A 72089-nucleotide genomic window follows, 5' to 3' on the forward strand; every position below is an offset into this window, starting at 1 on the left:
CATCACAACAAGTGGTTATTGCTGGAGCTGGGTCCGCCAGCCTCCAAGGAAAGATCTAGAGTGGATGGGAATCATACGCTATAATGGTGCCACAGCATATAACCCATCCCTCAAGAGCCACACCTCCATCTCCAGCGACACGTCCAAGAACCAGTATTCCCTGCAGCTGAGCTCTGTGATCACAGAGGACACAGCCACGTATTACTGTGCAAGAGACACAGTGACGGGAAGTCAGTGTGAGCCCAGACACAAACCTCCCTGCACGTGAGACAGGAGGCCTGTGATGCAGCGGGCCGTAAGGGCCTCTGGAATGTACTCAGGACTCACCAATTTTGCCTTTTGGCACCAGAAGCAGGTGCAGACGGTAGTTAATGGTGGTTTCCTGTCAGGGTCTGGGGTTTCCTCTCCATGTAGCATTTTTCCCAAGGGAACCTCTCTGGACCCATGCTTCTGTGCTTACACATTCAGTCTCTGAATTACAAAGAGTTTTTGAAATGGGGAAAATATTATCTCAGGTAAGAAAGGCAGAGAGTCAGAGTTAGATATTCAGGATTTCCCTTGTCTAAATCTAGTCTAAACTGACCTGTTTCAAAACTATTCCATCAGATGTATAAAGAGTTAAACATATTCTTCCTTCCTCATTGTGATATCTCAGCCCTGCCCTACTGTAGACCAGCTGTCCCTGCCAGGATGCTGGCTGTTGACTTGCCTGCTAACCTCTTGCATGAGAAGCATAAATACGCCGAGCAGCTCTGGATCCTCAGGGGGTCGTTGGGAAAGATGCCAGTTAGAGGGGACGTGGGTGGGGGTGTTTCTACATGTGCTCCTTGCTTCCAGGCCCAGTAGAATCCCTATACGCTTAGATCATACCTGCATCCTCTTCTACTGCGCAGATTATTTTATGTAAAATATTCATCGTCAAAGCTATTACCAATAGACAAGTTGGTAGGGAATGGTTGTAGTCAGGTAGATAATAACATGAATTTTCAAAAACTGCTGAAAACCAGTCTATGCTCCTTTCTTCACCACACCTTCTCAAGGGAGCACTAAAATGCAGGAAAATCACACATGTTCTCATTCCAGGAAGAGTCCTGCAGCCTCACTAGGCATGCCCACCTCTGTCCAGGAACCCCTGCAGGGGCAGCCAGGCCCAGGGTGAGAAGCCCAGGCCTGGATAGGAGGTCTCACTGTGTCCTGATGTGTGCTCTCCAGCACATCACCTAACAAATCCAGGCAGCTGTTTAGCTTCACGTCTGTTAGATGCAGCTGAACTGCCACCTGCAGCACATGCTTGGTGTGAAAATGGAGAAACAAAATAATAAAAGTTGCTCTGAGTATTGGGGCCCAGGGTAGGCCACCCCAAAGTGCACCTCCGTTGTATATTGATTGCTGTGAATTAAAGTGACTTAAGAAAGCGCCAAGACAGAGAGACAGTCCGACCTTCCTTTCTGTCCCCCTGAAGCAAGAAATTAATCTCTCACGTGAAAGGTGCTCTCCCTGCATCTGGAAGGAGGAGGACACCCTCATCACCAGAGATGGGAATTTGGGCCTGGAAGCCTCTATGAACAAACCATGTTCCTTCTTTAATGCACCACCCCGCCCCCAAACTCTGCTTAGGTTCTACTAATTGGGCACCAATAACATACATTTCTTTGTCCTGTCAATTCCTCAGAAGTATGGCATCTTTCTCTAACTATATAAAGCTGCCTGCTTTGGTCACTTCTAGATCCATTTTGATGACACATCCATGCACATGATTAAAAGTTATTTTATATCCTGTCAATCTGTCTTTGTTAGTTTTATTATGAGTCCAGCCTCAGGAACTCAAGAGGGGCAGAGGAGATTTCCCTCCTGACATGTCCAAGTTGTCTTCTCTTCAGCCTCACGCTGTACAACTTCTTAGGATCCTCAGTCCTCACGGCTACTGTCACTCTGCTGACATCACCTTGCCAGGTGTGTTTTTCTGGCATCTCTTTTCTGCATTTCCATCTCACCATTCGATATTTCTTCCAAATCGGTGTGAGATTTCAGTGTCCATTGTCTGGATGTACACAGTTTATTAGTCATTCCCTATGAAAGGACCTCTTGGTCTTTTCCAAATTTTGGCAGATATGAATAATGCTCAGTGAGCATCGTGTGCACGGTTCTCTCTGGACTAAAGTCTTATTGTCTTTCAGATACATACAAAGGAGCACTACTGCTGAAACATAGATACGGGTATGTTTAGTATTGCAGGAAGCCCCCAAAATGTCTCCCAATGTGCACCCTGTTCTGCATCCCCACCTGCTGTGAATGCCCCCCCCCCTGCTGCTTCACATCCTGCAGGTGTTTAAGGTTCTCAGAGTCCTGATCTGATCCACTCTTGTAAGTTTTCAGGGATATGTCCTTGTTCGGAATGCCACTTCCCTGTGACATATGTTCTCCCACAGCGTTATTTGCAAACTCTTTGTCTTTTTGGTCAGGTGTCTGTTAAGGATTTTAGCCCATTTTTTAATACTTTTGTTTCTTTCTTATTGTTGAGTTTAAGGCTTCTTGGAACATATTAGATAACAATCAGATATACTGGATATGTCTTTTGCAAATATTTTCTCCCAATCTCTAGCTTACCTCTGGGTAAATTTCAAATGTGTTTTTTATGCTTCTCAAATATTACTTGTTGTGTTTCTATTACAATGAAAAGTGAAGTTAAACTTTCACTTCCTAAGCCATGGGAACTTTATGTGGGAACATGTCACAGTACACTCAAAGTCTCTCTCTGATACCACAAGGATGGAATGGATAAACAGAGGGGGGACTTCGTCAGAGATGCTCTTCTGGTAAAGAGAAATGTACCAATGTACCCTCCTTCCTGTGTTGCTGGTGAGAACTGTGCTGCGTGTCCACAGAGACACAGATCCTTGATGAGAGAGTGAGATTTCATCAGTTAGAGTGACGGATTCCTAACAATAAATTTTACCCGTGACGGATCTGAGTTTATGAATGATTGTAACTTGAATGATTCAATGGATGTAGCAATGGTTGAAACAAAATCAATACCTTGAATTATTATTATTAATTTTAATTTATGTTGCCCCAGAGAAGAGTTTGACAATTACAATTTCAGTAACACATTTCCAAAATTTTTACTTATGCCTGTTAAAATTTAGACAACATGTTGTTTCATAATGAATGTTTCATCTACATCCCTCACATTTGAAACTGGATTCTAAGTGGACCTAGAAAATGAAATGTGAGGACAGTGAATGTCTCCACATTCAGTAACGTCTAAGGCAACAAATCAAACATCACACGAGGACGCTGCTGATTTCCAACTATAGTTCCCGCTTCTTCTTTGCCCAATGATTCCAGGAAAGCTACTAAATGACCTAAACCCTCTGGTCCCAATGTTGCTGAAGCTCACACCTCATTCTGAGCTTATCCCCTCAAGAGTTTATAAGGTAAAACACAGAGACCATCAGAAGGACCTGTCCACAAGGTCCCCAAGAAGCCACCACCATCAGCCCTTCTCCCTCCCATCACGATGGTCAGGCCCTCTTGATGTGACCATCACTGGTAACCTGCAGAGCAAGATGACTGAAATCTCCCCACTTCATTTCCCATCACCCACTGGGCATCTCTAATAAATATTCCCTCAAGCATTATCATATGATCCAGTCTCCAGACATAATTTCCTCCAATTATCTCCACAAAGGAAAAATAACTTTTTTAGTTCTGGTGACCTAACACATTTTTCCTATGGTTAAATGGACCCTAACAACACATCCCCATCCACTGAAACATAAAACACCTGTTACATATCCTTCTATGTTAACACGAATTTGGATGGATCTCCTCTAATCCACCATCTCAAGAAGGGCAGGTCAGATGCTGGGGCATCTGTACAAATGCAGGCCCTTCTTCCACCTGCTGAATAATGGGCCCATCTGGTTCCAGGTTTTACATGCCATCGCTTCCGCTCCCCTATCCCACAGCATATCAGCTCAATTTTCAGGTCCTGACAACAGGGTCCAGACTTGTCCTGTGATTCTTGCCCATATCACTGTGGTTGGCTCTCCTATTATCAACATTCAAGCAGGCTGATTCTTTAGTATTTAACTTACTCTGCAAATATTATTGGAAAAGCTACAAGAAGTATAGTACTATGTTCGTGAAAGAGTATGGAGTAAATATCTTCTCACAGACGGCAGGCTCTACACCAGTCAGTGTACAGATGAAATCACTGGAGTGAGAGAAAGGTGACCTGCCCAGACACACAGGTGTGGCCTCTCAGTGCAGGAGTGGAGCCAGCGCTACATGTACAGGGTGTCAGTCAGAGATGGGGACTCACATTGGTCTGCCTGGTTCCCAGAAGAAGTAACATCACTGATGACACTCATGTCAAAATCCAACACGCCTGGCAAACCCACTATAAATGTCAGACATACCATTACCATCGTGATCCCCAATTTACATCCTTGCAGACTGAAATGCAGATGGTGAGGCCACATCCTCAGTGCCCACAGTGAGATGGGATGGAGCTGTGTTCTGCTCTCCAGCACCATTTACTTATATGACCTCAGGCACAGTCCCAGGACTCACTGACCCAGGGACTCTGGAGAGCTGCTCTCAGGTGGACTTTTCAAAGGAACCCATTTCCGGAGGTGGGGCTTTCCTTTGACTATGACGCCCTCATACTCTGCAAGCCATTCACTGTGTAAGTTTACTTCCAAGAATCATGCATGTTCTCTTACCCAGTGCAGAGGGAAATGTGTTCCCTGAGCTCCGATGTCACTGGCTGTGACAGAGTTACAAATGAACACTTCTGGTAGGAGTGAGTCTGTGCACTGTGACCAGGTCAACTGCCCAGCATGTTGGAGTCCTGCGGAGCTTCCAGGAGCTGTCTGTTCTTAGGCCTTGCTAGCCCTGGGGATTCCTCAACGTCCACCCGCAAGGAAGGGGCCCTGAAGCTCGCGGTGTTCCTGCAGACACTCAGTTGTGCACAGGAAACAGGCAGGTCAGGCTACTGTCCATGTAAGCATTGCTGGGATCCATGACCATCACAGCAAGAGTGACTACCTTGTCCACAAAATACATGGTGTGTTTAGTTGTTAAGAATAAATCCACCTCCAGAGCAACTCTTGATAATATTTAAACTGTTTCAGGTGATGAAATATGCACCCAAGTTAAGGGAAAACGAACTCTGTTGTGAATTATGATAAACATTAAATTTTACCTAACTTTGTCTGAATTCAATGTCATTATTACATGTATGGTTTCTCTCAAATACTTGCCCATCCAGGAAATAAACATGAGGTAATGCAGAAAGGAAAAAACAAGAGTCTGTGTCTGACATCTTGGAGGACCCTGAATGTGTGATGGGTATTTATGTGAAATATATACATCCATGGGATTAAAGTCTATTCCCCAAACCTGCCGTTAATCCTTGAGCACAGCTGACTTCCTGACTAGCCCTTCAGCATCATTTCATTCCTGGACACAGAGACCCCAGGCATAGGGGGGGGACCCCATGTGTGGCTGAGTTCTCTGAGGGCACAGTCAGCACCTTCCTCAGGTGGAGCCCCAGAGACTGGGACCTCCCTTCACTACTTTCCGATTTTTATAGACTGGTCCCTCCCTTATGCAAATATCCCCTTAGACCACAAGGTAAAAACAAAGTACCAGTTCACTTAAATTCGGGTTTCTCCTCATGCTTGAAGAGAATTTCTGGGCTTCAGGAATCTCATCTGCAAGAAGATGAATCCACTGTGGTTCTTCCTCTTCCTGGTGTCAGCTCCCAGAGGTGAGTTTCTCAGGGATTCAGACGTGAACACTTGGGGAAGCTGCATCTGAGCCCATGAGTCACCGTGGTTCTCTCTGTCCACAGGTGTCCTGTCCCAGGTGCAGCTGCAGGAGTCGGGACCCAGCCTGGTGAAGCCCTCACAGACCCTCTCCCTCACCTGCACTGTCTCTGGATTCTCACTAACCAGCGATAGTGTATCCTGGGTCCGACAGCCTCCAGGAAAGGGGCTGGAGTGGGTTGGTATCATGTGGAATGATGGAGACACATATTATAACCCAACTCTTAAGTCCCGGCTCAGCATCACCAGGGACACCTCCAAGAGCCAAGTCTACTTATCGCTGAGCAGCCTGACAACTGAGGACACAGCCGTGTATTACTGTGCGAAAGACACAGTGAGGGGAAGTCAGTGTGAGCCCAGACACAAACCTCCCTGCACGGATGCCCGTTACCACCAGGGGTCGCACAGACCCAACAAGTACAGGGCTGCGACCTGCAGCAGGTGCATATATGGGCTGGGAGGGAATTCTTGTTAGAACCTATGCTTTCCTCTTCCTGCCCAGGACCTCTACCAGAGACTCTGTTCTGTATCCTAATGTTTCATTGCTGTGGATTATGAAGTGTCTAAAAAATTTTGTGTGCGTATACATATTTGCTTTTCATTTTTATTATAGTTGTGTATATATATTCATATGCACAGACAAATATAATACTCAAGAATTAAGGTTGTTTATCATTTCTTTATTTACCTTTTTCTCAAAGGAGCTCAAAAAAACCCTGCAGCTCACCATAATGTTAAATTTCAGCCTGAAGTTTGTGAAACGTGTAAATATCCTGACAATGCACATGAGATTTTTAAACAGTATTAATTGTTGTTTTGTTTTTGTAGATGTGGAAGGAAGAGACACACCGTCCTGCTTTCATGCAACCTGCACAAGCATTCTGAATTCTGCAGCAGGCAGTGTTATAGACTGTAACGCCAGAGTGCTCCAATACTGCACGTGCAATTATCCTCGTTATTCAGAGATTCCAAATCTGCAAATTCACCTACTTCTAGCTTTTATGAGCACCACAAAATAAATACTGTCAATTTTGTGGTCATTCACGGACATTAAGAATGTGGCCGGTTGTTTGAATCAGGCAAGACACATGCGCGCGCACACACACACACACACACACACACACACACACACACACATTTTCCCAGCTGAGGTCAGTCAAGGTGATGCTCTCTTTTCTTGTTTCAACTCCCGTCATGTAATTGAGAACTTTCTGGGGTCAAATTACTGCCATGCTTTTCACATTTCTGTGATTCTTGGCGATTGTTTAAAGTAGTCCCAGGCATAGGGCTGAGGAAAGTCTAGTGTCCCTACGCACAAATGGCTGTGAGTGGACTTAGGGAAAATATACATGAGACATCAGCTTCATTCAGGCATGCGTTATATGGCCATAGGCGGTGAAATGATACTCATGTCTCCAATATGCAGCTCACCCAAAACCTGAAGACAAAACTCGCTGCTGCATATGGGATGCAGCCTTGGAAACTTGCCTTAACTCCAAATAGAGCCTGGCAAGTGGGGACTTATGGCCAAGAAGGCAGTGGGGTGGAGTGCACTGGAAATTATTAAGAGAAGAAATACAAGCTAAGGGGATTCTGGTTACATAGACTCAAAAGGATTCTTGCTAAAGGGAGACCAGGGTGGTCAGATACCATGTGGGTGATAGGAGGTTTGATGGCTTTGATCAAATACTGCGGGTGATCAGAGTTCAAGGGTAGGGGATTCTCATTATTCTCACTTAGCAGGGCTCTTGACAAAACCTGGCCATGCACATATAAACACAGAAGCCCACAGGTCAAGACTAGTTGAGAAGAGAATTGCAAGGATCCTGTTGGCTAAGGGGTGGTCAGGGGTCTTTGTCACACTTAAGAAGAGGAATAATGAACACACAAGTAAACCTGGGATGCACACAGACACACAGAGAAAAGACCATCTGAGGACTCAGTGAGAAGACGTCCATCTGCAAGCAAAGGAGAAAGGCCTGAGAAGGACCCAAACCTGCTGACACCGTGACTTTAGACTTCTAGCCTCCAGGCCTGAGAGGAATCCATTGCTGTTGTTTAATCCACCCAGTCTGTTATTCTGTAATGGCCACACTAGCCAACGAGTACACCTATAATATAGACGCAGATAGACATATATGGAAATGTAAGTATCTTATTGGAAAAGAATCATCACCCATTCTTCAGAGGTGACATAAAGCAGTGTCCACCCTGGATCTCAGCCAGCACCCTCCTCCACAGCCCTAGAGAAGGACCAGCCGGGACCATCTTTATATGGAAACATGCTTCCACCTGCACATCACACCCAGGCTCAAGGGGAAAGCACAGCACCTGTGTTAGTCAGAGTCAGGGTTCTCATCTTCACTGACATAACTCTGTGAAAGTCAAAGCATTGATCAAAATGAACATGGAAATCGTCTGGTCATTCCTCCTCTTGCTGGCATCCCTCAGCTGTGAGCATCTCCTGGGTCTGAGGAAGGTGGAGTTATGGGATGACATCTGTGAACTGGGTGTCTCCTTGTTTCTCCTTCCCCAGGTGTCGTGTCCCAGGTGCTGGTTCAGGAATCGGGCCCAGGACTATTGAAGATCCTCTCCCTTACCCGCTCAGTCTCTGGATTCTCCATCACAAACAGTGCTGGCTGCTGGGACTGGATCCCTCAACCCCAGGGAAAGGGCTGAGGAGACTGGGGTGCTTTGGTTCTGGGAATAGCACAGCATACAAGATGTCTCTCCAGAAAGGACTCTCCACCTCCAGAGACACCTCACAAATTCAGTTTTCCCTGCAGCTTAGCTCCGTGATGACCGAGGACACAGTCCTGTGTTACTGTTCCAGTTGGTTCAGTGAGAAGTCAGGATGAGTCCAGACACGACCCTCCCTGCAGGGGCCGCTCCAACCACCAGGGGGCGATCAGGGTCTTCAGGAAACAAGAGGACCCATTTCAGGGCAGGGGCAGAGGATGGGATGGAGGGATTTTCTCTCAGAAACTGTGGTTTCTCCACTGGATCATTGCCACCCCTGGAAGCCTCATCCACAATGATTCCAGGGAACTTCCTTGTCTCTAATCTTGAGACTTTTTCATGGAGTCAGGCTTGTCTGTCTTTCCCCATCTAATTGGAAGAGCTGCACAGAAATATTTCTCCATGACACCTTTATTTGAAGGTTAGGTCACTACTTTCTGTTATTAGTTGTCAAGTTTTTAATCGTTTAATGACATAAAGAATTTTTACTGTTGAACTTTAAATCTGCTTTCCAGCATCAGATGGATTTCCAATTCCTCTCATCCTGACAATCTCTCCAGTCCTGTCTGAAGCAACTCCTTTCACTTGAATAGAATGAGTCATGTTGATATTCGGAAATTGATGTCCATACAGCACTGCAGGCATTCTCTGCTCAGGGGACCTTTGGAAATGTCGGGACACAGGCTGGGCTGTAACATGTGAGCTGTGTTTCCTGTACCTTTTTATCTAGTGTGGACATTGATAATAAATAGTTAGATAAAACAGAGAGATAGATAAAAGGGAACAGAAACAAGTATATCCTAATCGTATGGAAAATAACCATAAAAACTGACTACATATCCCATTTTTAGGGAGTCGTAAAGGCTCGAAGGTGTAAAGATGATACAAGCACCCGTATGAAGTTATTTGTATTAACATAAATATTTTTAAAACTTTTGTAAATACTTTTCTAGCTCACTCCTCAATCCCATGGTGAGTGTCTGGTTTTCTCTCTAAGAAATAGACAAATATATTCCAATTGGCTGCCATTGGCATTCCTTCCAGCAAGCGGATGAGGGGCCTTTCACTCTACATCATCCCCAGTATTTAAATTTTTTATTATTTTGTGCTTTAACTGTTGTAATAATTGAGTAGCAGTATTTCATCATCGTGTTATTTTATGTTTCCTTAATGAAGAATCCTGTTAAAACCTTTATCTCTTCTATGTGTAAGTATCTTCAAATGACTGACACAGTGTACATTATTTTCATTATTTATTGCTATCGTTGAGCTGTTAATTTGCTGTATATTCATGATACAAGTCCATATGAATATGATACTAGAAAGCACATTCTCCAAGTCTGTGCCTAATTCCCTTCTCAGTGAAGTTATTCTTTCTGTTGCTATTGTTGTTTTTAGTACAGAATTTTTAGTGGATACAGAAAAATTACAAATTTATATTACAAATGATGTTTGGGGTATTATATCTAAAAATTCATAATGTAACACAAGGGCACCCATAAGTTCTGCCATGTCCATACTCCAGGTCACTTTCAGGGATGGAGGGTTAAGTTCACCTTCTTGAAGGGAGGATGACCATGATGAGGTACCTGAAGTTATTCCTTAAGGGACATTTATCCTACCTTCCCCATTAGATATATTTATTCAATCTCTTTATATAAGTATGAATCAAGGTATTTGTTTCATAACTTGTGTTGAGGTTATATATTAAGGCATTTTCTTTGCTTCTGTAATTGTGACCACTTGTCAGCCACGGGGAGCTCTTTCAGATTGTCTCCTGTATCCTCTCTACGGGCCCCCATCCATTTGTGTGAAGACTTCCTTACTTTCTGGTGCTACAAGAATCTGCAGGATAATCATGTGTATTCTCTTCTCCGGCCCTAGAATTAGCCATGCCTCAGCTGAGTTGCGGATCCTTTTTTGGAGAATAGTAATAGGAATCAGAAGATTGGGTATTAGGATACTAATGCTGGTGTTCTGTCTACTGGGAGCATTGGCTCTAGACCCTATAAGCTAAAAGACCTTGGAAATATATCTGTGTGCACTACCCCACGTATACACACACACGTCTGCAACTATCTCTGTATCTCACCTTCTGACCTGTGTTAAGGTAAATGTGAGACAATTCTTACATCTCCAATCCTAGAGCAACATCACATGGTTAAATCCAGACTTTCCACCTTGCTTGTCTGTTACGTTCCATCCAACAGTGAGAAAACTGGCTCCACCGATGCCATCCAGCTACTAATTGTTCAATTCCACATGCACAGTAGTAACTGAATGCTTAGCCTGACTCCTGATGGAAATACCGTTATCCACCAGGCTCTAGTGCTTACGTGCAGTGCTTACAACTTAGCCTTCAGACTCCACTCATTTCCAAAGTCATTTAGGTCAAAACCTATTTTCCCACCTTCTCCAGCCATGTTAATTCATAGATTCACTATGATATTAGGTATCATGTATACAGTGTGCATCGTTCCATCCTTCAGTCTCTGAACTTCTAAATGAAATTTATATTTATATTAAAAAGGTTCTCCTATTACTGTATATATTTTGACAAATTCATAGTGCAATGATTCCACCACTGCAATTTCATTGAGAAGAATTTCACCATCCTTAAATATTGTCCATGTTTATCTTATGAAAAACCTTCTCCCAAATTCCTGCTAAATGCTTATCTTATTGGTTTATATATAGACTTGTCTTTTCCCAAAGGTGAAATAGATGAAACTGAACGTTTTCAGACCAATTTTTTAATTAGCAGTATGCATTTAGGATTCCCTCATGTCCTTTCATGGTATAATAGTTTAATATTTAGATTGCTGAATACAATTTCACAGCATGGATACATCACTCATTGTTTATCTCCTAATTTTTGGAAGAATGTATTTGTGGCTTCCAATTTTTCTCAATTGTAAATGAAGAGACCACAATAATTCATGGGCAGTCAATGATTGAGCTCTAAGTATCAAGTCACTTATGTAAATATTACGAGCATGACTTCTGGGGTCTTGCATTAGGCTCTGTCTAGGTGTGTGAGTGACTGCGTGGAGGAAGTGCTCTGATGCAGAGACCACTCAGCTGACCCAGGCATCGTGCTGAAAGGATGTCAGAGCCCAAGCAATGTCCACACGAGGTGGACACAAGGCCCAGCCCTCAGACCCGGCTGAGCCCCAGCCTACAGTCAGGGTCACCCTCCCTTACACGTGAATGTGCATCACAGGAGCAGGTCCTGTCGCTGAACTTCAGCCTCTCACAGCGACCCTGCATGGGGCACGGTGGGCTTCTCCTCCAGGCCCTCCCTAAGCAGAGACGGTGAACAAAATAAAGACCTGCTGTCAGTAGAAACTGTCAGGGGTTGTGGCAGGGTTTTGTGCGTCAGTCAGCACCTGGAACATTCTTATGCATTTCCGCCTGAGATCCTATTGCATATGTGGTAAGTATATGGCACAGTGGGACTGGATGAGGGGACAAAGGTCACACTGTGAGCGGAGATGCTATGAAACAGTGCAGATCCAAGTCCAGGGCCAAGGTCCTCCTCCCCAGGATGCAGGAGGACCTAACAGCTCAGGCAGGAATCCTGGGCTGTCCCAGGTAGGAAGACACACCTGTGTGGGTAGAGACGTAACACCATCTGACTCACACTTTAGCAGGACCACGCTGACACTGGCGAGGTATTTAGGAGATGTTGGGACACTATTAAACCCTAACCACACTCGACCTCAAGGCAAACATTTCTAGTTTAATCTTGTAGTAGTTTTTAATCCATTCAGCAGCCTATGTCAGGATTAACATTCTTATTCTTTGTTATTCTGTGAGCATTTGTATCTCTCCAAGATTTAAATTTGTTGCTGTCTTCGTTCTATAATTATCTGATATATTGGTGAGATTTGGATAACGTGCAACGTGGCCCATTTTGAGGCTGTTTTAAGAACACTAAATAAGAAGCATTTTCTAAGCTTCTCATCTCTCTGCGTCTCCAAGACGAGTATCAGCTTTATCGTAACACCCAGAAACTGGAAAGGGTTCCAATATCACACATCAGCTTAATAAATAAGCCAATCATGCTATGACTATTCTTGAAATGCAACCTGTTATTAAAACCAGGATTCTTGATGCACACAAAAACATGAGAGTATTCACAAATATTTGTGCTGAGTAAAATAAGCCATAACAATAAATATATATATATATTTTTGTTTTGAACATATATTATGTTCCCACTTTTATAAATACTAGAAAATGAAAGTAACCTGCAGTAAAAAGGGAAGATCAACGGTGATGTGGGGACAGGATGGAAGATAACAAGGGACAGGAAGGCGGAAACCCAGAAACTACTGAAAATAATGAGAGGAATTGATTTGTTCTCTCCTGATAATGCTTATGCCTCCGTCAGTATTCATCACAGTGTTCATTCTGAGTGTGTGCGCTTTGTTACATGTCAAGAACGTCATTAAAGTAATTACAAATAAACGAATGCATGACTTGGGAGGGAAGGAGTGAAGGGAAGATACTGAAACATAAGAGACTCTTGAAAATACTTCTCATCAACCCTGACGCCCTCCATATATTTTAGGTAAACACGAGAAGAGAGCAAAGTCATCATGACCTCATTACAGGAGGGGGATCTGCAAACCTCACCCGGAAACTCCAACTCTGTCCTCTAGTAGGTTCCAGGGAGCAGCCTGGCCCAGAGCTCAGGAGCAGATGCTGGATCTAACGGTCACCCCATGTTTCTCCTTGGACACTACACACACCCTCCATTCCTCTGGGTGTAGTTTACACCTCTAATATGACGGTAACAATGACAGCTACATCATGGGATGTGAGTGCACATGTAAGATCACATATGGGTCCTAAGGGTTTACTGTGGAACAATCACACAATGAAAGTTATATTTCCCAGTTGCTATCAACACCACAAAATCCAAGACTCTCACACCTCCTCTGAGACCCTGCCCTTTCTGAGGACATTCAACGACGTAGCCTCTTATATACTAGAAGGTCATGCAAATAGGGTCCTTCTTCTGCTGATATAAAGCAGCCCCAGCCCTGACCCTGCAGCTCTGGGAGAGGAGCTCCAGCCCTGGATGCCCACGTGCTCCCATTTGGGGTTCAGGACAGAACACTCACCATGGACTTTGGGCTGAGCTGGGTTGTCCTTGTGGCTATTTTACAAGGTAATTTATGGAGAGCAAGAGACACTGAGGATGTGAGTGGATGTGAGTGAGGGAATCAGTGGATGTGTGACAATCTCCTGACCAGGATGTCTCTGTGTTTGCAGGTGTCCAGTGTGAGGTGCAGCTGGTGGAGTCTGGGGGAGGCTTGGTGCAGCCTGGGGGGTCTCTGCGACTCTCCTGTGCAGCCTCTGGATTCACCTTCAGTAGCTATGGCATGAGCTGGGTCTGCCAGGCTCCAGGGAAGGGGCTGGAGTGGATCTCACCTATTAGTAGTAGTGGTGGTAACACGTACTATGCAGACTCTGTGAAGGGCCGATTCACCATCTCCAGAGACAACTCCAAGAACACGCTGTATCTGCAAATGAACAGCTTGAGATCTGAGGACACTGCCGTGTATTACTGTGTGAAAGATACACAGTGAGGGGAAGTCAGTGTGAGTCCAGACACAAACCTCTTTGCAGGGAGGGAGGAGGGGGGATGCAGGGGGCACTCAGGACATACAACTGCTGGGTGGTTCATTCCCTGGAGCAGGTGCAGATGGTAGTTAAGGGCTGCTTTCCTCTAAGGGTCTGGGGTTTCCTCTCCATATAGCAGTTTTCCCTGGGGAACCTCTCTGTACTCATCCATGGTTCTTCAGTTACACATTAAGTCTCTCAATTAGAAAGACTTTTCGAAATAGGGGAAACAATGTCATATATGAAAGGCAGAGACTTAAATTTATATGTTCAGGTTTTCCCTTGTCTAACTCTTGTCTAAATAGACCCGTTTCAATACTATCCCAGCGGATGTGTAAAGAGTTGAACATACTCTTCCTTCCTCATTATGGTATCTCAGCCCTGCCCTACTGTAGACCAGCTGTCCCTGCCAGGATGCTGCCTGTTGACTTGCTGCTAACCTCTTGCATGAGAAGCATAAGTGCGCTGAGCAGCCCTGGATCCTCAGGGGGTCGCTGGGAAAGATGCCAGTTAGAGGGGACGTGGGTGGGGGTGTTTCTACATGTGCTCCTTGCTTCCAGGCCCATAGAATCCCTGTACGCTTAGATCATACCTGCATCCTGTTCTATTGCACAGTTTATTTTATGTGAAATATTCACCGTCACAGCTATTACCAATAGACACATATGTAGTTGGTAGGGAAAGTTTACAGTCAGGTGGATAATAACATGAATTTTCAGAAGCTGCTGAAAACAGATCTATTCTCCTTTCTTCACCACAGCATCTTACGTGAGCACTAAAATGCAGGAAAGTCCCACAAGTTCTCCTTCCAGGAAGAGTCCTGCAGCCTCACTATGCAGGCCCACCTCCGTCCAGGAACCCCTGCAGGAGCGAACATAACCAGGGTGGAGACGCCCAGGCATCGACAGGAGGCCTCGCTGTGTCCTGATGTGTGCTCTCCAGCACATCACCTGCCAAGTCCAGGCTGCACTTTAGCTTCACATCTGTAAGATGCAGGTAAACCGACACCTACATCACATGCTTGGTGTGCATATGTAGAAACAAAATAATAAAAGAGGCCCTGAGTGTTGGGGTCCAGGGTAGGCCACCCCTAAATATGCCTCCAAGTGACGTAAGACAGAGCCCACTACAGGGACACTCTGAATTTCCTCCAAGTCACCCTGAAACGAGAAATAAACCTCCCATGTGAAAGGTGCTCTCCTCCATTTAGGTGTGGAAGTGAAACGGTCCTTCACCTCATGCTCTCCACCTGACTTTCCTCTGTAGAAAAAATTTAGCCAAAGAATAAGTTTAATCAGAGAAGCGAGCAAATGCAGAAAGAAGGGAAAACTCTCCAATAAGACTAAATAGTAATAGTTTTGTCATTAAGCAAATAAAGGACTTTTAGTTCCTCCTCAAGGGCTATAGATAATATTCTTGTCCATGTCTCATGAGCCGTCTTATAGATACTGAAATTCCCACCAGGAGGAAGAAGTTAACTCCATGACGACGAGACTGTAGCCATGACATAAGCTGCCACAATTGCAAGAACTGGCCTCAAAGAAACGGGAACAAACCGACCCTGGACCTGAAAATTAACTCTCCCTAAAACAATCAAGAGGAGGCTGATCAGACCACCACATGACCAACTGCAAGATGACTGTCACAGCTGACTCTGCCGTTTCTGCCCGTAGCCCCTCCTTCCGCCTATAAATGCCCTTTCCCACAGATGCTCAGTGCGGGGTGACCTCTGGAGAGAAGTCTGTCCCACACCCCCGGGTGCAGGCAGCCAAAATAAAGCAAACTTTCCTTTCTCCCAACTTTGCCTCTTTATTGGCTTTTCAGGACCGAGCAGCCGGACCCTGCTTTCCTTTGCAGAGGGACACTCTTATCACCAGGGGTGGGGAATTCAGGCCCCGAAGCTTCTATGAACAAACCTTGTTCTTTTTTTAATGCACTAGTCACCCCCAAACCCTGCTTAGGTTCTTCACTAATTGAGCACCAAAAGCACACATTGCCTCCTTCTACCAATTCATCACAAATATTGCATCTTTGTCTAAAAATATAAAAGCTGCCTGCTTTGGTCACTTCTGGGTCCATTTCTATGGCACGTCCATGCCTATGGTTAAAATGATTTTCTTTTCTCCTGTTAATCTGTCTTTGCTAGTTTTATTATCAGCCCAGCCTCAGGAACTCTAGACAGTGCAGAGGAGGAGATTTCCCTCCTGACAAATCCAAGTTGTCTTCTCTTCAGCCTCACGCTGTACAACTTCTTAGGAACCTCAGTCCTCACGGCCACTGTCACTCTGCTGACATCACCTTGCCAGGTGTGTTCTTCTGGAATCTCTACTTTGCATTTCCATCTCACCATTCGATATTTCTGCAAATCGGTATGAGATTTCAGTGTCCGTTGTCTGGATATACACAGTTTATTAGTCATTCTCTATGAAAGGACATGTCGCTTTGTCCAAATTTCGGCAGATATCAATAAAGCTAACTAAGCATCGTGTGCAGGGTTTTCTCTAGACCAAAGTCTTACTGTCTTTCACATACGTACAAAGGAGCACTACTGCTGAAACATAGATAAGAGCATGTTTAGTATTGCAGGAAGCATGCAAAATGTCTCCCAAGGTGCACCCCGTTCTGCATCCCCACCAGCTGTGAATGGACCCCCTGCTGCTTCACATCCTGCAGGTGTTTAAGGTTCTCAGAGTCCTGATCTGATCCACTCTTGTAAGTTTTCAGGGATATGTCCTTGTTCGGAATGCCACTTCCCTGTGACATATGTTCTCCCACAGCCTTATTTGCAAACTCTTTGTCTTTTTGGTCAGGTGTCTGTTAAGGATTTTAGCCCATTTTTTAATCCTTTTGTTTCTTTCTTATGGTTGAGTTTAAGACTTCTTGGTACATATTAGATAACATTCAGATATACTAGATATGTCTTCTGCAAATATTTTCGGCCAATCTCTAGCTTACCTCTGGGTAAATTTCAAATGTATTTTTTTTTTTGCTTCTCAGTTATTAGTTGTTATGTTTCTATTACAATGAAAAGTGAAGTTAAACTTTCACTTCCTAAGCCATGGGAACTTCATGTGGGAACATGTCACAGTACACTCAACGCCTCATTCAGATACCACAAGGAGGGAATGAGAAAACAGAGGAGGGACTTCGTCAGAGATGCTCTTCTGGTAAAGAGAAATGTACCAATGTACCCTCCTTCCTGTGTTGCTGGTGAGAACTGTGCTGCGTGTCCACAGAGACACAGATCCTTGATGAGAGAGTGAGATTTCATCAGTAAGGTTGACCGTTTCCTAACAATAAATTTTACCCGTGATGGATCTGAGTTTATGAATGATTATAACTTGAATGATTCAATGGATTTAGCAATGGTTGAAAACAAAATTAATACCTTGAATTATTATTATTAATTTTAATTTATTTTGCCCCAGAGAAGAGTTTGACAATTACAATTTCAGTAACACATTTCCATAATTTTTACTTATGCCTCTTGAAATTTAGATACCACGTTGTTTCATAATAATTGTTTCATCTACATCCCTCACATTTGAAACTTGATTCCAAGTGTACCTAGAAGATGAAATATGAGTATCGGGAATCTGTCTATATTCAGTAACATCTAAGGCAACAAATCTAATATGACACCAGGACGCCGCTGATTTCCAAGTATAGCACCTGCTTCTTCTTTCTCAGTGATTCGAAAACAGATACAAAATGACCTAAACCATGCGGTCTCAATGATCCTGAAGCCCACACCTCATTCTGAGCTTATACTCTCAAGATTTTATAAGGGAAAACACAGAGACCATCAGAAGACCTATCCACGTGGCCCCCATGAACCCACCACCATCAGACTTTCTCTCTCCTATCACGAAGGTCAGGCCCTCTTACTGTAACCATCACGGGTAACCAGCAAAGCAATATGACTTAAGTCTCCCCACTTCTTTTTCCCATCACCCACTGAGCATCTCTAATGGATATTCCCTCCACCATTATCATATGATCTGGTATCCAGACTGAATGGACCCCAATTATCTCCACAAAGGAAAAATTACTTTTTTTAGTTCCGGTGAACTAAAACATTTTTCCTAGGGTTAAATAGACCCTAACAACACATCCCCACCCACTGAAACATAAAGACACCTGCTATATATCCTTCTATGTTAACATGAATTTGGATGGATTTCCTCTAATCCACCAGCTCAAGAAGGGCAGGTCAGATGCTGGGGCATCTGTACAAATGCAGGCCCTTCTTCCACCTGCTGAATAATGGGCCCACCTGGTTCTAGGTTTTAGGTGCCATCCCTTCCACTCCCCTATCCCACAGTGTATCAGCTCAATTTTCAGGTCCTGACAACAGGGTCCAGACTTGTCCTGTGATTCTTGCCCATATCACTGTGGTTGGCTCTCCTACTATCAACATTCAAGCAGGCAGATTCTTTAGTATTTAATTTACTCTGCAAATATTATTGGAAAAGCTAGAAGAAGTATAGTACTGTGTTCATGAAAGAGTATGGAGTAAATATCTTCTCACAGACAGCAGGCTCGACGCCAGTCAGTGCACAGATGAAATCACTGGGCTGAGGAAGAGCTGACCTGCCCCAGACCCACAGATGTGACCTCTCAGGGCAGGAGTGGATCCAGGGCTACATGTACAGGGTGTCAGTCAGAGATGGGGACTCACATTGGTCTTTCTGGTTCCCAGGAGAGATAACATCACTGATGACACTGAGGTCAACATTCAACACCCCTGGCAACCCCACTATAAATTTCAGACATACCATTACCATCGTGATCCCCAGTTTACATCCTTGCAGACTGAAATGCAGATGGTGAGGCCACATCCTCAGTGCCCACAGCGAGATGTGATGGAGCTGTGCTCTGCTCTCCAGCACCACTTACTTAAATGACCTCAGGCACAGTCCCAGGACTCACTGACCCAGGGACTCAGGAGAGCTGCTCTCAGGTGGACTTTCCAAAAGAACCTGCTTCCTGAAGTGGGGGCTTTCCTCTGACCATGACACCCTCAAACTCGGCAAACCATTCAACGTGAAGGTTTACTTCTAAAAATCTTGCGTGTTCTCTCACCCAGTGCAGTGGGAAGTGTGTTCCCTGATCTCCAATGTCACTGGCTGTGACAGAGTTAGAAATGAACACTTCTAGAAGGAGTGAGTCTGTGCACTGTGACCAGGTCACCTGCCCAGCAGGTTGGAGTTCTGAGGAGCTTCCAGGAGCTGTCTGTTCTTAGACCTTGCTAGCCCTGGGGATTCCTCAACGTCCACCCGCAAGGAAGGGGCCCTGAAGCTCGCGGTGTTCCTGCAGACACACATTTGTGCACAGGAAACAGGCAAGTCAGGCTACTGGCCACGTCAGCAGTGCCGGGATCCACGACCATCTCAGCAAGAATGACTACCTTGTCCACAAAATACACTGTGTGTTTAGTTGTTAAGAGTAAATCCACCTCCAGAGCAACTCTTGATAATATTTAAACCTTTTCAGGTGAAGAAATGTTCACCCAAATTAAGGGAAACACGAAGTCCGTTGTGAATTATGATAAACATTAAATTTTACCTGACTTTGTCTGAATTCAATGTCATTATTACATGTATGGTTTGTCTCAAATACTTGCGCATCCAGGATATAAACATGAGGTAATGCAGAAAGGAAAAAACAAGAGTCTGTGTCTGACATCTTGGAGGACCCTGAATGTGTGATGGGTATTTATGTGAAATATATACATCCATGGGATTAAAGTCTATTCCCCAAATCTGCCGTTAATCCTTGAGCACAGCTGACTTCCTGACTAGCCCTTCAGCATCATTTCATTCCAGGACAAAGAGACCCCCAAGCATAGGGAAAGAACCCCAGGTGGGGCTGAGTTCTCTGAGGGCACAGTCAGCACCCTCCTCAGGTGGAGCCCCAGAGACTGGGACCTCCCTTCAGTACTTTCCGATTTTTATAGACTGGTCCCTCCCATATGCAAACATTCCCTTATGTCACAAGGTAAAAACAAAGTACCAGTTCACTTAAATTCGGGTTTCTCCTCATGCTTGAAGAGAATTTCTGGGCTTCAGGAATCTCATCTGCAAGAAGATGAATCCACTGTGGTTCTTCCTCTTCCTGGTGTCAGCTCCCAGAGGTGAGTTTCTCAGGGATTCAGACGTGAACACATGGGGAAGCTGCATCTGAGCCCATGAGTCACCGTGGTTCTCTCTGTCCACAGGTGTCCTGTCCCAGGTGCAGCTGCAGGAGTCGGGACCCAGCCTGGTGAAGCCCTCACAGACCCTCTCCCTCACCTGCACTGTCTCTGGATTCTCATTAACCAGCTATGGTGTATCCTGGGTCCGGCAGGCTCCAGGAAAGGGGCTGGAGTGGGTTGGGGGGATAAATACTGGTGGAAGCGCATATTATAATCCAACTCTCAAGTCCCGGCTCAGCATCACCAGGGACACCTCCAAGAGCCAAGTCTACTTATCGCTGAGCAGCCTGACAACTGAGGACACAGCCGTGTATTACTGTGCGAAAGACACAGTGAGGGGAAGTCAGTGTGAGCCCAGACACAAACCTCCCTGCACGGAGACCCGTTACCACCAGGGGTCGCACAGGACCCACCAAGTACAGGGCTGAGACCTGTGGCAGGTGCAGATAGGCGCTGGGAGGGAATTCTTGGTAGAACCTGTGCTTTCCACTTCCTGCTCAGGACCTCCACCAGACACCCTCTTCTGTATCCTACTATTTCATTGTTGTGGATTATGTTGTGTCTAGAAAATTTTGTGTGCATGTACATATTTGCTTAATTTTATTATAGTTATATATATATAAATATATCTATATCTATACATACACACACATATAGTATACAGGAATTAAGGTTGGTTTTCATGTCTTTAGCTTTCTTTTGCACAAAGGAGCTCAGTACAACCCTGAGCCTCACCGTAACGTTCAGTTTGAGACTGATGTAAATATCCCAAGAAGGCACATGAGACTTTTAAACATTATTAATTTTTGTCCTCTTTTTGTACATGTGGAAGGAAGAGACACACCATCCTCCTTTCAGTCAAGCTGCACAAGCAGGTTGAGTTCTGCAACATGCAGTGTTACAGACTCTAAGCCAGATCGCCCCAACTCTGCACATGCAATGATCCTCGTTATTCACAGATTACATATTTTCAAATTCAGCTACTTGCTAGCTTATTAGCACCCAAAAATTAATGCTGTCATTTTGTGATCTTTCACGGACATTTACAATGTGGCCGGTTCTTTGAATCACCCAACACACACACACACACACACACACACACACACACATTCCCAGCAGAGGTCAGTCAAGGTGATGCTCTCTTTTTTTTTTTTTAACATCTTTATTGGCTATAATTGCTTTACAATGGTGTGTTAGTTTCTGCCCCACAACAAAGCGAATCAGTCATACATAAACATGTGTTCCCATATGTCCTCCCTCTTGCGTCTCCCTCCCTCCCACCCTCCCCATCCCACCCCTCCAGGCTGTCACAAAGCACCGAGCCAATATCCCCGTGCCATGCGGCTGCTTCCCACTAGCTATCTACCCTACTACGTTTGTTAGTGTGTATATGCCCATGACTCCCTCCCTCCCTGTCACAGCTCACCCCCCCCGTAACCTCAAGTCCGTTCTCTAGGAGGTCTGCGTCTCTATTCCTGCATTACCCCTAGGCTCTTCATGACATTTTTTTTTCATAAATTCCATATATATGTGTTAGCATACGGTATTTGTCTTTTTCTTTCTGACTTACTTCACTCTATATGACAGACTCTAGGTCTATCCACCTCATTACAAATAGCTCAATTTCGTTTCTTTTTATGGCTGAGTAATATTCCATTGTATATATGTGCCACATCTTCTTTATACATTCATCCGATGATGCTCTCTTTTCTTGTTTCAATTCCCATCCTGTAATTGACCACTTTCTGGGCTCAAATTAGTGCCATGCTTTTCACATTTCTGTGATTCTTGGCGATTGTTTAAAGTAGTCCCAGGCATAGGGCTGAGGAAAGTCTAGTGTCCCTACGCACAAATGGCTGTGAGTGGACTTAGGGAAAATATACATGAGACATCAGCTTCATTCAGGCATGCGTTATATGGCCATGGGTGGTGAAATGATACTCATGTCTCCAATATGCAGCTCACCCAAAACTAGAAGACAAAACTCGCTGCTGCATATGGGTTGCAGCCTTGGAAACTTGCCTTAATTCCAAATACAGCCTGGCAAGTGGGGGCTTATGGCCAAGAAGACGGTGGGGTGGAGTGGACTGGAAATTATTAAGAGAAGAAATACAAGCTAAGGGGATTCTGGTTACATAGACTCAAAAGGATTCTTGCTAAAGGGAGACCAGGGTGATCAGAAACCATGTGGGTGATAGGGGGTTTGATGGCTTTGATCAAATACTGCGGGTGATCAGAGTTCAAGGGAAGGGGATTCTCATTATTCTCACTTAGCAGAGCTCTTGACAAAACCTGGTCATGCACATATAAACACAGAAGCCCACAGGTCAAGACTAGTTGAGAAGAGAATTGCAAGGAGCCTCTTGGCTAAGGGGTGGTCAGGGGTCTTTGTCACACTTAAGAAGAGGAATAATGAACATACAAGTAAAGCACGGATGCACACAGACACACAGAGAAAAGACCATCTGAGGACTCAGTGAGAAGACGTCCATCTGCAAGCAAAGGAGAAAGGCCTGAGAAGGACCCAAACCTGCTGACACCGTAGCCTTAGACTTCTTGCCTCCAGGTCTGAGAGGAAACCATTGCTGTTGTTTAATCCACCCAGTCTGTTATTCTGTAAAGGCTACACTAGCCAACGAGTACACCTATAATATAGACGCAGATAGACATATATGGAAATGTAAGTATCATATTGGAAAAGAAACATCACCCATTCTTCAGAGGTGACAGGAAGCGGTGTCCACCCTGGATCTCAGCCAGCACCCTCCTCCACAGCCCTAGAGAAGGACCAGCCGGGACCATCTTTATATGGAATCATGCTTCCACCTGCACATCACACCCAGGCTCAAGGGGAAAGCACAGCACCTGTGCTACTCAGAGTCAGGGTTCTCACCTTCACTGACATAACTCTCTGAAAGTCAAAGCATTGATCAAAATGAACATGAAAATCTTCTGGTCATTCCTCCTCTTGCGGGCATCCCTCAGCTGTGAGCATCTCCTGGGTCTGAGGAAGGTGGAGTTATGGGATGACATCTGTGAAGTGGGTGTCTCCTTGATTCTCCTTCGCAGGCGTACTGTCCCAGGTGCTGCTGCAGGAATCGGGCCCAGGACTATTGAAGATCCTCTCCTTAACCGCTCAGTCTCTGGATTCTCCATCACAAACATTGCTGACTGCTGGGACTGGATCCCTCAGCCCCCAGAGAAAGGGCTGGGGTGACTGGGGTGCTTTGGTTTTGGGAATAGCACAGCACACAGGCTGTCTCTCCAGAAATGACTCTCCACCTCAGAGACAGCTCACAAATTCTGTGTTTCCTGCAGCTCAGCTCTGTGATGACCTAGGACACAGCCCTGTGTTACTGTCCCAGGAGGCCCAGTGAGAAGTCAGGGTTAGTCCAGACAGGACCCTCCCTGCAGGGGCCGCTCCAACCACCAGTGGGCGATCAGGGTCATCAGGAAACAAGAGGACCCATTTCAGGGCAGGTGCAGAGGATGTCACGGAGGGATTTTCTCTCAGAAGCTGTGGTTTCTCCACTGGACCATTGCCGCCCTTGAAAGCCTCATCCACAATGATTCCAGGGAAATTTCTTGTCTCTAATCTTGAGAATTTTTCATGGAGTCAGGCTTGTCTGTCTTTCCCCATCTATCTTAGGAAGAGACACACAGAAATATTTCTCCAAGAGACCTTTATTTGAAGTTTAGGTCACTACTTTCTGTTAATTGTTGTCAAGTGTTTAATCGTTTAATGACATAAATAATTTTTACTGTTGAACTTTAAATCTGCTTTCCGTCATCAGATGGATTTCCAATTCCTCTCATTCTGACAATCTCTCCAGTCCTGTCTGATGCAATGCCTTTCACTTGAATAGAATGAGTCATGTTGATATTCGGAAATTGACGTCCATACAGCACTGTAGTCATTCTCTGCTCAGGGGACCTTTGGAAATGTCGGGACACAGGCTGGGCTGTAACATGTGGGCTGTGTTGCCTGCACCGTGTTATCTAGTGTGGAGATTGATAATAGAAATTTAGATAAAATAGAGAGATAGATAAAAGGGAACAGAAACAGGTATATAATCATCGTATGGAAAATAACCATAAAAACTGACTACATAACCGTTTTTTAGGGAGAGGTAAAGGCCCGAAGGTGTAAAGATGATACAAGCACCTGTATGAAGTTATTTGAATAAACATAAATATTCAAACAAATTTGGTATACTTTTCCAGCGCACTCCTCAATCCCATGGTGAGTGTCTGGTTTTCTCTCTGAGAAATTGACAAATATATTCCAATTGGCGGCCACTGGCATCCTTCCAGCAAGCGGATGAGGGGCCTTTCACTCTACATCATCCCCAATCTTTGAATTTCTTATTGTTTTGCCTTTAACTGTTGTAATAAGTGAGTAGCAGTATCTCGTCATGGTGTTATTTTATGTTTCCTTAATGAAGAATCTTGTTCAAGCCTTTTATCTCTTCTTTGCGGAAGTATCTTCAGATCACTGGCACAGGGTTCATTATTTTCACTTTTTGTTACTGTTGTTGAGCTGTGAATTTGCTGTATATTCATGATACAAGTCCTTTATAAATATGATATGAGAAAGCACATTCTCCAAGTCTGTGCCTAATTCCCTTCTCAGTGAAGTTACTGTTACTGTTGCTGTTGTTGGTTTCAGGACAGAAATTTTAATGGATACAGGAAAACTACAAATTTATTTTATGTATGATGTTTGGGATATTATACCTAAAAATTCATCATGAAACTCAAGGACACTCTTTATTTCTATCACATCTCTACGCCAGGCCTCGTTCTGGGATGGAGGGTTAAGTGCACCTTCTTGAAGGGAGCATGACCATGATGAGGTTCCTGAAGTTATTCCTTACGGGAGATTTATCCTACCTTCCCCATTAGATATATTTATTCCACCTCTTTATATAAGTATGAATCAAGATATTTGTTTCATGCCTTGTATTAAGGTTATATACTAAGGCATTTTCTTTGCTTCTGTAATTGTTACAGCTTGTCACCCATGAGGAGCTCTTTCAGATTGTCTCCTGTATCCCCTTTACGGGCACCCATCCATTGGTGTGAACACTTCCTTAATTTCTGGTGCCACAAGAATCTGCAGGATAAGCATGTGTATTCTCTTCTGTGGCCCTGGAATTAGCCAGGCCTCACATGAGTCGTGGATCCTTTTCTGGACAATACCATTAACAACCAGAAGAGTTGGTATTAGGACACTAATGCTGATGTCCTGTCCACTGGGGGCATTGCCTCTAGACCCTATCAGCTAAAAGACCTCGGAAATATATCTGTGTGCTCTACCCCACGTATACACACACACGTCTGCAACTATCTCTGTATCTCACCTTCTGACCTGTGTGAAGGTAAAAGTGAGATCATTCTTACATCTCCGATCCTAGTGCAACATCACTTGGGGAAATCCAGCCTTTCCTCCTTGCTTGTCTGTTACTTTCCACCCAACAGTGAGAAGCCTGGCTCCACCGATGCCATCCAGCTACTAATTGTTCAATTCCACATGCACAGCAGTAACTGAATGCTTAGCCTGATTCCTGATGGAAATACCGGTTATCCACCAGTTTCTAGTGCTTACGTGCAGTGGCTTAGAACTTAGCCTTCACACTCCACTCATTTCCAAAGTCACTTAGGTCAAAACCTATTTTCCCACATTCTACAGGCATGCTAATTCATAGATTCACTATGATATTAGGTATGATGTATACAGTGTGCATCGTTCCAATCTTGAGTCGCTGACTTATAAGTGACATTTACATTTATATTCAATAAGGTTTACTCTTTATTCTATTACTATATATATTTTCACAAGTTCATAGTGCAATGTTTCCACCACTGCAATTTCATAGAGAAGAATTTCACTATCCTTAAATATTGCCCATGTTTCACATATCAAACACCTTCTCCCCAATTCCTGCTAAATGCTCATCTGTTTGCTTTATATATAGACTTGCCTTTTCTCAAATGTGAAATAGGTGAAATTGAACGTTTTCAGACCGATTTTTTAATTAGCAGTATGCATTTAGGATTCCCTCATGTCCTTTCATGGTATAATAGTTTAATATTTAAATTGCTGAATACAATTCCACAGCATGGATACATCACTCATTGTTTATGTAATAATTTATGGAAGAACGTATTTGTGGCTTCCATATTTTCTCAGTTGTGAAAGAAGAGACCACAAAAATTCATGGGCAGTCGATGATGGAGCTCTAAGTTTCAAGTCAGTTATGTAAATATTACGAGCATGACTTCTGGGGTCTTGCATTAGGCTCTGTCTAGGTGTGTGAGTGACTGCATGGAGAATGGGCTCTGATGCAGAGACCACTCAGCTGACCAAGGCATCGTGCTGAAAGGATATCAGAGCCCAAGCAATGTCCACACGAGGTGGACACAAGGCCCAGCCCTCAGACCCGGCTGAGCCCCCAGCCTACAGTCAGGGTCACCTTCCCTTACACGTGAGTGTGCATCACAGGAGCAGGTCCTGTCGCTGAACTTCAGCCTCTCACAGCGACCCTGCATGGGGCACGGTGGGCTTCTCCTCCAGGCCCGCCCTAAGCAGAGACGGTGAACAAAATAAAGACCTGCTGTCAGTAGAAACTGTCAGGGGTTGTGGCAGGGTTTTGTACGTCAGTCAGCATCTGGAACGTTCTTATGCATTTCTGCCTGTGATCCTATTGCATATGTGGTAAGTATATGGCACAGTGGGAGTGGATGAGGGGACAAAGGTCACACTGTGAGCGGAGATGCTATGAAACAGTGCAGATCCAAGTCCAGGGCCAAGGTCCTCCCCAGGATGCAGGAGGACCTAACAGCTCAGGCAGGAATCCTGGGCTGTCCCAGGTAGGAAGACACACATGTGTCGGTATAGAGGTAACACCATCTGACTCACACTTTAGCAGGACCACGCTGACACTGGCAAGGAGGTTACCTAGGAGACGTTGGGGCACTATTACACCCTAACCACTCTCGACCTCAAGGCATCCATTTCTAGTTTAATCTTGTAGTAGTTTTTGTTCCTTTCAGCAGCCTATGGCAGCATTAACAATCTTCGTCTTTGTTATTCTGTGAGCATTTGTCTATCCAAGATTTAAATTTGTTGCTGTCTTAGTTCTATAATTATCTGATATATTGGTGAGATTTTGATAATGTGCAACTTGCCCCATTTTGAGGCTGTTTTAAGAACACTAAATAAGAAGCATTTTCTCAGCTTCTCATCTCTCTGCGTCTCCAAGACGAGTATCAGCTTTATTGTAACACCCAGAAACTGGAAAGAGTTCCAATATCACACATCAGCTTAATAAATAAGCCAATCGTGCTATGATCATTCTTTAAATGCAACCTGTTATTAAAACCAGGATTCTTGGTACACACTAAAACATGAGAGTATTCACAAATATCTGTACAGAGTAAAATAAGCCATAACAATAAAAATATATATTTTTTTTGTTTTGAACTTATGTTATATTCACAGTTTTATAAATTCTAGAAAATGAAAAGTAACCTGCAGTAGCAAGGGAAGATCAACAGTGATGTGGGGACAGGATGGAAGATAACAAGGGACAGGAAGGCGGAAACCCAGAAACTACTGAGAATAATGAGAGGAATTGATTTGTTCTCTCCTGATAATGCTTATGCCTCCGTCAGTATTCATCACAGTGTTCATTCTGAGTGTGTGCGCTATATTACATGTCAAGAACCTCATTAAAGTAATTACAAATAAAGAAATGCATGACTTGGGAGGGAAAGAGTGAAGGGAAGATACTGAAACATAAGAGACTCTTGAAAATACTTCTCATCAATCCTGACCCCTCCATATATTTTAGGTAAACACGAGAAGAGAGCAAAGTCATCATGACTTCATTACAGGAGGGGGATCTGCAAACCTCACCCGGAAACTCCAACTCTGTCCTCTAGTAGATTCCAGGGAGCAGCCTGGCCCAGAGCTCAGGAGCAGATGCTGGATTTAACGGTCACCCCATGTTTCTCCTTGGACACTACACACACCCTCCATTCCTCTGGGTGTAGTTTACACCTGTAATATGAGGGTAACAATGACAGCTACATCACGGGATGTGACTGCATATGTAAGATGATATATGGGTCTTAAGGGTTTAATCCGGAACAATCACACAATGAAAGTTATATTTCCCAGTTGCTATCAACACCACAAAATCCAAGACTCTCACACCTCCTCTGAGACCCTGCCCTTTCTGAGGACATTCAACGACGTAGCCTCTTATATACTAGAAGGTCATGCAAATAGGGTCCTTCCTCTGCTGATATAAAGCAGCCCCAGCCCTGACCCTGCAGCTCTGGGAGAGGAGCTCCAGCCCGGGATTCCCACGTGCTCCATTCGGGGTTCAGGACAGAACACTCACCATGGACTTTGGGCTGAGCTGGGTTGTCCTTGTGGCTATTTTACAAGGTAATTTATGGAGAGCAAGAGACACTGAGGATGTGAGTGGATATGAGTGAGGGAATCAGTGGATGGGTGACAGTCTCCTGACCAGGATGTGTCTGTGTTTGCAGGTGTCCAGTGCGAGGTGCAGCTGGTGGAGTCTGGGGGAGGCTTGGTGCAGCCTGGGGGGTCTCTGCGACTTTCCTGTGCAGCCTCTGGATTCACCTTCAGTAGCTATGCCATGAGCTGGGTCCGCCAGGCTCCAGGGAAGGGGCTGGAGTGGATCTCAGCTATTAGTAGTAGTGGTGGTAACACAAACTATGCAGACTCTGTGAAGGGCCGATTCACCATCTCCAGAGACAACTCCAAGAACACGCTGTATCTGCAAATGAACAGCCTGAGATCTGAGGACACGGCCGTGTACTACTGTGCGAAAGGTACACAGTGAGGGGAAGTCAGTGTGAGCCCAAACACAAACCTCCTTGCAGGGAGACAGGAGGGGGGATGCAGGGGGCACTCAGGACATACAACTGGGTGTTTCAGCCCCAGGAGCAGGTGCAGATGTTAGTTAAGGGCTGCTTTCCTCTAAGGGTCTGGGGTTTCCTCTCCATATAGCAGTTTTCCCTGGGGAACCTCTCTGTACTCATCCATGGTTCTTGACTTACACATTCAGTCTCTCAATTAGAAAGACTTTTCGAAATAGGGGAAAAAATGTCATATATGAAAGGCAGAGACTTAAATTTATATGTTCAGGTTTTCCCTTGTCTAACTCTTGTCTAAATTGACCCGTTTCAAAATGATTCCAGCGGATGTATAAAGAGTTGAACATACCCTTCCTTCCTCATTATGGTATCTCAGCCCTGCCCTACTGTAGACCAGCTGTCCCTGCCAGGATGCTGCCTGTTGACTTGCTGCTAACCTCTTGCATGAGAAGCATAAGTGCACTGAGCAGCCCTGGATCCTCAGGGGGTCGCTGGGAAAGATGCCAGTTAGAGGGGACGTGGGTGGGGGTGTTTCTACATGTGCTCCTTGCTATATAGAATCCCTATATGCTTATATAAGACCTGCATCCTCTTCTACTGCGCAGTTTATTTCATGTCAAATATTCATCATCAAAGCTATTACCAATAGACATATATGTAGTTGGTAGGAAAGCTTATAGTCAGGTGGATAATAACATGAATTTTCAGAAGCTGCTGAAAACAAATCTATTCTCCTTTCTTCACCACAGCATCTTACGTGAGCACTAAAATGCAGGAAAGTCCCACAGCTTCTCATTCCACGAAGAGTCCTGCAGACTTACAGGCAGGCCCACCTCTGTCCAGGAACCTTTGCAGGGGAGGCCAGGTCCAGGGTGGAGAAACCCAGGCCTCGACAGGAGGTCTCACTTTGTCCTGATGTGTGCTCTCCAGCACATCACGTGCCAATTCCAGGCTGCAGTTTAGCTTCACACCTGTAGGATTCAAGTAAACCGACACCTACATCACATGCTTGGTGTGCATATGTAGAAACAAAATAATAAAAGAGGCCCTGAGTGTTGGGGTCCAGGGTAGGCCACCCCTAAATATGCCTCCAAGTGACGTAAGACAGAGCCCACTACAGGGACACTCTGAATTTCCTCCCTGAAACGAGAAATAAACCTCCCATGTGAAAGGTGCTCTCCCCCATTTAGGTGTGGAAGTGAAACGGTCCTTCACCTCATGCTCTCCACCTGCCTTTTTTCTGTAGAAACAATTTAGCCCAAGAATAAGTTTAGTCTGAGAAGTGAGCAAATGCAGAAAGAAAGGAAAACTCTCCAATAAGACTAAATAATAATAGTTTTGTCATTCAGCAAATAAAGGACCTTTAGTTCCTCCTCAAGGGCTATAGATAATATTCTTGTCCATGTCCCATGAGCCATCTTATAGATACTGAACCTCCCACCAGGAGGAAGAAGTTAACTCCATGATGACGAGACTGTAGCCATGACATAAGCTGCCACAATTGCAAGAACTGGCCTCAAGAAATGGGAACAAACCAACCCTGAACCTGAAGATTAACTCTACTTAAAACAATCAAGAGGAGGCTGATCAGACCACCACATGACCAACTGCAAGACGACTGTCACAGTTCACTCTGCCGTTTCTGCCCGTAGCCCCTCTTCCGCCTATAAAAGCCCTTTCCCACAGATGCTCAGTGCGCGGTGACTTTTGGAGAGAAGTCAGTCCCCCACCCCCCGGGTGCAGGCAGCCAAAATAAAGCAAACTTTCCTTTTTACCAACTTTGCCTCTTTTTTGGCCTTTCAGCACCGAGGGGCAGACCCTGCTTCCCTTTGCAGAGGGACACTCTTATCACCAGAGATGCGGAATTCGGGCCTGGAACCTTCTATGAATAACCTTGCCTCTATGAACAACCTTGCTCATTCTTTAATGACTACGCCAGCCCAAACCCTGCTTAGTTTCTTCACTAATTGAGAACCAAAAGCACACATTTCCTCCTTCTACCATTTCCTCACAAATATTGCATCTAAACATATAAAGTGCTGCCTGCTTTGGTCACTTCTGGGTCCATTTCTATGGCCCATCTATGCCCATGGTTAAATTTTTTCTTTTCTCCTGTTAATCTGTCTTTGTCAATATTTTATCAGCCCAGCCTCAGGAACTCAGGAGGGGCAGAGGAGAAGATTTCCCTCCTGACATGTCCAAGTTGTCTTCTCTTCAGCCTCACGCTGTACAACTTCTTAGGATCCTCAGTCCTCATGGCCACTGTCACTCTGCTGACATCACCTTGCCAGGTGTGTTTTTCTGGCATCTCTTTTCTGCATTTCCATCTCACCATTCGATATTTCTTCCAAATCGGTGTGACATTTCAGTGTCCATTGTCTGGATGTACACAGTTTATTAGTCATTCCCTATGAAAGGACCTCTTGGTCTTTTCCAAATTGTGGCAAATATGAATAATGCTAAGTGAGCATCGTGTGCAGGGTTTTCTCTGGACTAAAGTCTTACTGTCTTTCACATACATACAAAGGAGCACTATTGCTGAAACATAGGTAACAGTATGTTTAGTTTTGCGAGAAGCCCCCAAAATGTCTCCCAAGGTGCACCCCGTTCTGCATCCCCCACCAGCTGTGAATGGACCCCCTGCTGCTTCACATCCTGCAGGTGTTTAAGGTTCTCAGAGTCCTGATATGATCCACTCTTGTAAGTTTTCAGGGATGTGTCCTTGTTCTCATTGGCACTTCCCTGTGACATATGTTCTCCCACAGCCTTATTTGCGAACTCTTTGTCTTTTTGGTCAGGTGTCTGTTAAGGATTTTAGCCCACTTTTTAATCCTTTGGTTTCTTTCTTATTGTTAAGTATAAGGCTTCCTGGTACATATTAGATAACAATCAGATATACTAGATATGCCTTTTGCAAATATTTTCTTCCAATCTCTAGTTTACCTCTGGGTAAATTTCAAATGTGTTTTTTATGCTTCTCAAATATTACTTGTTGTGTTTCTATTACAATGAAAAGTGAAGTTAAACTTTCACTTCCTAAGCCATGGGAACTTCATGTGGGAACATGCCACAGTACACTCAAAGTCTCTCTCTGATACCACAAGGATGGAATGGATAAACAGAGGGGGGACTTCTTCAGAGATGCTCTTCTGGAAAAAGAGAAATGTACCAACGTACCCTCCTTCCTGTGTTGCTGGTGAGAACTGTGCTGCATGTCCACAGAGACACAGATCCTTGATGACAGAGTGAGATTTCATCAGTTAAAATGACCGTTTGCTAACAATAAATTTTACCTGTGATGGATCTCAGTTTATGAATGATTGTAACTTGAATGATTCAATGGATTTAGCAATGGTTGAAAACAAAATCAATACCTTGAATTATTATTATTAATTTCAATTTATGTTGCCCCAGAGTTAGACAATTACAATTTCAGTAACACATTTCCAAAATTTTTACTTATACCTCTTAATACTTAGACAACATGTTGTTTCATAATAAATGTTTCATCTACATCCCTCACATTTGAAACTGGATTCCAAGTGGACCTAGAAAATGAAATGTGAGGACAGCGAATGTCTCTACATTCAGTAACATCTAAGGCAACAAATCAAACATCACACGAGGACGCTGCTGATTTCCAATTATAGTTCCCGCTTCTTCTTTGTCCAATGATTCCAGAAAAGATACTAAATGACCTAAACCCTCTGGTCCCAATGTTGCTGAAGCTCACACCTCAGTCTGAGCTTATCCCCTCAAGAGTTTATAAGGTAAAACACAGAGACCATCAGAAGGACCTGTCCACAAGGTCCCCAAGAAGCCACCACCATCAGCCCTTCTCCCTCCCATCACGATGGTCAGGCCCTCTTGATGTGACCATCACTGGTAACCTGCAGAGCAAGATGACTGAAATCTCTCCACTTCATTTCCCATCACCCACTGGGCATCTCTAATAGATATTCCCTCAAGCATTATCATATGATCCAGTCTCCAGACACAATTTCCTCCAATTTGCTCCACAAAGGAAAAATAACTTTTTTTAGTGCTGGTGAACTAACACATTTTTCCTAGGGTAAAAGGGACCCTAACAACACATCCCCATCCACTGAAACATAAAGACACCTGTTATATATCCTTCTATGTTAACATGAATTTGGATGGATCTCCTCTAATCCACCATCTCAAGAAGGGCAGGTCAGATGCTGGGGCATCTGTACAAATGCAGGCCCTTCTTCCACCTGCTGAGTAATGGGCCCACCTGGTTCGAGGTTTTAGATGCCATCCCTTCCGCTCCCCTATCCCACAGCGTATCAGCTCAATTTTCAGGGCCTGACAACAGGGTCCAGACTTGTCCACTGATTCTTGCCCATATCACTGTGGTTGGCTCTCCTATTATCAACATTCAAGCAGGCAGATTCTTTAGTATTTAATTTACTCTGCAAATATTATTGGAAAACCTAGAAGAAGTATAGTACTCTGTTCATGAAATAGTATGGAGTAAATATCTTCTCACAGACGGCAGGCTCGACATCAGTCAGTGTACAGGTGAAATCACTGGGCTGAGGAAGAGCTGACCTGCCCCAGACCCACAGGTGTGACCTCTCAGGGCAGGAGTGGAGCCAGGGCTACATGTACCGTGTGTCAGTCAGAGATGGGGACTCACATTGGTCTGCCTGGTTCCCAGGAGAAGTAACATCACTGATGACACTGAGGTCAACATCCAGCACCCCTGGCAACCCCACTATAAATTTCAGACATACCATTACCATCGTGATCCCGAATTTGCATCCTTGCAGACTGAAATGCAGATGGTGAGGCCACATCCTCAGTGCCCACAGTGAGATGGGATGGAGCTGTGTTCTGCTCTCCAGCACCATTTACTTATATGACCTCAGGCACAGTCCCAGGACTCAGTGACCCAGGGACTCTGGAGAGCTGCTCTCAGGTGGAATTTTCAAGGGAACCTGCTTCCTGAGGTGAGGACTTTCTTCTGACCATGACACCCACATACTCTGCAAGCCATTTACTGTGAAAGTTTACTTCCAAGAATCATGCATGTTCTCTCATCCAGTGCAGTGGGAACTGTGATTCCTGAGATCCAATGTCACTGGCTGTGACAGGGAGAGTAAAAATGAACACTTCTAGAAGGAGTGAGTCTGTGCACTGTAACCAGGTCACCTGCCCAACATGTTGGAGTCCTGAGGAGCTTCCAGGAGCTGTCTGTTCTTAGACCTTGCTAGCCCTGGGGATTCCCCAACGTCCACATGCAAGGAATGAGCCCTGAAGCTAACAGTGTTCCTGTAGACACTCAGCTGTGCACTGTAAACAGGCAGGTCAGGCTTCAGACCATGTCAGCAGTGCTGGGATCCATGAGCATCTCAGCAAGAATGACTACCTTGTCCACAAAATACACGGTGTGTTTAGTTGTTAAGAGTAAATCCACCTACAGAGCAACTCTTGATAACATTTAAACTGTTTCAGGTGAGGAAATGTTCACCCAAGTTAAGGGAAACACGAAATCCGTTGTGAATTATGATAAACATTAAATTTTACCTAACTTTGTCTGAATTCAATATCATTATTACATGTATGGTTTGTCTCAAGTACTTGCGCATCCAGGATATAAACTTGAGATAAGGCAGAAAGGAAAAAACAAGAGTCTGTGTCTGACATCTTGGAGGACCCTGAACGTGTGATGGGTATTTATGTGAAATATATACATCCATTGGATTAAAGTCTATTCCCCAAATCTGCCGTTAATCCTTGAGCACAGCTGATTTCCTCACTAGCCCTTCAGCATCATTTCATTCCTGGACACAGAGTCCCCAGGCATAGGGAGGGGACCCCAGGTGGGGGCTGAGTTCCTTGAGGGCACAGTCAGCACCCTCCTCAGGTGGAGTCCCAGAGACTGGGACCTCCCTTCACTACTTTCTGCTTTTTATAAAAAGGTCCCTCCCTTATGCAAATATCCCCTTAGCCCACAAGGTAAAAACAAAGTACCTGTTCACTTAAATTCGGGTTTCTCCTCATGCTTGAAGAGAATTTCTGGGCTTCATGAATCCCATCTGCAAGAAGATGAATCCACTGTGGTTCTTCCTCTTCCTGGTGTCAGCTCCCAGAGGTGAGTTTCTCAGGGATTCAGACGTGAACACTTGGGGAAGCTGCATCTGAGCCCATGAGTCACCGTGGTTCTCTCTGTCCACAGGTGTCCTGTCGCAGGTGCAGCTGCAGGAGTCGGGACCCAGCCTGGTGAAGCCCTCACAGACCCTCTCCCTCACCTGCACTGTCTCTGGATTCTCATTAACCAGCTTTTATGTAGCCTGGGTCCGGCAGGCTCCAGGAAAGGGGCTGGAGTGGGTTGGGGGGATAAATACTGGTGGAAGCGCATATTATAACCCAACTCTTAAGTCCCGGCTCAGCATCACCACGGACACCTCCAAGAGCCAAGTCTACTTATCGCTGAGCAGCCTGACAACTGAGGACACAGCCGTGTATTACTGTGCGAAAGACACAGTGAGGGGAAGTCAGTGTGAGCCCAGACACAAACCTCCCTGCACGGAGGCCCGTTACCACCAGGGGTCGCACAGGACCCACCAAGTACAGGGCTGTGATCTGCAGCAGGTGCATATATGGGCTGGGAGGGAATTCTTGTTAGAACCTGTGCTTTCCTCTTCCTGCCCAGGAGCTCCACCAGAGACCCTGTTCTGTATCCTAATGTTTCATTGTTGTGGATTATGAACTGTCTAGAAAGTTTTGTGTGCATGTACATATTTGCTTAATTTTTATTTTTATTATAGTTGTGTATATATATATTCATATGCACAGACACATTTAATACTCAAGAATTAAGGTTGTTTTTCATTTCTTTATTTACCTTTTTCTCAAAGGAGCTCAGAACAACCCTGCGGCTCACCATAATGTTCAATTTCAGCCTGAAGTTCGTGAAACTTGTAAATATCCTGAGAGTGCACATGAGACTTTTAAACAGTATTAATTGTTGTTTTGCTTTTGTAGATGTGGAAGGAAGAGACACACCGTCCTGCTTTCAGGCAACCTGCACAAGCATTCTGAATTCTGCAGCAGGCAGTGTTATAGACTCTAACGCCAGAGCGCTCCAATACTGCACATGCAATTATCCTCGTTATTCACAGATTCAATATCTGCAAATTCACCTACTTCTGGTTTTTATGAGCACCACAAAATAAATACTGTCAATTTTGTGGTCATTCACGGACATTAAGAATGTGGCCGGTTGTTTGAATCAGGCAACACACATGCGCGCACACACACACACACACACACACACACATTCCCAGCTGAGGTCAGTCAAGGTGATGCTCTCTTTTCTTGTTTCAACTCCCATCCTGTAATTGAGCACTTTCTGGGGTCAAATTAGTGCCATGCTTTTCACAGTTCTGTGATTCTTGGCAATTGTTTAAAGTAGTCCCAGGCATAGGGCTGAGGAACAGTCTAGTGTCCCTACGCACAAATGGCTGTGAGTGGACTTAGGGAAAATATACATGAGACATCAGCTTCATTCAGGCATGATTACATGGCCATGGGCTGTGGGATTGATATTCATGTATCCAATATAAATCTCATGCAGAACATGTAGACAAAAGTCACTGCTGCATATGGGATGCAGTTTTGGAAACTTGGCCTTATTCCAAATACAGTACTTCAAGTGGGGGCTTATGGCCAAGAAGAGGGTGGGGTGGAGTGGACTGGAAATTATTCAGAGAAGAAATACAGGCTAAGGGAGACCTTAAGCTGTATTTACATAGACTCAAAAGGATTTTTGCCAAAGCCTGACCAGGGTGATCATATATCATGTGGGTGATAGGGGGTTTGAAGGATTTGATCAAATACTGCGGGTGATCAGAGTTCAAGGGTAGGGGATTCTCATTATTCTCACTTAGCAGGGCTCTTGACAAAACCTGGCCATGCACATATAAACACAGAAGCCCACAGGTCAAGACTAGTTGAGAAGAGAATTGCAAGGAGCCTCTTGGCTAAGGGGTGGTCAGGGGTCTTTGTCACACTTAAGAAGAGGAATAATGAACATAAAAGTAAAGCACGGATGCACACAGACACACAGAGAAAAGACCATCTGAGGACTCAGTGAGAAGATGTCCATCTGCAAGCAAAGGAGAAAGGCCTGAGAAGGACCCAAACCTGCTGACACCATGACCTTAGACTTCTTGCCTCCAGGCCTGAGAGGAATCCATTGCTGTTGTTTAATCCACCCAGTCTGTTATTCTGTAATGGCCACACTAGCCAACGAGTACACCTATAATATAGACGCAGATAGACATATATGGAAATGTAAGTATCGTATTGGAAAAGAAACATCACCCATTCTTCAGAGGTGACAGGAAGCGGTGTCCACCCTGGATCTCAGCCAGCACCCTCCTCCACAGCCCTAGAGAAGGACCAGCCGGGACCATCTTTATATGGAAACATGCTTCCACCTGCACATCACACCCAGGCTCAAGGGGAAAGCACAGCACCTGTGCTACTCAGAGTCAGGGTTCTCATCTTCACTGACATAACTCTCTTAGAGTCAGAGCATTGATCAAAATGAACATGAAAATCTTCTGGTCATTCCTCCTCTTGCGGGCATCCCTCAGCTGTGAGCATCTCCTGGGTCTGAGGGAGATGGAGTTATGGGATGACATCTGTGAAGTCGGTGTCTCCTTGATTCTCCTTCGCAGGCGTACTGTCCCAGGTGCTGCTGCAGGAATCGGGCCCAGGACTATTGAAGATCCTCTCCTTAACCGCTCAGTCTCTGGATTCTCCATCACAAACATTGCTGACTGCTGGGACTGGATCCCTCAGCCCCATGAGAAAGGGCTGGGGTGACTGGGGTGCTTTGGTTTTGGGAATAGCACAGCACACAGGCTGTCTCTCCAGAAATGACTCTCTCGCTTAGATCATACCTGCATCCTGTTCTACTGCGCAGTTTATTTTATGTGAAATATTCACCGTCACAGCTATTACCAATAGACACATATGTAGTTGGTAGGGAAAGTTTACAGTCAGGTGGATAATAACATGAATTTTCACAAGCTGCTGAAAACAGATCTATTCTCCTTTCTTCACCACAGCATCTTACGTGAGCACTAAAATGCAGGAAAGTCCCACAAGTTCTCCTTCCAGGAAGAGTCCTGCAGCCTCACTATGCAGGCCCACCTCCGTCCAGGAACCCCTGCAGGAGCGAACATAACCAGGGTGGAGACGCCCAGGCATCGACAGGAGGCCTCGCTGTGTCCTGATGTGTGCTCTCCAGCACATCACCTGCCAAGTCCAGGCTGCACTTTAGCTTCACATCTGTAAGATGCAGGTAAACCGACACCTACATCACATGCTTGGTGTGCATATGTAGAAACAAAATAATAAAAGAGGCCCTGAGTGTTGGGGTCCAGGGTAGGCCACCCCTAAATATGCCTCCAAGTGATGTAAGACAGAGCCCACTACAGGGACACTCTGAATTTCCTCCAAGTCACCCTGAAACGAGAAATAAACCTCCCATGTGAAAGGTGCTCTTCCCTATTTAGGTGTGGAAGTGAAACGGTCCTTCACCTCATGCTCTCCACCTGACTTTCCTCTGTAGAAAAAATTTAGCCAAAGAATAAGTTTAATCTGAGAAGTGAGCAAATGCAGAAAGAAAGGAAAACTCTCCAATAAGACTAAATAGTAATAGTTTTGTCATTAAGCAAATAAAGGACTTTTAGTTTCTCCTCAAGGGCTATAGATAATATTCTTGCCCATGTCTCATGAGCCGTCTTATAGATACTGAACCTCCCACCAGGAGGAAGAAGTTAACTCCATGATGACGAGACTGTAGCCATGACATAAGCTGCCACAATTCCAAGAACTGGCCTCAAAGAAACGGGAACAAACCGACCCTGGACCTGAAGATTAACTCTCCCTAAAACAATCAAGAGGAGGCTGATCAGACCACCACATGACCAACTGCAAGATGACTGTCACAGCTGACTCTGCCGTTTCTGCCCGTAGCCCCTCCTTCCGCCTATAAAAGCCCTTTCCCACAGATGCTCAGTGCGGGGTGGCCTTTGGAGAGAAGTCTGTCCCCCACCCCCGGGTGCAGGCAGCCAAAATAAAGCAAACTTTCCTTTCACCAACTTTGCCTCTTTATTGGCCTTTCAGGACCGAGCAGCCGGACCCTGCTTTCCTTTGCAGAGGGATATCTTATCACCAGGGATGGGAATTCAGGCCTGGAATTCTCTATGAACAAACCTTGCTCCTTCTTTAATGACTACGCCAGCCCATACCCTGCTTAGGTTCTTCACTAATTGAGCACCAAAAGCATACATTGCCTCCTTCTACCAATTCCTCACAAATATTGCATCTTTGTCTAAAAATGTAAAGTGCTGCCTGCTTTGGTCACTTCTGGGCCCATTTCTATGGCCCATCTATGCCCATGGTTAAATTTTTTTTTTCTCTTGTTAATCTGTCTTTGTCAATATTTTATCAGCCCAGCCTCAGGAACTCAAGAGGGGCAGAGGAGGAGATTTCCCTCCTGACAAATCCAAGTAATCTTCTCTTCAGCCTCACGCTGTACAACTTCTTAGGATCCTCAGTCCTCACGGCTACTGTCACTCTGCTGACATCACCTTGCCAGGTGTGTTTTTCTGGCATCTCTTTTCTGCATTTCCATCTCACCATTCGATATTTCTTCCAAATCGGTGTGACATTTCAGTGTCCATTGTCTGGTGTACACAGTTTATTAGTCATTCCCTATGAAAGGACCTCTTGGTCTTTTCCAAATTGTGGCAAATATGAATAATGCTAAGTGAGCATCGTGTGCAGGGTTTTCTCTGGACTAAAGTCTTACTGTCTTTCTCATACGTACAAAGGAGCACTACTGCTGAAACATAGATAACAGTATGTTTAGTTTTGCAAGAAGCCCCCAAAATGTCTCCCAAGGTGCACCCCCTTCTGCAACCCCACCAGCTGTGAATGGACTCCCTGTTGCTTCACATCCTGCAGGTGTTTAAGGTTCTCAGAGTCCTGATCTGATCCACTCTTGTAAGTTTTCAGGGATATGTCCTTGTTTGGAATGCCACTTCCCTGTGACATATGTTCTCCCACAGCCTTATTTGCAAGCTCTTTGTCTTTTTGGTCAGGTGTCTGTTAAGGATTTTAGCCCACTTTTTAATCCTTTGGTTTCTTTCTTATTGTTCAGTTTAAGGCTTCTTGGTACATATTAGATAACAATCAGATATACTAGATATGCCTTTTGCAAATATTTTCTTCCAATCTCTAGCTTACCTCTGGGTAAATTTCAAATGTGTTTTTTATGCTTCTCAAATATTACTTGTTGTGTTTCTATTACAATGAAAAGTGAAGTTAAACTTTCACTTCCTAAGCCATGGGAACTTCATGTGGGAACATGCCACAGTACACTCAAAGTCTCTCTCTGATACCACAAGGATGGAATGGATAAACAGAGGGGGGACTTCTTCAGAGATGCTCTTCTGGAAAAAGAGAAATGTACCAACGTACCCTCCTTCCTGTGTTGCTGGTGAGAACTGTGCTGCATGTCCACAGAGACACAGATCCTTGATGACAGAGTGAGATTTCATCAGTTAAAATGACCGTTTGCTAACAATAAATTTTACCTGTGATGGATCTCAGTTTATGAATGATTGTAACTTGAATGATTCAATGGATTTAGCAATGGTTGAAAACAAAATCAATACCTTGAATTATTATTATTAATTTCAATTTATGTTGCCCCAGAGAAGAGTTAGACAATTACAATTTCAGTAACACATTTCCAAAATTTTTACTTATACCTCTTAATACTTAGACAACATGTCGTTTCATAATAAATGTTTCACCTACATCCCTCACATTTGAAACTGGATTCCAAGTGGACCTAGAAAATGAAATATGAGGACAGCGAATGTCTCTACATTTAGTAACGTCTAAGGCAACAAATCAAACATCACACGAGGACGCTGCTGATTTCCAATTATAGTTCCCGCTTCTTCTTTGTCCAATGATTCCAGAAAAGCTACTAAATGACCTAAACCCTCTGGTCCCAATGTTGCTGAAGCTCACACCTCATTCTGAGCTTATCCCCTCAAGAGTTTATAAGGTAAAACACAGAGACCATCAGAAGGACCTAACCACAAGGTCCCCAAGAGGCCAACACCATCAGCCATTCTCCCTCCCATCACGATGGTCAGGCCCTCTTGATGTGACCATCACTGGTAACCTGCAGAGCAAGATGACTGAAATCTCCCCACTTCATTTCCCATCACCCACTGGGCATCTCTAATAGATATTCCCTCAAGCATTATCATATGATCCAGTCTCCAGACACAATTTCCTCCAATTTGCTCCACAAAGGAAAAATAACTTTTTTTAGTGCTGGTGAACTAACACATTTTTCCTAGGGTAAAAGGGACCCTAACAACACATCCCCATCCACTGAAACAAAAGACACCTGCTATATATCCTTCTATGTTAACATGAATTTGGATGGATCTCCTCTAATCCACCATCTCAAGAAGGGCAGGTCAGATGCTGGGGCATCTGTACAAATGCAGGCCCTTCTTCCACCTGCTGAGTAATGGGCCCACCTGATTCAAGGTTTTAGATGCCATCGCTTCCGCTCCCCTATCCCACAGCATATCAGCTCAATTTTCAGGTCCTGACAACAGGGTCCAGACTTGTCCTCTGATTCTTGCCCATATCACTGTGGTTGGCTCTCCTATTATCGACATTCAAGCAGGCAGATTCTTTAGTATTTAATTTACTCTGCAAATATTATTGGAAAAGCTAGAAGAAGTATCGTACTGTATTCATGAAAGAGTATGGAGTAAATATCTTCTCACAGAAAGCAGGCTCGACATCAGTCAGTGTACAGGTGAAATCACTGGGCTGAGGAAGAGCTGACCTGCCCCAGACCCACAGGTGTGACCTCTCAGGGCAGGAGTGGAGCCAGGGCTACATGTACAGGGTGTCAGTCAGAGATGGGGACTCACATTGGTCTTTCTGGTTCCCAGGAGAAGTAACATCACTGATGACACTCATGTCAACATTCAGCACCCCTGGCAACACTACTATAAATTTCAGACATACCATTACCATCGTGATCCCCAGTTTACATCCTTGCAGACTGAAATGCAGATGGTGAGGCCACATCCTCAGTGCCCACAGTGAGATGGGATGGATCTGTGCTCTGCTCTCCAGCACCATTTACTTATATGACCTCAGGCACAGTCCCAGGACTCAGTGACCCAGGGTCTCGGGAAAGCTCTCAGGTGAACTTTCCAAAAGAACCTGCTTCCTGAAGTGGGGGCTTTCCTCTGACCACGACACCCACATACTCTGCAAGCCATTCACTGTGAAGGTTTACTTCCAAGAATCATGCATGTTCTCTCATCCAGTGCAGTGGGAACTGTGTTCCCTGAGCTCCAATGTCACTGGCTGTGACAGGGAGAGTAAAAATGAACACTTCTAGAAGGAGTGAGTCTGTGCACTGTGACCAGGTCACCTGCCCAGCAGGTTGGAGTCCTGAGGAGCTTCCAGGAGCTGTCTGTTCTTAGACCTTGCTAGCCCTGGGGATTCCCCAACGTCCACATGCAAGGAAGGGGCCCTGAAGCTAACAGCGTTCCTGCAGACACTCAGTTGTGCACAGGAAACAGACAGCTCAGGCTACAGGCCATGTCAGCAGTGCTGGGATCCATGACCATCTCAGCAAGAATGAGTACCTTGTCCACAAAATACACTGTGTGTATAGTTGTTAAGAGTAAATCCACCTCCAGAGCAACTCTTGATAATATTTAAACTGTTTCAGGTGAAGAAATGTTCACCCAAATTAAGGGAAACACGAAATCCGTTGTGAATTATGATAAACATTAAATTTTACCTGACTCTGTCTGAATTCAATGTCGTTATTACATGTATGGTTTCTCTCAAATACTTGCCCATCCAGCTAATAAACAGGAGGTAATGCAGAAAAGGAAAAACAAGAGTCTGTGTCTGACATCTTGGAGGACCCTGAATGTGTGATGGGTATTTATGTGAAATATATACATCCATGGGATTAAAGTCTATTCCCCAAATCTGCCGTTAATCCTTTAGCACAACTGATTTCCTCACTAGCCCTTCAGCATCATTTCATTCCTGGACACAGAGTCCCCAGGCATAGGGAGGGGACCCCAGGTGGGGGCTGAGTTCTCTGAGGGCACAGTCAGCATCCTCCTCAGTTGGAGCCCCAGAGACTGGGATCTCCCTTCACTACTTTCTGCTTTTTATAAAAGGTCCCTCCCTTATGCAAATATCCCCTTAGCCCACAAGGTAAAAACAAAGTACCTGTTCACTTAAATTCGGGTTTCTCCTCATGCTTGAAGAGAATTTCTGGGCTTCAGGAATCTCATCTGCAAGAAGATGAATCCACTGTGGTTCTTCCTCTTCCTGGTGTCAGCTCCCAGAGGTGAGTGTCTCAGGGATTCAGACGTGAACACGTGGGGAAGCTGCATCTGAGCCCATGAGTCACCGTGGTTCTCTCTGTCCACAGGTGTCCTGTCGCAGGTGCAGCTGCAGGAGTCGGGACCCAGCCTGGTGAAGCCCTCACAGACCCTCTCCCTCACCTGCACTGTCTCTGGATTCTCATTAACCAATTATGATGTACACTTGGTCCGCCAGGCTCCAGGAAAGGGGCTGGAGTGGATTGGTGTGACCTGGGATGGTGGAAGCATAGGCTATAACCCAACTCTTAAGTCCCGGCTCAGCATAACCAGGGACACCTCCAAGAGCCAAGTCTACTTATCGTTGAGCAGCCTGACAACTGAGGACACAGCCGTGTATTACTGTGCGAAAGACACAGTGAGGGGAAGTCAGTGTGAGCCCAGACACAAACCTCCCTGCACGGAGGCACGTAACCACCAGGGGACGCACAGGACCCAACAAGTACAGGGCTGAGGCCTGCGGCAGGTGCGGATAGGGTTGAGAGGGAATTCTTGGTAGAACCTGTGCTTTCCTCTTCCTGCCCAGCACCTCTACTAGAGACCCTGTTCTGTATCCTAATGTTTCATTGTTGTGGATTATGAAGTGTCTAGAAAATTTTGTGTGCATGTACATATTTGCTTAATTTTTATTTTTATTATAGTTGTGTATATATATCCATACGCACAGACACATATAATACTCAAGAATTAAGGCTGTTTTTCATTTCTTCATTTACCTTTTTCTCAAAGGAGCTCAGAACAACCCTGCTGATCTCCATAATTTTCAATTTGAGCCTAAAGTTCGTGAAACTTGTAAATATCCTGAGAGCGCACATGAGATTTTTAAACAGTATTAATTGTTCTTTTGCTTTTGTAGATGTGGAAGGAAAAGACACCCCGTCCTGCTTTCGGGCAACCTGCACAAGCATTCTGAATTCTGCAGCAGGCAGTGTTATAGACTCTAATGCCAGAGTGCTCCAATACTGCACATGCAATTATCCTCGTTACTCACAGATTCCATAACTGCAAGTTCACCTACTTCTAGCTTTTATGAGCACCCCAAAATAAATACTGTCATTTTGTGGTCATTTATGGACATTTACAATGCAGCTGCTTGTTTGAATCACGCAACACACATGTGCGCGTGCACGCGCACACACACACACACACACACACGCACACGCACACGCACACATTTCCAGCTGAGGTCAGTCAAGGTGTTGCTCTCTTTTATTGTTTCAACTCCCGTCATGCAATTGAGCACTTTCTGGGATCAAATTAGTGCCATGCTTTTCACATTTCTGTGATTCTTGGCGATTGTTTAAAGTAGTTCCAGGCATAGGGCTGAGGAACAGTCTAGTGTCCCTACGCACAAATGGCTGTGAGTGACTTAGGGAAAATGTACATGAGATATCAGCTTCATTCAGTCATGAATTATATGGCCATGGGTGGTGAAAATGATACTCATGTATCCAATATAAAGTTCATCCAAAACCTGAAGACAAAACTCGCTGCTGCATATGGGATGCAGCCTTGGAAACTTCACTTAATACAGCCTGGCAAGTGGGGGCTATTGGCCAAGAAGACGGTGGGGTGGAGTGGACTGGAAATTTTTAAGAGAAGAAATACAAGCTAAGGGGATTCTGGTTACATAGCCTCAAAAGCATTCTTGCTAAAGGGAGACCAGGGTGATCAGATACCGTTTGGGTGATAGGGGGTTTGATGGCTTTGATCAAATACTGCGGGTGATCAGAGCTCAAGGGCAAGGGATTCTCATTATTCTCACTTAGCAGGGCTCTTGACAAAACCTGGCCATGCACATATAAACACAGAAGCCCACAGGGCAAGACTACTTGAGAAGAGAATTACAAGGAGCCTCTTGGCAAAGAGGTGGTCAGGGGTCTTTGTCACACTTAAGAAGAGGAATAAAGAACAGACAAGTAAACCAGGGATGCACACAGACACACAGAGAAAAGACCATCCGAGGACTCAGTGAGAAGACATCCATCTGCAAGCAAAGGAGAAAGGCCTGAGAAGGACCCAAACCTGCTGACACTGTGACCTTAGACTTCTAACTTCCAGGCCTGAGAGGAATCCATTGCTGTTGTTTAATCCACCCAGTTATTCTGTAATGGTCACACTAGCCAACGAGTACACCTATAATATAGACGCAGATAGACATATATGGAAATGTTAAGTACCGCATTGGAAAAGAAACATCACCCATTCTTCAGAGGTGACATGAAGCTGTGTCCACCCTGGATCTCAGCCAGCACCCTCCTCCAGAACGCTAGAGAAGGACCAGCCGGGATCATCTTTATATGGAATCATGCTTCCCACCTGCACATCACACCCAGGCTCAAGGGGAAAGCACAGCACCTGTGCTACTCAGAGTCACGGTTCTCATCGTCACTGACATAACTTTCTGAAAGTCAAAGCATTAATCAAAATGAACATGAAAATCTTTCTTCTCTTGCTTGCATCCCTCAGCTGTGAGCATCTCCTGGGTCTGAGGAAGGTGGAGTTACAGGGTGACATCTCTGAAGTGGGTGTCTCCTTGTTTCTACTACCCCAGGTGTCTTGTCGCAGGTGCTGGTGCAAGAATCGGGCCCAGGACTATTGAAGACCCTCTCCCTTACCAGCTCAGTCTCTGGATTCTCCATCACAAACAGTGCTGACTTCTGGGAATGGATCCCTCAGCCCACAGGGAATGGGCTGGGGTGACTGGGGTGCTTTGGGTCTCGGAATAGCACAGCACACAGGCTGTCTTACCAGAAATGACTCTCCACCTCCAGAGACACCTCACAAATTCAGTTTTCCCTGCAGCTCAGCTCCGTGATGACCTAGGACACAGCCCTGCGTTACGGTCCCAGGAGTTTCAGGGAGAAGTCAGGGTGAGTCTAGACACGACTCTCCCTGCAGGGGCCTCTCCAACCACCAGTGGGCGCGCAGGGTCATCAGGAAACAAGAGGACCCAATTCAGGGCAGATGCAGATGTCATGGAGTGATTTTCTCTTAAAGCTGTGGTTTCTTCCCTGGTTCACTGCCGCCCTTGCAGTCTCCATCCGTAATAATTCCAGGGAGAAACTTCCCTGGTGGCCCAGTGGGTGGTAAGACTCTGAGCTCCCAATGCAGGGGGCCCGCGTTCAATCCCTGGTAGAGTAAATAAATCCCACATGTATGTCACAACTAAGAGTTCGCGTGCCACAACTAAGAAACAATGATTCCAGGGAAATTTCTTGTCCCTAAACTTGAGACTTTTTTCATGGAGTCAGGCTTGTCTGTCTTTCCCCATCTATCTTTGGACGAGCCACACAGGAATATTTCTTCATGAGACCTTTATTTGAAGATTAGGTCACTACTTTGTGTTATTAGTTGTCAAGATTTTAATCGTTTAATGACAAATAATTTTTACTGTTGAACTTTACATCTCTTTTCCACCATCAGATGGATTTCCAATTACTCTCATCCTGACAATCTCTCCAGTCCTGTCTGATGCAATGCCTTTCACTTGAATAGAATGAGTCATGTTGATATTCGGAAATTGACGTCCATACAGCACTGCAGTCATTCTCTGCTCAGGGGACCTTTGGAAATGTCGGGACACAGGCTGGGCTGTAACATGTGGGCTGTGTTGCCTGCACCTTGTTATCTAGTGTGGAGATTGATAATAGAAATTTAGATAAAATAGAGAGATAGATAAAAGGGAACAGAAACAGGTATATCATCATCGTCTGGAAAATAACCATAAAAACTGACTACATAACCCTTTTTTAGGGAGTGGTAAAGGCTCGAAGCTGTAAGATGATACAAGCACCTGTATGAAGTTATTTGAATAAACATAAATATTCAAACAAATTTGGTAAATACTTTTCCAGCGCACTCCTCAATCCCATGGTGAGTGTCTGGTTTTCTCTCTAAGAAATCGACAAATATATTCCAATTGGCGGCCACTGGCATCCTTCCAGCAAGCGGATGAGGGCCTTTCACTCTACATCATCCCCAATCTTTGAATTGCTTATTAGTTTGCCTTTAACTGTTGTAATAAGTGAGTAGCAGTATCTCATCATGGTGTTATTTTATGTTTCCTTAATGAGGAATCTTTTTCAAACCTTTTATCTCTTCTTTGCGGAAGTATCTTCAGATCACTGGCACAGGGTTCATTATTTTCATTTTTTGTTACTGTTGTTGAGCTGTGAATTTGCTGTATATTCATGATACAAGTCCTTTATAAATATGATATTAGAAAGCACATTCTCCAAGTCTGTGCCTAATTCCCTTCTCAGTGAAGTTATTGTTACTCTTGCTGTTGTAGGTTTCAGGACAGAAATTTTAATGGATACAGAAAAATTACAAATTGATTTTACGAATGATGTTTGGGATATTATACCTAAAAATTCATCATGAAACTCAAGGACACTCTTTAAATTCTATCACATCTCTACGCCAGGCCTCGTTCTGGGATGGAGGGTTAAGTGCACCTTCTTGAAGGGAGCATGACCATGATGAGGTTCCTGAAGTTATTCCTTACGGGAGATTTATCCTACCTTCCCCATTAGATATATTTATTCCATCTCTTTATATAAGTATGAATCAAGATATTTGTTTCATATCTTGTATAAGGTTATATACTAAGGCATTTTCTTTGCTTCTGTAATTGTTACAGCTTGTCACCCATGAGGAGCTCTTTCAGATTGTCTCCTGTATCCCCTTTACGGGCACCCATCCATTGGTGTGAACACTTCCTTAATTTCTGGTGCCACAAGAATCTGCAGGATAAGCATGTGTATTCTCTTCTGTGGCCCTGGAATTAGCCAGGCCTCACATGAGTCGTGGATCCTTTTCTGGACAATAACATTAACAACCAGAAGAGTTGGTATTAGGACACTAATGCTGATGTCCTGTCCACTGGGGGCATTGCCTCTAGACCCTATCAGCTAAAAGACCTCGGAAATATATCTGTGTGCTCTACCCCACGTATACACACACACGTCTGCAACTATCTCTGTATCTCACCTTCTGACCTGTGTGAAGGTAAAAGTGAGATCATTCTTACATCTCTGATCCTAGTGCAACATCACTTGGGGAAATCCAGACTTTCCCCCTTGCTTGTCTGTTACTTTCCATCCAAAAGTGAGAAGCCTGGCTCCACCGATGCCATCCTGCTACTAATTGTTCAATTCCACATGCACAGTAGTAACAGAATTCTTAGCCTGACTCCTGATGGAAATACCGTTATCCACCAGACTCTAGTGCTTATGTGCAGTGGCTTAGAACTTAGCCATCAGACTCCACTCATTTCCAAAGTCACTTAGGTCAAAACATATTTTTCCACCTTCTTCAGAAATGCTAATTCATAGATTCACTATGATATTAGGTATCATCTATACAGTGTGCATCGTTCCATCCTTGAGTCTCTGACTTATAAGTGAAATTAATATTTATATTCAATAAGGTTCTCTATTTCTGCTATTACTTTATATATTTTGACAAGTTCATAGTGCAATGTTTCCACCACTGCAATTTCATAGAGAAGAATTTCGCTACCCTTAAATATTGCCCATGTTTCACATATCAAACATCTTCTCCCCAATTCCTGCTAAATGCTCATCTGCCTGCTTTATATATAGACTGAAGTTTTCCTAAATGTGATATAGGTTAAATTGAAAGTTTTCAGACCGAATTTTTAAATAACAATATGCACTTAGGATTCCCTCATGTCCTTTCGTGGTATAATAGTTTAATATTTAAATTGCTGAATACAATTCCACAGCATGGATACATCACACATTGTTTATGTACTAATTTGTGGAAGAACATATTTGTGGCTTCCATTTTTTCTCAGTTGTAAATGAAGAGACCACAATAATTCATGGGAAGTCTATGATAGAGATATAAGTTTCAAGTCAGTTATGTAAATTTTACGAGCATGACTTCTGGGGTCTTACATTAAGCTCTGTCTAGGTGTGTAAGTGACCGCAGAGGAAGGGCTCTGATGCAGAGACCACTCAGCTGACCCAGGCATTGTGCTGAAAGGATGTCAGAGCCCAAGCAATGTCCACACGAGGTGGACACAAGGCCCAGCCCTCAGACCCAGCTGAGCCCCCAGCCTACAGTCAGGGTCAACCTCCCTTACACGTGAGTGTGCATCAGAGGAGCAGGTCCTGTAGCTGAACTTGAACCTCTCACAGTGACCCTGCATCGGGCAGGGTGGGCTTCTCCTCCAGGCCCACCCTAAGCAGAGACAGTGAACAAAATAAAGAGCTGCTGTCAGTGTAAACTGTCAGGGGTTGTGGCAGTGTTTGTACGTCAGTCAACACCTGGAACATTCTTATTCATTTCCGTCTGCGATCCTATTGCATATGTGGTAAGTATATGGCACAGTGGGACTGGATGAGGGACAAAGGTCACACTGTGAGCAGAGATGCTATGAAACAGTGCAGATCCAAGTCCAGGGCCAAGGCTCTCCTCCCAAGGTTGCAGGAGGACATAACAGCTCAGGCAGGAATCCTGGGCTGTCCCAGGTAGGAAGACACAAATGTGTCGGTATAGAGGTAACACCATCTGACTCACACTTTAGCAGGACCACACTGACACTGGCGAGGTATTTAGGAGACGTTGGGACACTATTACACCCTAACCACACTCGACCTCAAGGCATCCATTTCTAGTTTAATCTTGTAGTAGTTTTTATTCCATTCAGCAGCCTATGACAGCATTAACAATCTTCGTCTTTGTTATTCTGTGAGCACTTGTCTCTCTCCAAGATTTAAATTTGTTGCTGTCTTCGTTCTATAGTTATCTGATATATTGGTGAGAGTTTGATAATGTGCAACTTGCCCCATTTTGAGGCTGTTTTAAGAACATTAAATAAGAAGCATTTTCTCAGCTTCTCATCTCTCTGCGTCTCCAAGACGAGTATCAGCTTTATTGTAACAACCAGAAACTGGAAAGAGTTCCAATATCACACATCAGCTTAATAAATAAGCCAATCATGCTATGATCATTCTTGAAATGCAACCTGTTATTAAAACCAGGATTCTTGATACACACAAAAACATGAGAGTATTCACAAATATTTGTGCTGACTAAAATAAGCCATAACAATAAATATATATATATATATTTTTTGTTTTGAACTTATGTTCACAGTTTTATAAATTCTAGAAAATGAAAAGTAACCTGAAGTAACAAGGGAAGATCAACGGTGATGTGGGGACAGGATGGAAGATAACAAGGGACAGGAAGGCAGAAACGCAGAAATTACTGAAAATAATGAGAGGAATTGATTTGTTCTCTCCTGATAATGCTGATGGCTCCGTCAGTATTCATCACAGTGTTCATTCTGAGTGTGTGCGCTTTGTTACATGTCAAGAACCTCATTAAAGTAATTACAAATGAAGGAATGCATGACATGGGAGGGAAGGAGTGAAGGGAAGATACTGAAACATAAGAGACTCTTGAAAATACTTCTCATCAACCCTGACCCCCTCCATATATTTTAGGTAAACACGAGAAGAGAGCAAAGTCATCATGACCTCATTACAGGAGGGGGATCTGCAAACCTCACCTGGAAACTCCAACTCTGTCCTCTAGTAGGTTCCAGGGAGCAGCCTGGCCCAGAGCTCAGGAGCAGATGCTGGATCTCACGCTCACCCTATGTTTCTCCTTGGACACTACACACACCCTCCATTCCTCTGGGTGTAGTTTACACCTCTAATATGAGGGTAACAATGACAGCTACATCACGGAATGTGAGTACATATGTAAGATGACATACAGGTCCTAAGGGATTACTCTGGAACAATCACACAATGAAAGTTATATTTCCCAGTTGCTACCAACACCACAAAATCCGAGACTCTCAAACCTGTTCTGAGACCCTGCCCTTTCTGAGGACATTCAACGACATAGCCTCTTATATACTAGAAGGTCATGCAAATAGGGTCCTTCCTCTGTTGATATAAAGCAGCCCCAGCCCTAATCCTGCACTCTGGGAGAGGAGCTCCAGCCCGGAATTCCCACGTGCTCCCATTTGGGGTTCAGGACAGAACACTCACCATGGACTTTGGGCTGAGCTGGGTTGTCCTTGTGGCTATTTTACAAGGTAATTTATGGAGAGCAAGAGACACTGAGGATGTGAGTGGATATGAGTGAGGGAATCAGTGGATGGGTGACAGTCTCCTGACCAGGATGTGTCTGTGTTTGCAGGTGTCCAGTGCGAGGTGCAGCTGGTGGAGTCTGGGGGAGGCTTGGTGCAGCCTGGGGGGTCTCTGCGACTTTCCTGTGCAGCCTCTGGATTCACCTTCAGTAGCTATGGCATGAGCTGGTTCCGCCAGGCTCCAGGGAAGGGGCTGGAGTGGATCTCAGCTATTAGTAGTAGTGGTGGTAACACAAACTATGCAGACTCTGTGAAGGGCCGATTCACCATCTCCAGAGACAACTCCAAGAACACGCTGTATCTGCAAATGAACAGCCTGAGATCTGAGGACACGGCCGTGTATTACTGTGCGAAAGATACACAGTGAGGGGAAGTCAGTGTGAGCCCAGACACAAACTTCCTTGCAGGGAGACAGGATGGGGGATGCAGGGGGCACTCAGGACTTACAACTGCTGTGTGTTTCAGCCCCAGGAGCAGGTGCAGATGGTAGTTAAGGGCTGCTTTCCTCTAAGGGTCTGGGGTTTCCTCTCCATATAGCAGTTTTCCCTGGGGAACCTCTCTGTACTCATCCATGGTTCTTCAGTTACACATTCAGTCTCTGAATTAGAAAGACTTTTCGAAATAGGGGAAACAATGTCATATATGAAAGGCAGAGACTTAAATTTATATGTTCAGGTTTTCCCTTGTCTAACTCTTTTCTAAATAGACCCGTTTCAATACTATCCCAGCGGATGTGTAAAGAGTTGAACATACTCTTCCTTCCTCATTATGGTATCTCAGCCCTGCCCTACTGTAGACCAGCTGTCCCTGCCAGGATGCTGCCTGTTGACTTGCTGCTAACCTCTTGCATGAGAAGCATAAGTGCGCTGAGCAGCCCCGGATCCTCAGGGGGTCGCTGGGAAAGATGCCAGTTAGAGGGACGTGGGTGGGGGTGTTTCTACATGTGCGCCTTGCTTCCAGGCCCAATAGAATCCCTGTACGCTTAGATCATACCTGCATCCTGTTCTATTGCACAGTTTATTTTATGTGAAATATTCACCGTCACAGCTATTACCAATAGACACATATGTAGTTGGTAGGGAAAGTTTACAGTCAGGTGGATAATAACATGAATTTTCACAAGCTGCTGAAAAGAGATCTATTCTCATTTCTTCTCCACAGCATCTTACGTGAGCACTAAAATGCAGGAAAGTCCCACAGCTTCTCATTCCACGAAGAGTCCTGCAGCCTCACTATGCAGGCCCTCCTCCGTCCAGGAACCCCCGCAGGAGCGAACATAACCAGGGTGGAGATGCCCAGGCCTCGACAGGAGGCCTCGCTGTGTCCTGATGTGTGCTCTCCAGCACATCACCTGCCAAGTCCAGGCTGCACTTTAGCTTCACAACTGTAGGATTCAAGTAAATCGTTACCTACATCACATGCTTGGTGTGCATATGTAGAAACAAAATAATAAAAGAGGCCCTGAGTGTTGGCGCCCAGGGTAGGCCACCCGAAAATATGCCTCAAAGTGACTTAAGACAGAGCCAGTGCAGAGGGACATGCTGACTTTCCTCTGTGTCACCATGAAGCAAGAAATAAACCTCCCATGTGAAAGGTGTTCTCCCCACATCTAGGCGTGGAAATGAAATTGTCCTTCACCTCACGCCTTCCACCTGCCTTTTTTCTGTGGAAAAACATTTAGCCAAAGAATAAGTTTAATCAGAGAAGCGAGCAAATGCAGAAAGAAAGGAAAACTGTCCAACAAGACTAAAAACTAATAGTTTAGTTATTAAGCAAATCATGGACCTTTAGTTCCTCCTCAAGGGCTATTGATAATATTCTTGTTCATGGCCCATGAGCCGTCTTATAGATACTGAAACTCCCACCAGGAGGAAGAAGTTAGCTGCATGATGACCAGACTGTAGCCATGACATAAGCTGCCACAATTGCAAGAACTGGCCTCAAAGAAATGAGAACAAACCGACCCTGGACCTGAAGAGTAACTCTACTTAAAACAATCAAGAGGAGGCTGATCAGACCACCACATGACCAACTGCAAGACGACTGTCACAGTTCACTCTGCCGTTTCTGCCCGTAGCCCCTCCTTCCGCCTATAAAAGCCCTTTCCCACAGATGCTCAGAGCGGGTGGACTTTGGAGAGAAGTCTGTCCCCCACCCCCGGGTGCAGGCAGCCAAAATAAAGCAAACTTTCCTTTCTACCAACTTTGCCTCTTTATTGGCTTTTCAGCACCGAGCAGCCAGACCCTGCTTTCCATTGCAGAGGGACACTCTTATCACCAGGAATGGGGAATTCAGGCCTGGAAGCTTCTATGAACAAACCTTGTTCTTTCTTTAATGCACTAGTCACCCCCAAATCCTGCTTAGGTTCTTCACTAATTGAGCACCCAAAGCGCACATTTCCTCCTTCTACCAGTTCCTCACAAATATTGCATCTTTGTCTAAATATATAAAAGCTGCCTGCTTTGGTCCCTTTTGGGTCCATTTCTATGGCACGTCCATGCCTATGGTTAAAATGGTTTTCTTTTCTCCTGTTAATCTGTCTTTGTTAGTTTTATTATCAGTCCAGCCTCAGGAACTCAAGAGGGGCAGAGGAGGGCATTTCCCTCCTGACAAGTCCAAGTTATCTTCTCTTCAGCCTCACACTGTAGAACCTCTTAGGAACCTCTGTCCTCAGGGGCCACTTTCACTCTGCTGACATCACCTTGCCAGGTGTGTTTTCCTGGCATCTCTTTTCTGCATTTCCGTCTCACCATTCAATATTTCTTCCAAATAGGTGTGATATTTCAGTGTCCATTGTCTGGACGTACACAGTTTATTAGTCATTCCCTATGAAAGGACCTCTTGGTCTTTTCCAAATTGTGGCAAATATGAATAAAGCTAAGTGAGCATCGTGTGCAGGGTTTTCTCTGGACTAAAGTCTTACTGTCTTTCACATACGTACAAAGGAGCACTATTGCTGAAACACAGATAAGAGTATGTTTAGTTTTGCAAGAAGCCCCCAAAATGTCTCCCAAGGTGCACCCTGTTCTGCATCCCCACCAGCTGTTTATGGACACCCTGCTGCTTCACATCCTGCAGGTGTTTAAGGTTCTCAGAGTCCTGATATGATCCACTCTTGTAAGTTTTCAGGGATGTGTCCTTGTTCTCATTGGCACTTCCCTGTGACATATGTTCTCCCACAGCCTTATTTGCGAACTCTTTGTCTTTTTGGTCAGGTGTCTGTTAAGGACTTTAGCCCATTTTTTAATCCTTTTGTTTCTTTCTTATGGTTGAGTTTAAGACTTCTTGGTACATATTAGATAACAATCAGATATACTAGACAAGGCTTTTGCAAATATTTTCTGCCAATCTCTAGATTGCATTTAGGTAAATTTTAAATATTTTTTTTTTGTTTCTCATATATTACTTGTTGTGTTTCTATTACAATGAAAAGTGAAGTCAAACTTTCACTTCCTAAGCCATGGGAACTTCATGTGGGAACATGCCACAGTACACTCAAGGCCTGTTTCAGATACCACAAGGATGGAATGGGAAAACAGAGGCAGGACTTATTCAGAGATGCTCCTCTGGAAAAGTAGAACTGTACTAACGTACCCTCCTTCCTGTGTTGCTGGTGAGAACTATGCTGCGTGTCCACAGAGACACAGATCCTTGATGTGAGAGTGAGATTTCATCAGTTAGAATGACGGTTTCCTAACAATAAATTTTACCTGTGATGGATCTCAGTTTATGAATGATTATAACTTGAATGATTCAATGGATTTAGAAATGGTTGAAAACAAAATCAATTCTTGAATTATTGTTATTAATTTTAATTTATGTTGCCCCAGAGAAGAGTTTGACAATTACAATTTCGGTAACACATTTCCATAATTATTACTTGTACCTCTTAAAATTTAGACAACATGCTGTTTCATAATAAATGTTTCATTACATCCCTCACATTTGAAACTGGATTCCAAGTGGACCTAGAAGATGAAATGTGAGGACAGCGAATGTCTCCACATTCAGTAACGTCTAAGGCAACAAATCTAACATCACACGAAGACGCTGCTGATTTCTAACTATAGTTCCCGCTTCTTCTTTGCCCAATGATTCCAGAAAAGATACTAAATGACCTAAACCCTCTGGTCCCAATGTTGCTGAAGCTCACACCTCATTCTGAGCTTATCCCCTCAAGATTTTATAAGGTAAAATACAGAGACCATCAGAAGGACCTGTCCACAATGTCCCCATGAAGCCACCACCATCAGCCTTTCTCCCTCCCATCACAATGGTCAGGCCCTCTTGCTGTGACCATCACTGGTAACCTGCAGAGCCAGATGACTGAAATCACCCCACTTCATTTCCCATCACCCACTGGACATCTCTCATAGATATTCCCTCAAGCATTATCATATAATCCGGTCTCAAGACATAATTTCCTCCAATTTTCTCCACAAAGGAAAAATAACGTTTTTTTAGTTCTGGTGACATAACACATTTTTCCTAGGGAAAAATAGACCCTAACAACAAATCCCGAACCACTGAAACATAAATTTCAGTGCTATATATCCTTCTATGTTATCTGCTATATATCCTTCTATGTTAACATGAATTTGGATGGATCTCCTCTAATCCACCAGCTCAAGAAGGGCAGGTCAGATGCTGGGGCATCTGTACAAATGCAGGCCCTTCTTCCACCTGGTGAATAATGGGCCCACCTGGTTCTAGGTTTTAGATGCCATCCCTTCCATTATCCTATCCCACAGCGTATCAGCTCAATATTCAGGTCCTGACAACAGGGTCCAGACTTGTCCTGTGATTCTTGCCCATATTACTTTGGTTAGCTCTCTTATTATCGACATTCAAGCAGGCAGATTCTTTAGTATATACTTTACTCTGCAAATATTATTGTAAAAACCTAGAAGAAGTATAGTACTCTGTTCATGTAATAGTATGGAGTAAATAACTTCTCACAGACAGCAGGCTCGACATCAGTCAGTGTACAGGTGAAATCACTGGGCTGTGGGAGAGCTGACCTGCCCCAGACCCACAGGTGTGACCTCTCAGGGCAGGAGTGGAACCAGGGCTACATGTACAGGGTGTCAGTCAGAGATGGGGACTCACATTGGTCTTTCTGGTTCCCAGGAGAAGTAACATCACTGATGACACTGAGGTCAACATCCAGCACCCCTGGCAACCCCACTATAAATTTCAGACATCCCATTACCATCGTGATCCCGAATTTGCATCCTTGCAGACTGAAATGCAGATGGTGAGGCCACATCCTCAGTGCCCACAGTGAGATGGGATGGAGCTGTGCTCTGTTCTCCGGCACCATTTACTTATATGACCTCAGGCACAGTCCCAGGACTCACTGACCCAGGGACTCGGGAGAGCTGCTCTCAGGTGGAATTTTCAAGGGAACCTGCTTCCTGAGGTGAGGAATTTCCTCTGACCATGACACCAACATACTCTGCAAGCCATTCACTGTGAAGGTTTACTTCTAAGAATCATGCATGTTCTCTCACCCAGTGCAGTGGGAACTGTGTTCACGGACTTCCAATGTCACTGGCTGTGACAGGGAGAGTTAGAAATGAACACTTCTAGAAGGAGTGAGTCTGTGCACTGTGACCAGGTCACCTGCCCAGCAGGTTGGAGTCCTGAGGAGCTTCCAGGAGTTGTCTGTTCTTAGACCTTGCTAGCCCTGGGGATTCCCCAACGTCCACATGTAAGGAAAAAGCCCTGAAGCTCACGGTGTTCCTGCAGACACTCAGTTGTGCACAGGAAACCGTCAGGTCAGGCTACAGGCCATGTCAGCAGTGCTGGGATCCATGACCATGTCAGCAAGAATGACTACCTTGTCCACAAAATACACGGTGTGTTTAGTTGTTAAGAGTAAATCCACATCCAGAGCAACTCTTGATAAAATTTAAACTGTTTCAGGTGAGGAAATGTTCACCCAAGTTAAGGGAAACACGAAATCCGTTGTGAATTATGATAAACATTAAATATTACCTGACTTTGTCTGAATTCAATGTCGTTATTACATGTATGATTTGTCTCAAGTACTTGTGCATCCAGGAAATAAACATGAGGTAATGCAGAAAAGAAAAAACAAGAGTCTGTGTCTGACATCTTGGAGGACCCTGAATGTGTGATGGGTATTTATGTGAAATATATACATCCATGGGATTAAAGTCTACTCCCCAAATCTGCCGTTAATCCTTGAGCACAGCTGATTTCCTGACTATCCCTTCAGCATCATTTCATTCCTGGACACAGAGTCCCCCAGGCATAGGGAGGGGACCCCAGGTGTGGCTGAGTTCTCTGAGGGCACAGTCAGCACCCTCCTCAGGTGGAGCCCCAGAGATTGGGACCTCCCTTCACTACCTTCTGCTTTTTATAAAAAGGTCCCTCCCTTATGCAAATATCCCCTTAGCCCACAAGGTAAAAACAAAGTACCTGTTCACTTAAATTCGGGTTTCTCCTCATGCTTGAAGAGAATTTCTGGGCTTCAGGAATCTCATCTGCAAGAAGATGAATCCACTGTGGTTCTTCCTCTTCCTGGTGTCAGCTCCCAGAGGTGAGTTTCTCAGGGATTCAGATGTGAACACTTGGGGAAGCTGCATCTGAGCCCATGAGTCACCGTGGTTCTCTCTGTCCACAGGTGTCCTGTCGCAGGTGCAGCTGCAGGAGTCGGGACCCAGCCTGGTGAAGCCCTCACAGACCCTCTCCCTCATCTGCACTGTCTCTGGAGTCTCATTAACCAATTATGATGTACACTGGCTCCGCCAGGCTCCAGGAAAGGGGCTGGAGTGGATTGGTGTGACCTGGGATGGTGGAAGCATAGGCTATAACCCAACTCTTAAGTCCCGGCTCAGCATCACCAGGGACACCTCCAAGAGTCAAGTCTACTTATCGTTGAGCAGCCTGACAACTGAGGACACAGCCCTGTATTACTGTGCGACAGACACAGTGAGGGGAAGTCAGTGTGAGCCCAGACACAAACCTCCCTGCACAGGGGCCCGTTACCACCAGGGGGAGCACAGGACCCACCAAGTACAGGGCTGAGGCCTGTGGCAGGTGCAGATAGGGGCTGGGAGGGAATTCTTGTTAGAACCTGTGCTTTCCTCTTCCTGCCCAGGAGCTCCACCAGAGACCCTGTTCTGTATCCTAATGTTTCATTATAGTTGTGTATAAATATACTCATATGTGCACACACATATAATACTAAAGAATTAAGGTTCTTTATCATTTCTTTATTTACCTTTTTCTCAAAGAAGCTCAGAACAACCCTGCTGCTCACCATAATGTTCAATTTCAGCCTGAAGTTCGTGAAACTTGTAAATATCCTGAGAGCGCACATGAGATTTTTAAACAGTTTGAATTGTTTTTTGGTTTTTGTACCTGTGGAAGAAAGAGGCACACCCTCCTGCTTTCAGGCAACCTGCACAAGCATTTTGAATTCTGCAGCAGGCAGTGTTATAGACTCTAACGCCAGAGTGCTCCAATACTGCACATGCAATTATCCTCGTTATTCACAGATTCAATATCTGCAAATTCACCTACTTCTAGCTTTTATGAGCACCCCAAAATAAATAGTGTCATTCACGGACATTTACAATGTGGTCGGTTGTTTGAATCACCCAACACACTCATACACACACAAACACACACACACACACACACACACACACATACACACACACATTCCCAGCTGAGGTCAGTCAAGGTGATGCTCTCTTTTCTTGTTTCAACTCCCGTCCTGTACTTGAGCACTTTCTGGGGTCAAATTAGTGCCATGGTTTTCACATTTCTGTGATTCTTGGCAATTGTTTAAAGTAGTCCCAGGCATAGGGCTGAGGAACAGTCTAGTGTCCCTACGCACAAATGGCTGTGAGTGGACTTAGGGAAAATATACATGAGACATTAGCTTCATTCAGGCATGCGTTATATGGCCATGGGTGGTGAAATGATACTCATGTCTCCAATATGCAGCTCACCCAAAACCTGAAGACAAAACTCGCTGCTGCATATGGGATGCAGCCTTGGAAACTTGCCTTAATTCCAAATAGAGCCTGGCAAGTGGGGGCTTATGGTCAAAAAGCCGGTGGGGTGGAGTGCACTCGAAATTATGAACAGAAGAATTAGAAGCCAAGGGGATTCTGGTTACATAGACTCAAAAGGATTCTTACTAAAGGGCGACCAGGGTGGTCAGATACCATGTGGGTGATGGGAGGTTTGAAGGATTTGATCAAATATTGACGGTGATCAGAGTTCAAGGGTAGGGGATCCTCATTATTCTCACTTAGCAGGGCTCTTGACAAAACCTGGCCATACACATATAAACACAGAAGCCCACAGGTCAAGACTAGTTGAGAAGAGAATTGCAAGGAGCCTCTTGGCTAAGGGGTGGTCAGGGGTCTTTGTCACACTTAAGAAGAGGAATAATGAACATACAAGTAAACCAGGGATGCACACAGACACACAGAGAAAAGACCATCTGAGGACTCAGTGAGAAGACGTCCATCTGCAAGCAAAGGAGAAAGGCCTGAGAAGGACCCAAACCTGCTGACACCGTGACCTTCGACTTCTTGCCTCCAGACCTGAGAGGAATCCATTGCTGTTGTTTAATCCACCCAGTCTGTTATTCTGTAATGGCCACACTAGCCAACGAGTACACCTATAATATAGACGCAGATAGACATATATGGAAATGTAAGTATCATATTGGAAAAGAAACATCACCCATTCTTCAGAGGTGACAGGAAGCGGTGTCCACCCTGGATCTCAGCCAGCACCCTCCTCCACAGCCCTAGAGAAGGACCAGTAGGGACCATCTTTATATGGAATCATGCTTCCCACCTGCACATCACACCCAGGCTCAAGGGGAAAGCACAGCACCTGTGCTACTCAGAGTCAGGGTTCTCATCTTCACTGACATAACTCTCTGAAAGTCAAAGCATTGATCAAAATGAACATGGAAATCTTCTGGTCATTCCTCCTCTTGCGGGCATCCCTCAGCTGTGAGCATCTCCTGTGTCTGAGGGAGGTGGAGTTATGGGATGACATCTGTGAAGTGGGTGTCTCCTTGATTCTCCTTCGCAGGCGTACTGTCCCAGGTGCTGCTGCAGGAATCGGGCCCAGGACTATTGAAGATCCTCTCCCTTACCCGCTCAGTCTCTGGATTCTCCATCACAAACAGTGCTGGCTGCTGGGACTGGATCCCTCAGCCCCCAGAGAAAGGGCTGGGGTGACTGGGGTGCTTTGGTTTTGGGAATAGCACAGCACACAGGCTGTCTTTCCAGAAATGACTCTCCACCTCAGAGACAGCTCACAAATTCTGTGTTTCCTGCAGCTCAGCTCTGTGATGACCTAGGACACAGCCCTGTGTTACTGTCCCAGGAGGCCCAGTGAAAAGTCAGGGTTAGTCCAGACAGGACCCTCCCTGCAGGGGCCGCTCCAACCACCAGTGGGCGATCAGGGTCATCAGGAAACAAGAGGACCCATTTCAGGGCAGGTGCAGAGGATGTCACGGAGGGATTTTCTCTCAGAAGCTGTGGTTTCTCCACTGGACCATTGCCGCCCTTGAAAGCCTCATCCACAATGATTCCAGGGAACTTTCTTGTCTCTAAACTTGAGAATTTTTCATGGAGTCAGGCTTGTCTGTCTTTCCCCATCTATCTTAGGAAGAGCCACACAGAAATATTTCTCCAAGAGACCTTTATTTGAAGGTTAGGTCACTACTTTCTGTTAATAGTTGTCATGTTTTTAATCGTTTAATGACATCAATAATTTTTACTGTTGAACTTTAAATCTGCTTCCCGCCATCAGATGGATTTCCAATTCCTCTCATCCTGACAATCTCTCCAGTCCTGTCTGATGCAACTCCTTTCACTTGAATAGAATGAGTCATGTTGATATTCGGAAATTGATGTCCATACAGCACTGCAGTCATTCTCTGCTCAGGGGACCTTTGGAAATGTCGGGACACAGGCTGGGCTGTAACATGTGGGCTGTGTTGCCTGCACCTTGTTATCTAGTGTGGAGATTGATAATAGAAATTTAGATAAAATAGAGAGATAGATAAAAGGAAACAGAAACAGGTATATAATCATCGTATGGAAAATAACCATAAAAACTGACTACATAACCCTTATTTAGGGAGTGGTAAATGCTCGAAGCTGTAAGATGAAACAAGCACCCGTATGAAGTTATTTGAACAAACATAAATATTCAAACAAATTTGGTAAATACTTTTCTAGCGCACTCCTCAATCCCATGGTGGGTGTCTGGTTTTCTCTCTGAGAAATTGACAAATATATTCCAATTGGCGGCCACTGGCATCCTTCCAGCAAGCGGATGAGGGGCCTTTCACTCTACATCATCCCCAGTATTTGAATTTCTTATTATTTTGCCTTTAACTGTTGTAATAAGTGAGTAGCAGTATCTCGTCATGGTGTTATTTTATGTTTCCTTAATGAAGAATCTTGTTCAAACCTTTTATCTCTTCTTTGCGGAAGTATCTTCAGATCACTGGCACAGGGTTCATTATTTTCATTTTTTGTTACTGTTGTTGAGCTGTGAATTTGCTGTATATTCATGATACAAGTCCTTTATAAATATGATATTAGAGAGCAGATTCTCCAAGTCTGTGCCTAATTCCCTTCTCAGTGAAGTTATTGTTACTGTTGCTGTTGTTGGTTTCAGGACAGAATTTTTAATGGATACAGGAAAACTACAAATTTATTTTATGAATGATGTTTGAGATATTATAACTAAAGATTCATCATGAAACTCAAAGACACCCATAATTTCTGCCACGACCCTACACCAGGACGCTTGCAGGGATGGAGGGTTAAGTGCACCTTCTTGAAGGGAGCATGACCATGATGAGGTTCCTGAAGTTATTCCTTACGGGAGATTTATCCTACCTTCCCCATTAGATATATTTATTCAATCTCTTTATATAAGTATGAATCAAGATACTTGTTTCAGAACTTGTGTTAAGGTTATTTACTAAGGCATTTTCCTTGCTTCTTTAATTGTTACAGCTTGTCAGCCATGGGGAGCTCTTTCAGATTGTCTCCTGTATCCCCTTTACGGGCACCCATCCATTGGTGTGAACACTTCCTTACTTTCTGGTGCCACAAGAATCTGCAGGATAAGCATGGGTATTCTCTTCTGTGGCCCTGGAATTAGCCAGGCCTCACATGAGTCGTGGATCCTTTTCTGGAGAATAGCATTAGCAACCAGAAGGGTGGGTATTAGGACACTAATGCTGGTGTCCTGTCCACTGGCAACGTTGCCTCTAGATGCATAAGCTAATAGACCTTGGAAATATGTCTGTGTGCTCTACCCCACGTATACAGACACACGTCTGCAACTATCTCTGTATCTCACCTTCTGACCTGTGTGAAGGTAAAAGTGAGATCATTCTTACATCTCCGATCCTAGTGCAACATCACTTGGGGAAATCCAGCCTTTCCCCCTTGCTTGTCTGTTACTTTCCATCCAACAGTGAGATGCCTGGCTCCACCGATGCCATCCAGCTACTAATTGTTCAATTCCACATGCACAGTAGTGACAGAATTCTTAGCCGGATTCCTGATGAAAATACCGTTATCCACCGGGTTCTAGTGCTTACGTGCAGTGCTTACAACTTAGCCTTCAGACACCACACATTTCCAAGTCACTTGGGTCAAAACCTATTTTTCCACCTTCTTCAAACATGTTAATTGTTAATGTTAATTGTTTACATGTTAATGTTACATGTTAATGTAAATGTTTACATGTTATTTGTTGATGTTAACATGTTAATTAACATGTTAATATGTTAATTCAAAAATTCACTAAAATATGAGGTATCATCTGTACAGTGTGCATCGTTCCATCCTTGAGTCTCTGACTTATAGATGAAATTTATATTTATATTCAATAAGGTTCACTCTTTCTCCTATTACTATATATATTTTGACAAGTTCATAGTGCAATGTTTCCACCACCGTAATTTCATAGAGAAGAATTTCACTATCCTTAAATATTGCCCATGTTTCACATATCAAACATCTTCTCCCAAATTCCTGCTAAATGCTCATCTGCTTGCTTTATATATAGACTGAAGTTTTCCCAAATGTGAAATAGGTGAATTTGGAAGTTTTCAGACCGAATTTTTAAATAACAATATGCATTTAGGATTCCCTCATGTCCTTTCATGGTAAAATAGTTTAATATTTAAATTGCTGAATACAATTCCACAGCATGGATACATCACGCATTGTTTATGTACTAATTTATGGAAGAACGTATTTGTTGCTTGCATTTTTTCTCAGTTGTAAACGAAGAGACCACAATAATTCATGGGCAGTCAATGATGGAGCTCTAAGTTTCAAGTCACTTATGTAAATATTACGAGCATGACTTCTGGGGTCTTACATTAAGCTCTGTCTAGGTGTGTGAGTGACTGCATGGAGGATGGGCTCTGATGCAGAGACCACTCAGCTGACCCAGGCATCGTGCTGAAAGGATGTCAGAGCCCAAGCAATGTCTACACGAGGTGGACCCAACGCCAGCCCTCAGACCTGGCTGAGGCCCCAGCCTACAGTCAGGGTCACCCCCCCTTACACGTGAGTGTGCATCACAGGAGCAGGTCCTGCAGGTGAACTTGAGCCTCTCACAGCGACCCTGCATGGGGCAGGGTGGGCTTCTCCTCCAGGCCCTCCCTAAGCAGAGACGGTGAACAAAATAAAGAGCTGCTGTCAGTAGAAACTGTCAGGGGTTGTGGCAGGGTTTTGTGCATGAGTCAGCACCTGGAACATTCTTATGCATTTCCGCATGCGATCCTATTTCATATGTGGTAAGTATATGGCACAGTGGGACTGGATGAGGGGACAAAGGTCACACTGTGAGCGGAGATGCTATGAAACAGTGCAGATCCAAGTCCAGGGGCAAGGCCCTCCCCAGGATGCAGGATAACCTAACAGCTCAGGCAGGAATCCTGGGCTGTCCCAGGTAGGAAGACACACCTGTGTGGGTAGAGACTTAACACCATCTGACTCACACTTTAGCAGTACCACGCTGACACTGGCGAGGTAGTTACTTAGGAGACGCTGGGACACTATTACACCCTAACCACACTCGACCTCAAGGCATCCATTTCTAGTTTAATCTTGTAGTAGTTTTTGTTCCATTCAGCAGCCTATGGCAGGATTAACAATCTTAGTCTTTGTTATTCTGTGAGCACTTGTCTCTCTCCAAGATTTAAATTTGTTGCTGTCTTAGTTCTATAATTATCTGATATATTGGTGAGATTTTGATAATGTGCAACTTGCCCCATTTTGAGGCTGTTTTAAGAACATTAAATAAGAAGCATTTTCTCAGCTTCTCATCTCTCTGCGTCTCCAAGACGAGTATCAGCTTTATCGTAACACCCAGAAACTGGAAAGAGTTCCAATATCACACATCAGCTTAATAAATAAGCCAATCATGCTATGATCATTCTTGAAATGCAACCTGTTATTAAAACCAGGATTCTTGATACACACAAAAACATGAGAGTATTCACAAATATTTGTGCTGACTAAATAAGCCATAACAATAAATATATATATATATTTTTTTTTTGTTTTGAACTTATATTATGTTCCCAATTTTATAAATTCTATAAAATGAAAAGTAACCAGAAGGAACAAGGGAAGATCAACGGTGATGTTGGGACAGGATGGAAGATAACAAGGGACAGGAAGGAGGAAACCCAGAAACTACTGAAAATAATGAGAGGAATTGATTTGTTCTCTCCTGATAATGCTGATGGCTCCGTCAGTATTCATCAGAGTGTTCATTCTGAGTGTGTGCGCTTTGTTACATGTCAAGAACCTCATTAAAGTAATTACAAATGAAGAAATGCATGACTTGGGAGGGAAGGAGTGAAGGGAAGATACTGAAACATAAGAGACTCTTGAAAATACTTCTCATCAACCCTGAACCTCTCCATATGTTTTAGGTAAACACGAGAAGAGAGCAAAGTCATCATGACCTCATTACAGGAGGGGGATCTGCAAACCTCACCCGGAAACTCCAAATCTGTCCTCTAGTAGGTTCCAGGGAGCAGCCTGGCCCAGAGCTCGGCTGCAGATGCTGGATCTAACCGTCACCCCATGTTTCTCCTTGGACACTACACACACCCTCCATTCCTCTGGGTGTAGTTTACACCTCTAACATGAGGGTAACAATGACAGCTACATGACGGGATGAGAGTGCATATGTAAGATGACATATGGGTCCTAAGGGTTTACTCTGGAACAATCACACAATGAAAGTTATATTTCCCAGTTGCTATCAACACCACAAAATCCAAGACTCTCACACCTCCTCTGAGACCCTGCCCTTTCTGAGGACATTCAACGACGTAGCCTCTTATATACTAGAAGGTCATGCAAATAGGGTCCTTCCTCTGCTGATATAAAGCAGCCCCAGCCCTGACCCTGCAGCTCTGGGAGAGGACCTCCAGCCCGGGATATCCACGTGCTCCCATCGGGGTTCCGGACAGAACACTCACCATGGACTTTGGGCTGAGCTGGGTTGTCCTTGTGGCTATTTTACAAGGTAATTTATGGAGAGCAAGAGACACTGAGGATGTGAGTGGATATGAGTGAGGGAATCAGTGGATGGGTGACAGTCTCCTGACCAGGATGTGTCTGTGTTTGCAGGTGTCCAGTGTGAGGTGCAGCTGGTGGAGTCTGGGGGAGGCTTGGTGCAGCCTGGGGGGTCTCTGTGACTCTCCTGTGCAGCCTCTGGATTTACCTTCAGTAGCTATGCCATGAGCTGGGTCCGCCAGGCTCCAGGGAAGGGGCTGGAGTGGATCTCAGGCATTAGTAATAGTGGTGGTACCATATGCTATGCAGACTCTGTGAAGGGCCGATTCACCATCTCCAGAGACAACTCTAAGAACACGCTGTATCTGCAAATGAACAGCCTGAGATCTGAGGACACGGCCGTGTATTACTGTGCGAAAGATACACAGCGAGGGGAAGTGAGTGTGAGCCCAGAAACAAACCTCCTTGCAGGGAGACAGGAGGGGGAATGCAGGGGGAACTCAGGACATACAACTGCTGTGTGTTTCAGCCCCAGGAGCAGGTGCAGATGGTAGTTAAGGGCTGCTTTCCTCTAAGGGTCTGTGGTTTCCTCTCCATATAGCAGTTTTCCCTGGGGAACCTCTCTGTACTCATCCATGGTTCTTCAGTTACACATTCAGTCTCTCAATTAGAAAGGCTTTTCAAATTTCGGGGGAAAATGTCATATATGAAAGTCCGAGACTCAAAGCTATATATTCAGGTTTTCCCTTATCTAACTCTTGTCTAAATTGACCCATTTCAAAATGATTCCAGCTGATGTGTAAAGAGTTAAACATATTCTTCCTTCCTCATTGTGGTATCTCAGCCCTGCCCTACTGTAGACAGCTGTCCCTGCCAGGATGCTGCCTGTTGACTTGCTGCTAACCTCTTGCATGAGAAGCATAAGTGCGCCGAGCAGCCCCGGATCCTCAGGGGGTCGCTGGGAAAGATGCCAGTTAGAGGGGACGTGGGTGGGGGTGTTTCTACATGTGCGCCTTGCTATATAGAATCCCTATATGCTTATATAAGACCTGCATCCTGTTCTACTGTGCAGTTTATTTTATGTCAAATATTCATCATCAAAGCTATTACCGATAGACACATATGTAGTTGGTTGGGAACGTTTAGAGTCAGGTGGATAATAACATGAATTTTCACAAGCTGCTGAAAACAAATCTATTCTCTTTCCTTCAACCCAGCATCTTACGTGAGCACTAAAATGCAGGAAAGTCCCACAGCTTCTCCTTCCAGGAAGAGTCCTGCAGCCTCACTATGCAGGCCCTCCTCCGTCCAGGAACCCCTGCAGGAGCGAACATAACCAGGGTGGAGACGCCCAGGCCTGGACCGGAGGCCTTGCTGTGTCCTGATGTGTGCTCTCCAGCACATCACCTGCCAAGTCCAGGCTGCACTTTAGCTTCACATCTGTAAGATGCAGGTAAACCGACACCTACATCACATGCTTGGTGTGCATATGTAGAAACAAAATAATAAAAGAGGCCCTGAGTGTTGGGGTCCAGGGTAGGCCACCCCTAAATATGCCTCCAAGTGATGTAAGACAGAGCCCACTACAGGGACACTCTGAATTTCCTCCAAGTCACCCTGAAACGAAAAATAAACGTCCCATGTGAAAGGTGCTCTCCCCCATTTAGGTGTGGAAGTGAAACAGTCCTTCACCTCATGCTCTCCACCTGACTTTCCTCTGTAGAAAAAATTTAGCCAAAGAATAAGTTTAATCTGAGAAGTGAGCAAATGCAGAAAGAAGGGAAAATTCTCCAATAAGACTAAATAGTAATAGTTTTGTCATTAAGCAAATAAAGGACATTTAGTTCCTCCTCAAGGGCTATAGATAATATTCTTGTCCATGTCCCATGAGCCGTCTTATAGATACTGAAACTCCCACCAGGAGGAAGAAGTTAACTCCATGATAACGAGACTGTAGCCATGACTTAAGCTGCCACAATTGCAAGAACTGGCCTCGAAGAAATGGGAACAAACCGACCCTGGACCTGAAGAATAACTCTACTTAAAACAATCAAGAGGAGGCTGATCAGACCACCACATGACCAACTGCAAGATGACTGTCACAGCTGACTCTGCCGTTTCTGCCCGTAACCCCTCCTTCCGCCTATAAATGCCCTTTCCTACAGATGCTCAGTGCGGGGTGACCTCTGGAGAGAAGTCTGTCCCACACCCCCGGGTGCAGGCAGCCAAAATAAAGCAAACTTTCCTTTCTCCCAACTTTGCCTCTTTATTGGCTTTTCAGGACCGAGCAGCCGGACCCTGCTTTCCTTTGCAGAGGGACACTCTTATCACCAGGGGTGGGGAATTCAGGCCCCGAAGCTTCTATGAATAACCTTGTTCTTTTTTTAATGCAGTAGTCACCCCCAAACCCTGCTTACGTTCTTCACTAATTGAGCACCAAAAACACACATTGCCTCCTTCTACCAATTCCTCACAAATATTGCATCTTTGTCTAAAAATATAAAAGCTGCCTGCTTTGGTCACTTCTGGGTCCATTTCTATGGCACGTCCATGCCTATGGTTAAAATGGTTTTCTTTTCTCCTGTTAATCTGTCTTTGCTAGTTTTATTATCAGCCCAGCCTCAGGAACTCAAGAGGGGCAGAGGAGGAGATTTCCCTCCTGACAAGTCCAAGTTGTCTTCTCTTCAGCCTCACGCTGTACAACCTCTTAGGAACCTCAGTCCTCACGGCCACTGTCACTCTGCTGACATCACCTTGCCAGGTGTGTTCTTCTGGAATCTCTACTTTGCATTTCCATCTCACCATTCGATATTTCTTCAAATCGGTATGAGATTTCAGTGTCCATTGTCTGGATATACACAGTTTATTAGTCATTCCCTATGAAAGGACATGTCGCTTTGTCCAAATTTCAGCAGATATCAATAAAGCTAACTAAACATCGTGGCAGGGTTTTCTCTGGACTAAAGTCTTATTGCCTTTCACATACGTACAAAGGAGCACTGCTGCTGAAACATAGAAACGGGTAGGTTTAGTTTTGCAGCAAGCCCCCAAAATGTCTCCCAAGGTGCACCCCGTTCTGCATCCCCACCAGCTGTGAATGGACCCCCTGCTGCTTCACATCCTGCAGGTGTTTAAGGTTCTCAGAGTCCTGATCTGATCCACTCTTGTAAGTTTTCAGGGATATGTCCTTGTTCAGAATGCCACTTCCCTGTGACATATGTTCTCCCACAGCCTTATTTGCGAACTCTTTGTCTTTTTGGTCAGGTGTCTGTTAAGGACTTTAGCCCACTTTTTAATCCTTTTGTTTCTTTCTTATGGTTGAGTTTAAGGCTTCTTGGTACATATTAGATAACATTCAGATATACTAGATATGTCTTCTGCAAATATTTTCTGCCAATCTCTAGCTTGCCTCTGGGTAAATTTTAAATGTATTTTTTTTTTTTTGCTTCTCAATTATTACTTGTTGTGTTTCTATTACAATGAAAAGTGAAGTTAAACTTTCACTTCCTAAGCCATGGGAACTTCATGTGGGAACATATCACAGTACACTCAAAGGCCTCTTTCAGATACCACAAGGAGGGAATGGGAAAACAGAGGCGGGACTTCTTCAGAGATGCTCCTCTGGAAAAGTAGAACTGTACCAACGTACCCCCCTTCCTGTGTTGCTGGTGAGAACTGTGCTGCGTGTCCACAGAGACACAGATCCTTGATGAGGGAGTGAGATTTCATCAGTTAGAGTGACGGTTTCCTAACAATAAATTTTAATTTATTTTGCCCCAGAGAAGAGTTTGACAATTACAATTTCAGTAACACATTTCCATAATTTTGACTTATAGCTCTTAAAATTTAGATACCACATTGTTTCATAACAAATGTTTCATCTACATCCCTCACATTTGAAACTGGATTCCAAGTGGATCTAGAAGACGTAATGTGAGGACAGCGAATGTCTCTACATTCAGTAACATCTAAGGCAACAAACCTAACATCACATGAGGACACCGCTGATTTCCAAGTATAGTTCCTGCTTCTTCATTGCTCAATGATTCCAGCAAAGGTACAAAATGACCTAAACCATCTGGTCTCAATGTTCCCGAAGTCCACACCTCATTCTGAGCTTATACTCTCAAGATTTTATAAGGGAAAACACAGAGACCATCAGAAGGACCTGTCCACGTGGCCCCCATGAACCCACCACCACCAGCCCTTCTCTCTCCTATCAAGAAGGTCAGGCCCTCTTACTATAACCATCACGGGTAACCAGCAAAGCAATATGACTTAAGTCTCCCCACTTCTTTTTCCCATAACCCACTGGGCATCTCTAATGGATATTTCCTCCAGCATTATCATATGATCTGGTCTCCAGACTGAATGGACCCCAATTATCTCCACAAAGGAAAATTACTTTTTTTAGTTCCGGTGAACTAAAACATTTTTCCTAGGGTTAAATAGACCCTAACAACACATCCCCACCCACTGAAACATAAAGACACCTGCTATATATCCTTCTATGTTAACATGAATTTGGATGGATCTCCTCTAATCCACCAGCTCAAGAAGGGCAGGTCAGATGCTGGGGCATCTGTACAAATGCAGGCCCTTCTTCCACCTGCTGAATAATGGGCCCACCTGGTTCTAGGTTTTAGATGCCATCCCTTCCGCTCCCCTATCCCACAGCGTATCAGCTCAATTTTCAGGTCCTGACAACAGGGTCCAGACTTGTCCTGTGATTCTTGCACATATCACTGTGATTGGCTCTTCTACTATCAACATTCAAGCAGGCAGATTCTTTAGAATTTAATTTACTCTGCAAATATTATTGGAAAAGCTAAAAGAAGTATCGTACTCTGTTCATGAAATTGTATGGAGTAAATATCTTCTCACAGACAGCAGACTCGACATCAGTCAGTGTACAGGTGAAATCACTGGGCTGAGGAAGAGCTGACCTGCCCCAGACCCACAGGTGTGACCTCTCAGGGCAGGAGTGGAGCCAGGGCTACATGTACAGGGTGTCAGTCAGAGATGGGGACTCACATTGGTCTTTCTGGTTCCCAGGTGAGATAACATCACTAATGACACTGAGGTCAACATTCAGCACCCCTGGCAACCCCACTATAAATTTCAGACATACCATTACCATCGTGATCCCCAGTTTACATCCTTGCAGACTGAAATGCAGATGGTGAGGCCACATCCTCAGTGCCCACAGCGAGATGTGATGGAGCTGTGCTCTGCTCTCCAGCACCACTTACTTAAATGACCTCAGGCACAGTCCCAGGACTCACTGACCCAGGGACTCAGGAGAGCTGCTCTCAGGTGGACTTTCCAAAAGAACCTGCTTCCTGAAGTGGGGGCTTTCCTCTGACCATGACACCCTCAAACTCGGCAAACCATTCAACGTGAAGGTTTACTTCTAAAAATCTTGCATGTTCTCTCACCCAGTGCAATGGGAAGTGTGTTCCCTGAGCTCCAATGTCACTGGCTGTGACAGAGTTAGAAATGAACACTTTTAGAAGGAGTGAGTCTGTGCACTGTGACCAGGTC

At 44.6% G+C, this 72089-nt stretch overlaps 2 protein-coding genes and 3 gene segments (V, D, J or C); all 5 read left to right on the top strand.

The window, feature by feature from the left end:
• Positions 1 to 5721: 5721 nt before the first annotated feature.
• Positions 5722 to 6312, top strand: LOC132514930 (immunoglobulin heavy variable 4-59-like). The segment is given in 2 exon segments: positions 5722 to 5779; positions 5864 to 6312. Coding segments are annotated over 2 exon segments (495 nt in total).
• Positions 6313 to 13659: 7347 nt separating this feature from the next.
• On the top strand, positions 13660 to 14176 carry LOC132516108 (immunoglobulin heavy variable 3-23-like). The segment is given in 2 exon segments: positions 13660 to 13755; positions 13860 to 14176. Coding segments are annotated over 2 exon segments (363 nt in total).
• Positions 14177 to 20282: 6106 nt separating this feature from the next.
• Positions 20283 to 30989, top strand: LOC132514974 (uncharacterized). The gene is given in 7 exon segments (XM_060140674.1): positions 20283 to 20346; positions 20431 to 20738; positions 23526 to 23636; positions 28804 to 28864; positions 28969 to 29270; positions 29273 to 29392; positions 30972 to 30989. Coding segments are annotated over 7 exon segments (966 nt in total). The 5' UTR covers positions 20283 to 20300.
• Positions 30990 to 35373: 4384 nt separating this feature from the next.
• LOC132515016 (immunoglobulin heavy variable 4-59-like) lies at positions 35374 to 43924 on the top strand. The segment is given in 3 exon segments: positions 35374 to 35440; positions 35525 to 35916; positions 43877 to 43924. Coding segments are annotated over 3 exon segments (507 nt in total).
• Positions 43925 to 51866: 7942 nt separating this feature from the next.
• On the top strand, positions 51867 to 59022 carry LOC132515054 (uncharacterized). Its single transcript, XM_060140951.1, is given in 6 exon segments — positions 51867 to 51912; positions 52017 to 52318; positions 52321 to 52443; positions 53128 to 53135; positions 58452 to 58534; positions 58619 to 59022. Coding segments are annotated over 6 exon segments (966 nt in total).
• Positions 59023 to 72089: the final 13067 nt, after the last annotated feature.

The sequence above is a fragment of the Lagenorhynchus albirostris genome, chromosome 1 (assembly GCF_949774975.1).
Source record: "Lagenorhynchus albirostris chromosome 1, mLagAlb1.1, whole genome shotgun sequence".
Classification (NCBI taxonomy): Eukaryota; Metazoa; Chordata; class Mammalia; order Artiodactyla; family Delphinidae; genus Lagenorhynchus; species Lagenorhynchus albirostris.